Here is a 70,225-nt window from a genome sequence, read left to right as displayed (position 1 = left end):
TTAAAACCTTATTCCTTTTTCATTTTTTATTAAGGCCTCTTGACTTTTCTTTATGTCATTATTTGAATATTAAATTATTTACAAGTCATTATATGTCATATTAATCAATTTCAAATATAATCTTTTTAGTATTTTTTTTTCATATATTTCTATTTATAATTTGTATCCTTTTTTTTAATTTATACCAATATTGTTTTTAGTTTTAATTTGTACCCATAATTTTGAATTTTAATATGTACCCACATTTTAAATTTAATTTGTACCCATGGTTTGGAATTTTAATATGTACTCATATTTTAAATTTAATTTGTACCAATATCTTTTTATGAACGTACTGATGCTAATTATATGTGTTTATTTTATGTTTTAAAATATATCAATAGTTATTTCTTGCACTATATTAATAATTACGTGGGTACATTTTTTTTTTTTGCTAGAACTATGTGAAGAACAAATTACTCTATTATTGATTTTTAAGTAATTGTTATATTTGTCACAATATTATTTGGATTTGTTTAAATTTCATAATTTGTGGGATATTGAATGCATAAATGCATGAGTTAAATCCCTTAAATGATGCTAGGGACCTTGATCAAACTATTTAAACAAATAAGGTTTCATTCTAACAACTAGGTTGATTAGGGACTAAAACCAAAATGATCCAAATTTAAATTTGGAGTAATGGAAGAGATAAGAGAGGGGTGTGTATAAAAAGAGTGTTTGAGGTGAATAGAATTTGAAGAACTGGATTAAAATAAGGTAAGATAGTATGAAAGAGTAAAAATGACGTGAAAAAATTGTGTAGAAATGTCTTAAATATTTATAGGAAAAAAAATTAGAATTAAATTTTTTTTTTAACCCAGCATTTTTTGAGCTCAACATGCCCAGCTCAAACAATGCTCTAATTTGGCTTGGTGGGATCCGCTTGGTTTTGGCCCAATCCTTTATTGGAGTTGGGTTTTGTCAAAAAAAAAAAAAAAAAAACTAATGAAAAGGGCTTGAAAACTTTGAGTTTTAATGATAAGGACAAAATAAAGGGTAAAGTGAATAGTACCAGGATTGACTTTTTAGTGTAAAAATGTAGTTTTTCGTTAAAGTGAACAGTACCGGGTACTTTTCGTTAAAGTTCCAAAAAAAAAAAAGGAGCTAAAAGGTATGGCCATCTCCATTGAGATGGCCTAAAAAGTTCACAAGAATCCAAATAATAAATGGGCCCAATTAAAACTGAAGAATCTGACCCAAGTAGAATGGGCTTTCTAAGAGGTCCACAAGAATTCAAAGAATAAATAGCCCTTATTAAAATAATGAACAATATTGCCACACCATAATAGGAATTCGGTGCACAAGAATACAAAGAATAAATGGGCTAGTTGTAAGGCCCATAATGTAACCCAGAAGAGTTTCAGACCGCAAGCTGTGTTCTGACCTACCGAACTCTGCAACCAAAAGGGATCGATCCACAACGTATCAATCATGAGACCTCTACCTTTACACACTTGGGCTTGAACACTAAAGGGGCCCAAAAACACAAAGCAAAACTTTGGGTTGAAAAACATTGCGACTTAATATTATAGTCTAGTTAAAGTGGATCATTTATGCTTCTTTTTAAATTGGTTATAGCCCTGTCACCTAGTACTACGGTTTAATGGTATTTCTTATCACTTGTAAGTGAGAGGTTTTATGTTCGATTCTCACAAAAGGCGAATTAAAACCAAATTATTGCTAGCTCATTATGAGGTTTAACTCACTCATTCACTCTCTTAATATAGATAATATCGATTCATCAGAAAAAAAAAAAAATGGTTACAGGCTTACAGCCCTTGAGCTCTCTGGGTGAAACAATTTTGACCCGTACCAAAATCCACATTCTCATATAATATTATTATGCTGCTGTATACTAGAAGTAAAATACATCTGTTAGTTGATCTTATCTAAAGCCCTATCTGGTGGCCGCATGTAAGTGATTAAAGCCATATTGGGTTGGAAATATTATGATGGACACAACCACGGGTGGTCAGATTACAATTTCTATAGCTAAAGTGGCACTGAATATTCATTTTTCATTTAGTGGCGAAGTCAAGATTGTTGGAAGATGGGCGAAATCGACAAGAATATAGAGCATATAGTACATGACACTGGACAGAAGGCAATGCCATATATAGTATATACATGCATGTGGATTTATCGGGTTTAAAGTTTAAATTGGTCTTAAGTAAGAGAACATCTTCTTCTAAAGTCAAAGGCTAGCTATACTATTTCATCAACATAAACTCAACTTCATTCAATAAAAAATTGAGGGAGAGGAGGTTAACTCACATATATAGAGTGAACCATACATGAAAACGATTAATTAATTAATACTACATATATACCAAAATAAGCCAAAAACTTTGTAATAAACTAGAATTAAATAAACGGAACTCATTCTAAATCAACCATATATAGAAACAACTTTAATTGGCTAGTCCAGATTCGGTGTATAGAAAAAGAAGAAAAAAAAAATACCCTAATGCTTGTCCCAAAAAAAACCCCTAATGAAGTTCTTTCCTACTATATAAACCCCCTCCCACACGACCACCAGCACCACAACTCCGGTACATGTACAACCACACTTCGATCCCCGGCAATCATGAACACCACCCAACGAATGACGACCCAGATTCTGTTCTCCCTCTCTTCCTCTTTTTCCTCTCCCGCCTACTCCCCGCCCTCGAATCCCCATTCACTGAAAAGGTACAGCGGACCAAGGGTACCATCAACATCTGTCTAACCCATACCCAGGGCGATCTTGACTTCATCTTCAGCTTCCCCCCTCAATTCGACGTGCGCACTGCTAGGGCCCTTGATTCATGCGTCATGTTGTACAAGGATGCCGTTGACTCTTTCCGCAATGCACTCGCATTTTTGGACCAACTCGGGACCCTCGGCACCCTGTCCTTTCATTAAAAGATTAAGGATGCGAATCTCCAGTTGAGCGCCGCGGATACTGATGCACTAACTTGTAAGAAAGGTTTGATACAGTTAAAGACGGGCCTCTCAAGACCGAAGTGTCCAATCGGGTGGAGGATATGAGTAAGCTTGAGGGCAATGCGCTTTCACTCCTTATTAAAATTGGTTAGGGGGCGCCACCGTGATCATAAAGCGCTTGCGCTCGTTGCAAAAGTTGAAATTGTCAATTAGTGAGATAATTAATGAAAATAAATTGAAGTCTAAATTATATTTATCAAATGCAACCTCACCAAGAAAGGCTTCCCTCCCGCAAGCCCCTCACACCCAATTCGAAGCCGACACTGATACAATCAAACGCAACCTCCGAGAGCAGTGCGGTGTACAGCGGAGAGAAGCTGAAGAAGGAGGAGTCTTTCTTACATCTGGCTTCTGTGTTTGGCTTTCTGCTTTTCTTCTCTCTGTTCTCTCTCTGGTTTTCCAAAATTCAAGCTTCGGTCTTTCTGGCTTCTTCGTTTGCCTTCAGTTTCAGCGTTTCCCATAAAAAATTAATAAAAAAATATTTGAAGCTGCTGTGAAATTTGACAGCAACCTCTTTGCTGTTTACATAGGAATTAGTATTTCGGTTGGAGAATATTAGTGTAGTCTTTTATTACTGTTATAACATATATGAACATTTTGACATTTTATTTAGAGATACTCTAAACATATAATTTATACTATTAATGATTTAAAAGTATATAATTAATGCAAGTAGCTCTTTACTAAGTGATAGAGAGTAGTGTTGTTTTTGCATCATGGTGTGGGATCGAATCTCATTGGCTGCTTAATCTAACATTTTTTTTTTTTTTGAAATGAATACGATAGCTTTATTTCAGAACTCAACGCGAGTACAAATCATGACTGAGGTCCTCCCTAATAACATCTGGGGGTTCCTTAAACCATACAACTGAATTACTATACTTAACTTGGCTAGGCGATGTGCCGCATCATTACAAGTACGAGGCACGTACAAAAAAGTGTACCTATCAAACTCAGAGGCGAACTCTTTAATATAAGAAACAATGTATCTGAGACTAGAATAATCCACAGACGTACCATTACAGGCTAAGACGACTTCCATCGAATCACTTTCCACCCGCAGAAACCTACACCCCACTCTCTGCGCAAGATGCAGACTTTCTCTGAGTGCAAGGAGTTCCACCTGCTTGACTGAGAAACTGCCTTGAACCAGCAGTACTGAAACAACCGTTACCTTCACAAATCACCTCCCAACCCCACCGATACCCTCCCCCACCTTGACAGCTCCGTCAACGTTCAGTTTAAACCAACCATCAGTTGGAATCATCCACGCAGTTGCTTAGACCGCTAGGACTGACTTGGTTGAAGATTGGCAGAGTGATAGTCTTGTAGCCAAATGAACGCATGTTGAACAACCCCAAGGGGGAAACCGACTTACCTTCCCAAATTAGCTTGTTCCTCTCCGTCCATAATGCCCACAAAAGCATAAACACCGCATCCATGTCCGCTTTCTTATCTTCCACCGAAGTAAGCAGCCACTCCTTAAGAGAATCATGAGATTGCATCGCCGCTCCGAGCCCCAAATGAGCAGCGAACCAGACTGTGTTAAAGGAAATAAAATAGTCAACTATCAGATATGATTTGGAATGATTGCAGGATACAATAATCCATCTTGGAGTGATTGTAGGAGATGATTGTAATAGCATAGAATTGGTTTCAGTTTACCTAGAATAGCATCACAATTCTTGTATAAATTCATACCTCTGTACAGCTTCAGTTATGCAATACAAAATATATTCACATAACAATTTTATATGGCATCAAAACACCGATCTTGGTGACTCTAGAAGCCTATTCCGCTTCCGCCACAAACGCAACCCAAATTCTTTCCATTAAACACAGCCAACATGAGCGACGAAAAAGCAACAGAGGAGATGCCACACGCATCTGATCCTCTCATCTTACACCATTCAGACTCACCAAGTCTTGTTTTAGTCTCACAGCTTCTTGACGGACACAACTATGGACAGTGGAGCTGCTCTATGCGCATCGCTCTCAGCTCCAAGAACAAACTTGGGTTTATTGATGGATCAATTAAGAGCCCTACAATCACTGATGCCAAGTATTCAATTTGGCATAGATGCAATGGCATGGTCTTGTCATGGATTTGGTAGTCCGTGCAAGGCAACATCGCTCGCAGTATACTCTACTACAAATCAGCATTAGTAACATGGAAGGATCTTGAGGATCGATTCTCGCAAGGAAACAATTCAAAAATCTATCAAATTCGACAGGAAATTGTCGAACACCGACAAGGACAACTATCTGTTTCATATTATTACACAAAGTTGAAGGCTCTTTGGGATGAATTAGCATCATACCATAAGCCAATTGCTTGTGAATATGAGGGATCCAAGATACATGGCAGAAATGGAGGAAAAAGAAAAGGTCATGCAATTTTTAATGGGGTTGAATGAGAGTTACTCAACCATACGAGGCTCCATCTTGATGATAAGTCCAATTCTAGATACACGACGAGTCCATGGGTTGGTTCTATAACACGAATGCTAAATAGATGTGGCAAATCGTCGTGAACATGCTGCCCATGCAATGCAAACAAGTCGTTCGACAACACCAAAATGAGGCTCTGGTGCTAGCAGCTCCAATTCACGCAAGACATTCAAATGCAGCTACTGTGACGGAGGACATTCAGTAGAACGTTGCTTTTTCCTTATTGGATTTCCAGAAGGTCACAAATGGCATGGGAAGAATGTGCAGCCTAGGAATAAACGTACAAATCCAACATCAAACAATGTTGAAGGGCTTCATTTACTAGCCACCAACTTTGACACAACCAAGGCATCAACCTCCAATAACCCAATGTTCACAACCGAGGAGTACAATCAACTCATGGCTCTACTTTGCAATAAGAATGGTAAAGATCAGCCACTCACACATGCAATAGGTATATACACACACACCTACAATATTGCACAACATGATCCACATTCACCAATATATTGGATTGTGGATAGTGGGGCAACGAATCACATTTCTCATCTATCACCCAGCCATAATAAAACTAAAACACAACATGATTTTGTTGGTTTACCAAATGGAGGACAAGCTGCAATTGAAAGCATTGGGTCTATTAAATTGTCACTAGAGATATCTCTTAATGGAGTTTTACATGTGCCAAAATTTTGTGTGAACTTGTTGTTTGTGAGTAAATTAACTCGGGCGTTGAGATGTATTATGATATTTTATCCAGATTTTTGTGTTGTGCAGGACATGGATATGAAGAAGACGATTGGCATGGGCAAGCATTTTAATGGACTTTACTACCTCACACCAAGCCAAAACCCTTACCTAGCTAATCATGTTAACCACACTTCGGGACTTTGGCACCAATGTCTTGGACACCCATCATCAGCCCCTCTTCACTCTTTATCCCAGACCATCCCAGAAATCATACTTGATTCTAAGCATGTTTATGATGTTTATCCTTTAGCAAAGCAAACTCGCTTATCTTTTGTTTCAAGTTCAATAAAATCGGTTGCACCTTTTGATTTGATCCATTGTAATATTTGGGAACCACACAAAATCCATACACACATCGGAGCACGTTATTTCCTTACTATTGTAGATGATTTTACTCACTTCACATGGGTTCATCTCATGCATTTTAAATATGATACACAAGCCTTGTTGAAATCATTTTTTTCTTGGGTCAAAACACAATTTAATTGTGAAATTAAAGCTCTACGTGCTGACAATGGGGGTGAATTTGTATTGATGTGGACGTTTTTAGACATGCATGGCACCATTTTCCAACATGCTTGTGCTCACACTCCTAAAAAAAATGGGGGTGGTTGAGCGCAAACAACCGCATCTTTTGAATGTTGTTCGTGCATTACGTTTTCAAGCCAATTTACCTTTAAAGTTTTGGGGGAAAAGTATCCAAACTGCTTGTTATCTCATAATGGATGGAACAATTTTGGTTTGTGGAGGCAAAGTTTCAAACTTTTGTTGCCATCCAAATGGGTAAATGGCTGCAACATTGAGTGTTGCCTCAACTACTATGTTTTCTTCATTTTCAAACTCCATGCCATGTTGTGTGATGCATACTTCCAGAGGGTCATCAATTCTTGTCTCAATGAAAATCTTTACGATGAGATGATCCACAACGTCAACACTAAAGCAATCATAAGCTCCCAAAGAATTTTTTTTAAAGCTTCGGACACCTGAAACTCAATAGTAATATCCTGCACAGTCATGGTTAGTAAACCGGATTTGACATCAATCTTTGTACCTGCAGTTTCCATGAAGGGTCGGCCTAGGATGAGAGGAAGTTCATCATCTTTGATCTCATGTTCTTCTATGTCCAAAATAATAAAATCAGCTGGAAGGATAAATTGATCAACTTTAACAAGTACATCTTCAATAATGCCTTTTGGGTATTTCACATAACGGTCCACAAATTGCAAAGATATTGAAATAGGTTTCAACTCCCCCAAGCTTAAACCCTCATATGCAGAATAGGGCATAAGATTGATATTTGCCTCTAAATCGAGCAAAGCCCTTTCAAATGTTTTGTTGCCAATAATGCATGGGATTGTAAAGCTTCCTGGATCTTGAAGCTTTTGTGGCAATTTTGGTTGAAGAACTGAACTAGCAGCCTCCAGAAGCATCACTTTTTCATTTTCTGCATATTTTTTTCATTTGTGTAGAGATCTTTGAGAAATTTTGCATAGGAAGGAATTTCTTTGATGGCTTCAAGCAATGGGATGTTGATTTGAACTTTCTTGAATTGTTCCAATATATGCCCCATATACTAATCCTTTTTAGTTTTCTTTGCATGCTAAGGGAATGGTAAAGGAGGATCATACACCACATCCTTAAGTGTTGGATCAAATAAAGTTCTTTTCGGCTCGATGATGGTTGTTTCAAGATACCATGATCTAGCTGCTGGTCCTTCATATTTGTGGCCTTTTTTTTTTCCAACTTTTCCACGTATCTCAACCTTGTTGTCAATCTCCCTCCCACTTCTCAAAGTTGTAACGGCCTGCACCTGCTCATTATTTCTTGGATTCATTTCTGTTTGGCTTGGAAAATGACCCTGCTCTCTTTCAAGTTTGGTCACAAACGTAGCAATCTACCTCATTTGTTTTTCAAGCTCAACTTGACCTTTAAAGTGTTGATATACTTTGATCGTAGTGTTTTGTTTGTTTCAACAATTGATTTAGCATCTTCTTCACACTAGGATCTTTTTGTTGATCGGTTGGAGCATGATAGGGATGTTGGTATGACCTTGATGAATTGGATGGTCCCACGGTATTTTGCGAGTCCCTCCATGATAAATTAAGATGTTCTCTCCACCCAAGGTTATATGTATTGGAGTACGAATTATTTCGAGGCCTTCCACTAAATACATTGACCTCTTGCATCCCTTCTTAAATAAGATTTGCTGGACAACTTGCAGTATCATGGGCGATGCTAGCGCATAAAGTACAAGGTTGTGTACTTATCTTGCTCACTAGTGGAATGAGAAGCTTCTTAAGGGTTACCATTTGTGCTTCTAAACCAGTCATTGTATCAACTTCATAAAGACCTCATTTTTTTTTCTAATGATGTAATTATGGATCTCGAGTCTTTTGTAGGAAAATCCCAATGCTCAGAATTTTCACATATGGCCTCAAAAGCACGTATGAAGCCTTTTGGCGCTTTGTCCATAAGAGTTTCACCAACAGTTGAATCAACCAAGCTCCAGCATTAAGGGTTTAGACCTTTGTAGAAATAATGAACCTTCGGCCAAGTATTAAAACCATGATGAGGGCATTGAAGAAACACGTCCTTATATCGCTCCCAATTCTCATGACATTGTTCACCATCTTGCTGCCGGAAACTCATAATTTCATTAATTAAAGCATTGGTTCTCTAAGCAGGGAAGAATTTGGACAGAAAATTCTTGGATAAATCTATCCATGTGTCAATGGAGGCTTCAAGGAGAGAATCCAACCAGCTACTTGCTTTATCCCTCAAAGACAACGGGAATAGACGAAGTCGAATTTGTTCCTCACTAACATTGGTAAAGGTGAATGTGGAACATAGCTTGAAGAACGCCTTGATATGATGATAAGGATTTTCCTCCTTCCCATAAAACATAGGCAACAGTTGAATTATTTGTGGGCGAATCTTGAATTGCTGCGCAATGGGGGCCAATACTATGCACGACAGTGCATTGTACTCCATTGGCTTTGTGTAGTCACGCATGAGCCTTGGTTGTAGGGGTGGATCATTTCCACCATTGTTCTTGTCACCTATAATTGGTCGTTCAACATCTTACTATCTCCGCAAGTGTCTTAAAGTGTACTCAAGTTCTTGATCTATAGGAATCAACTCAAGTTGCAATGAACGTCTACCTTGTATAATCGATCAAACTTTGCTCCTTGTTTAACGACTGCTTGGTATTTTGCAAATTTCTTGCAACTCAAATGTGCCTGGTAAAAACTCGAATAGGTCAGTCTAAAACTGTGTCAAAACAGTGATATAGAAACTGAAATAAAACAGTGACGAAAATTACATTTTACTTATCTTATAGTTATGACTCTTACTAAAAAATAGAGAACAAAACAAAATAAATTGAATAAACTACAATAAACGACTTATTAGATATGGAATAAGATATCAAGTTGGGGGACTCAATTAGAGTCCCCGGCAACGGCGCCAAAAACTTAGTGTAAACTTGCAAGTGCACAAGATAATCGTAATATAGCGTTTTACATGTCCAAGTATTGTTCCCACATGATTCTAATTCAATCTCCAATTTGATAAACTAAACCGAATCTAAATATTCATCAAATAGTCATTGAAAACCATAAACATTCATGCTAGGGCATCATCCTAGCCCTAGAAAAGGGTTTAGTTATTCATAGAGTATAAAAACATAATGAAAAGTCTAGAAAAGAATATGAAAAACTTATGAACGATATTGAAATATAGAATAATAGATGATTAAAGTCTTCCCCTCCTCAAAATGTCGCAGAGAATCCCCCAAAGGAACGTCCTCCAGACTTCCTACAATCTCTCTTTCATATATTTGAAACACCCCAGCCCCATTGATCGGATCATATTTATATATATTTTTACTTCAAATTCACTCGTCTTTTCTTAGTTAGTTCCTTATATTTTTGAGCTATTTACGTTATTTTTGTGTTTATAGGATTTGTTATGCAAAGAAAATAAAAATGGCACAAATGAGTTTTTAGTTATTATCTAGTTCTTAATTACTTGAATCTTGGCTAAATTCGTCTTTTTAAATTATTAATTGTCTTCTTCCCATCAATGAAAATCACATATTTGTTTCTTTAAAGAATTAATTAATTTGTGTAATGTCACAGACTAAACAAAAAGTGAGGAGCTACCTTTGCAGCTAGGAGGAAAACGTGAGCCTTGGCAGTGACAAAAAGATGGAAAGCTTGCATGGACAACACATGTGGAAATATGTTGGGGCAAAGCGTGAAGTGGAAGGCAGCAAGGCTGCCAAAAAGAATAAAAGAATAAGAAGGAGATGGAAGGCAGGTCAGAGGGGGATATAATATAGGAGAGCAGCAAAACTGCCAGCGAAAAGAAAGAAAAAGAATAAGCAGCAAGCTGCTTTGCAGCGTGCCTTGCGGGGAAAAGAAAACTAAGCAATAAAAGATGCCTTTGCAGCTGGGCGGAAGAAGAAGATAAGAAGCAGACAGCAAGCAGAAAAGAAAAAAAAAATAAAAGAATGACAGTGCGCATGGAATAAAGGGAGTACGGGACAGCCAAAAAGAGAGAAAAGGCTGGGAGCGGGAGAAGGGAGCTGCCTGTGGGCAGCTCGCAGAGACGCAAGAGACGTGGGCTTCGCAGGGGCAGAAATAAAGAGAGAGGGAAAGGTCAGAGAAAAAGAAGAGAATAGCTGCTTTGCAGCTGGAGGAAAGGGGGGGCAGCGCCAGAAAAATAAGAGGGAGAGAGTGGAAATCAGCGGGGAGAGGGGAAGCTGCCCTTGGGCAGCGTGGAAGGCGGACGCAGGGTGAGGGGAGGTCACAAGCTGCCTTTGGCAGCGTGACTGGCAGAACGCGGAGACTTGCGGGGAGACTTGCGAGGAGCTGCCTTGCGCGAGAGGACAGAGAGAGAAGGCGGGAGCAGCGTGAGCCTCAGCAGGGGTTCAAAGAGCACGGACAGAAACAGAAGCAGCAAGCTTCTCCTCTTTCGGTTAAAACTTTCCAACTTATATTTTACTTTTGGTTAAATGTTTTAATAATGTGTAATTAAATTTTATTTTGGCTAGAGGTTAATTCAAAGCCATGAATATATTTGTAATATGAATTGATTACCTTCAGTTGTGATTTATAAGTTGTGAATTCAATTTACTTATCCGTTCGTATAAAAACTGATTTGTGTATGTTGGTTGAGAGTGCACGCTTAATTTACATGCATGAATTTGATGCTAGAATATAAGTGAATTTCACCTAATCGTTATGAACTTATTTTCACAAGTAGTAAAGGTTGCTAGTCACAATCACGTTAAGTAAATTCTTGGCAAGAGTATCATGCTTTTCATAGTTACGAATGCCTCGTCAATGCTTATAGTTTTCACAAAGTTTAATGATCTTTGATTGTATCTCTATTGTGCTTTTCACGTAGGGGACTTTTGAAGAATGTTTTGAATTGTTGTATGCGTTTTCCCGTCCAATTCAATAACTTAAGGAAAACTTGAAGATTAAAAAAGTGCTGTTCACGGTTAATCTGGAGTATTGAAATTTACAACTTATTGAAAGAACAACTGAAAATCAATTTAGGTTGCATATGTGTCATGTGTGGAGAAAAACCCTCTAGCTAGTCCGTCATTTATCCTTTCATTTTAATTTCATGTTTTTGTCAATTCTGTAATTTATTTAAGTTTAATTTACTTCTAGTCAAAACCAAACACCCATCCATTATTAAATTATATTATTTATTTAGTTTTCTTTATTGTTAGTCTTTTAATTTAATTTCCGTCCATTTCAGTTCCTAGTGTTTAATTTAATTGTTTTCATTATTTTGAGTCATTTTAATTGTGTTTCGAGTTATTAGAGTTTTTAGCCTAGTTTTGTATCCTTGAGTCTTGTTTAATATTTTTAAATTAATTTAGGATAGATTAGCAATCCCTCCTAATCCCCGGCCTAGAACGATACCCTACTTACATCTATACTACAATTGTCAAAAAGAGGGTTTAATTTGTGTGCTTATATATTTCGCATCACCCACTTTTATTTAAAAATTGTTTTAAGGTCTTAATCAAGGAACAAAATGCCAATAATATCAGCGAAATATCGCCGATATTATCGGTTTTTCACGGTAACGATATTTTAATAGGTATCCAACGGGTTTTCGTCAAAATATCGCGATATTATCGATAATAGCGATAATATCGTGATATTTCCGAAACTATCGCGATATTTTGGCTTGGTTTCGATGGAAAGAGGACGCCGGAGCTTACAAGCTCTGGTTAACCCCAAGACGTGACCAACACATGTCAAATAAACTACCAAACTGAAGCCCAAGGGAAGAAGAAGAGATCTATACCATTTTCAAGGCATGCCGTGGTCGGAGCTCGACGGAGTTTCGCCTTGGAACCCACGGTCCACACCAGAAACTGGGTTTTAGTTTTCTCTAAACTTTTGCACCGGTTTCCATGGTGCTACCATCCTTGTCTGCACTAGCAGAGGGAGAAGAAGAACGAGGGAGATGAGGGAGTGCTGGTGTGTGTGTATGTGAGTTCGGTGAAGAACCGAAGAACTAGAAGGAATGAGAGTTGCAGAGAGAGGGAGAGCATGGGAAAGTGGAGAGAAAGAGAGGATTGAGAGAGATGAGAGATGAGAGCCTCGGGGACAAAAATAAGGGGGTGGGCCCCTTGGCTCACTAATTAAGATCCAAAAACAATAATTTAAAAAAAAAATAAAAAAAAAAACCTACAAAGTAAAATTATAAACCAAAGGGAGGGGTTTTACATTAAGGCCTTATTCGAAGATGTGACCCTTCTAAACTAGAAATATACCAACTGATGGATTGCTTTATGAAAAATTGGTAGAAGGAGACATAAAGATAAAGCCATCTAACTTGTAAGGCAACTTTCTTGACATAGTATTTTACGTCAATATATAATTTTGAACCTCATAGGAACTCTATGTGGTACTGAGTCACTAATGTATCTTACCATGCAATGTATAAAGTGTAAAATATTGTACTAATTCATTATATATAAATGATTATGGTGTGTTTAAACTTCTTTCATTAATTACTACATATTTTCTACACTCACAATGTTTGCCAGCTCACTATATAATCAACTTAAATAAGTTAAATTCATCATGCAATGCATTTCCTTCTAATTTTTTGTGATAAACTAATAGATAATTGACTAAATAAACATCCTGCAATGTTTCAATAAAAATTTCCAAAGTTTTTCTTACAATTTCCGTGGTTTCCATGTAATTTTTATCGATATCGATATTATCCCGATATTTCCATCGATATTTCCGTGTTTTCGGACTACCGATATTTCCGATATTTAATACCTTAGTCTTAATTGGTGAGCCCGTAGGGCCCACCTTATAATTTTTTTTGTTTTTCCCCCGGTCGCTCTCTCTTCTCTTCTCTGCTCTCCCCGTAACCTCCTCCTTCTTCGTTTTATCCCTGCACTCACTCATCTCTCTCCCTCTCTATCACCGTGAGCACCCACCACCATAACCACCTAGCTACGATACCACCATCACCTCTGGAACCTTCTTCTCTCTCTCCCTCGTCTTGACGAAGCTTCGGGACACCCTGAGAACACCCAAGTCTCCCCCGACGACTCCGGAGACTTTCGAGGCCATTTTCGGCCAAACCACGGCGAGTTGGCCGGCGTGTAAGGTATCAATCTCTTCGTCTCGTCGAGTACTATAAATTTCCTTTTCGTTTCACTCAATTTCGTTGAGTATTGAAGAAGTTATACTCATTTGAATCTTACCCAGTTTCCGGCGACCTCCGAGACTTTCGAGGAATTTTCCGGCCAAACCACGTCGATTTAGACGTTTTGTGAGCTACCATTCTCTTCGTCTCTTCAAGGGCTACAACTTTCGTGTTTGTCTCGCTTGATTTCGTTGAGTAGTGATAAAGTTATGGCCGTTTAAAGATTGTGCATTTTCCGGCCGAATCTCCGGCCTTCTTCTTCCTCGGCAATCAGGCCTTTCGGGCCATTAGAACCCCTCGGGCCTTAGTCAATTGGGCTAGCCCAGTAACCCAGCCCGCACCCTTTTATCTTTTAGTTATAGTTTTAAAATGGCCTTGGGCCGATTTCTGTCAAAGGGCTTAAAGCCCTGCCCTTTGTGAGGCCTTAGGGCCTTTGTGTGTGTGTGTGTATTGTGAGGGCCTGCCTTTGTGCAGCCCGTGTGTGTGTGTGTGTGAGTGTGGGTTTGGGTTAAGCCCAAACCCCTCTTCTTCACCCTAAAGCCTTTTCACCCTAATACACTTTTAAACCCAAAAACCTTAGGACTCTAAACCCAAAACCCAATAGATCCTAATCCTATTTAACCTAACCCTAATCCGGATTCAAGCCTAAAACTCGTTTGACCTAGTTTGACCGTTGACCCCAGATCAACGTTGACTTTAGGGTTGACTTTTCGGGTTTTCGTCCGGGACTCTTCTTAGGGTAATTCGACGTTCTGAATCCGTTTCCAATGTCTGTTTTCCCAAATTCAATTGCTATTATATAGTTTTATTTATTGGACTCTTTATGTGCTTAGGGACAATTATTGTGACGTTTCCATCTTCGCTAGTGGCGCAGCTTTTGGCAACTAAGTACTGTGAGTGGACCCCTTCTAAAATTACATGATTTTATAGTAATTGCATAAATGATTAGCATGCCTACGAATTTTGTGAATTGATTTATATCAATCCTGTTTACTGAATTTATTGATTTCGTCTCGTGTTTTGGTGAGGAAATAATTGTTAGCTTATATTGAGCTATATTTTAATATATATCATATTTTCTATAAACACCATGAACTGGTAGACTATCTGATAGATGACGATAGGATGCTAGAACATGTTTTTGAACCCCTCTTTATAGTGTAGACGATGATCGGTAACCTATGCTATGAAGTGGTTATTTAAGAGAGACGTAATTATTTGTGCATACCTACTGGACACTATGCCGCCTGGGGTGAGGATCTGGTGTTGGCATGTAGGCCGGGAGAAATATTCCCTAGTGAAAGGCTGAGGGACACGGAGACAGGCATTGGGCCGGGAGGGAGTTATCTCTGGCTACGGGCACAGAGACTGAGGTGCAGGCATTGAGCCGAGAGTTATATTTATTCAGTGATATTTCTAGCAGCACACCGCATTTACGAGATGATTTATGATGCGTTTACCGTTTTGATTTCCGCGATGCGTTTCCGCAATGTGACTTTTGAGATATTTTGGCATGCTAGGATTTTTATTAAATCCATCACTTATTATGCTAGTAGTTTTCATTATATATAAACTTTGGGGGTTAGTATGTTGATACTTGTTTTATTATTATTGTATATATAAACTTGGTCCACTCACCTTTGTTTTGCACCCCCATTCAGGACTTAGAATCAAGGCACATAATCCCGGCGTCAAGACACTTCCGCAGCAGCATCTTCGGATCTTCTCGAATGCAGGACTCACTTCTTTATTCATTCAATTCTATCTCAATTCTTTTTAGTGATTAGGTTTAGTTGTATGCTCTGAACACGTTCCTAAATTAGTAATTCATGGTATTTTAAATTCATAACCAGTCTTTATTTCTTATTCTTAGCTTTTGTATCAATTAATGGCTTTCGTCATCCTCGGGTGTCGGCCAGCACGTGTATATCCTGGTATTCGGGGAATATCAGGGTCGGGGCGTGTCATATTAGTCAAAATCCTAGCATGATTAGGTCTTTTCCAATCTTTTCCTCATTTGTATTGGACAACTAATGATGTGGCGAGCAAGCTTCCCAAGTAAATTACTCCAGACCCATTTGAAATAAGATTAAAGTAATCTCCGATGTGTTCTATTTTGGGCTTTGGGCTTTAGTTGAATTGTGACTTGAAAAACCCAACAAACTTTGCAATTTCCCCGTTGACTTGGCCAACTGACGTCATGTACGAAAATCTTCATAACATCGTCTAGAAAACTCGAAATTGGTTAGCCACTTTCGAGCCTTTTTTTGGCTAAACCACAGCGAGTTAACTGCTGAGAAAGGTACCATTATCTTTGTCTCATCAAGAAATATGATTTTCGTTTTTGAATCACTCATGGCATTGAGTATTGAAGAAGTTATAAATGTTTAAAGTTTACCTAGTTTCCGGCGAGTTTTCCAGTTTTTCCGTGGACCAGTCACCTTTCAGGCTATTTTCGGCCATCTCCGGCAACCATTGGGCTTCCAAATAAGTATAATATTGTTCTACACTTTCCTATCTTCATTTTGATATATTATGTGTCAAATTTGGTTTAGAAATGATTGAGTTATGAAGTTTTGAAAATTGCCCAAAGAGTTTTTAAATCATGGATGATGGACAATCTTAGGGACCATTTCTATTGATTTTCAACCTCAGAGACCATTTCGATTGATTATGCAAATCTCAGGGACCATTTTGGCTATTTAGCCTTATATTAATAAGAGAGGGAAGAATCCTTCTCCTCAAAGGAATACAAGTCCTAATAGGGTAGAATAACTAGAATCAAATCTAATTTAGGATTTACACAATCACACTGAAATACAAAGTTTATAACAATGGCTTATTTTTTTCTAAATTTGTAACGGCCAATATGTTGACTCAGTCCAAAACTGCAAGTGTAACGCTGAGATGGATTTGCTTTGGTGTAAGCTATGTGGTCTTGAAGGTTTTTGTTAGCTAACTAATTTAAATGAGGTGTAAGGTGGCATTGTGACCAAAACCCTAAGGGTGCGTTTGTTGCGCTGGACTGTCTCGGACTGGACTAGCTGCAGGGACTAAGCTGGACTGGCTTAGACTAGACTAAGCTGGACTAACTTAGTGAAGCGTTTGGTGCAGTGTCGGACTAAGAAGCAGGATAATAAAAACAGTACTGTTCACCAGATTTGTGTTTGCTTAGACTAGGACTACAAATTTTTGTCATTGTGTAATAGAGTAATGCTACAAATATCATGATATGGGTTAATTGGAGCATATTTTTGCCATGTATATTATGAATCTTAAAAAAAGAGGAAAATTGTTTTGTTTCTATTACCTGCTAATAGAATTGGGACATACTATAGTTGGGACATACTATTTATAAATAGTTGAGTTTAATTTGCAAATGTAGCTTGGTTTAAACTCTATCACCCAAAAGAAGAAAAAGAATAGTGCCCAATACATGCAACTTCAACAAATACAAGTACATAAGAAGATACTTGTGACAAGTCAATCTTTGTCATTGATTGACTCTTAAAACATCATTCACTAAACTTTCATCAATCCTAGCCTCTGTGGATATATTTACTATAGACAAGTTACATAATATACCAATGCTAAGGCAGAATAAAGAAATTAAAACAAGTCAACCATCTTGGTGCATAGCCTACAGCTGCTGTCTTATGTATTTGGTTGCATCTTCCAAGCACAATTTATTTGCATGGGGATCTCTATTATTCATTTGACCAACCTGCAGGCACTAAAATATTTGGAAGACTAAATTAGCTTCAAGAATTAATTCAACACTCGGGTCAACTACGTATTTCCAGCAGATTATGTTAAATAAATCACAACTACAATAAACATTCATGCCATGAGTTGAATGAACAATTGAAGAAGAAGCAAACATTTAGAAACTAATGAAGATGAAATCATGATCTGTCACGCACAGATTACACACACACACACACACACACACACCCAGATTACACACATTATATACACACACACACAGAGACACACACACACACAAAGTACACACGCATGCACGCACAGCGTACACACACACACGCACAGATTACACACACACAGACGCACATATCACACACACACACACACAGATTACATTTCTCCTTCACAAGGGCCTTAGATTGCTCCCAAAATCTAGAAAATGGCACATTCCCACCATTTTGTTTATTAATAATTATCGTGCAATATGATTATACATATGCACAGATGCACAGATTACACACACACAGACTGTACACACACACACAGATGCACAGATTACACACACACAGACAGTACACACACACAGACGCACATATTACACACACACACAGACGCACAGATTACACACACACAGACGCACAGATTACACACACACACACACAGACGCACAGATTACACACACACACACACAAAGACACACACACACACACGCACAGACATACACCCAGATTACACACATTATATACATACACACACACACAGAGTACACACACATGCACAGACACACACACACACAGAGTACACACACACAGTACACACATGGAAGACTCCCATTGTACACACACACAGTACACACATTACATACATGAAGATAAACAAGAGATGGGAGCCTGTATTACTAGATAAACAAGAGATGGGAGCCTCACTATCACTTGTGAGGAACCATATTACAGCAACTTCGTTACTCTGGACTGCGTAGGTGAAGAAGTGAATTAGATAAGCGTTTCGCTTCCACGCTGTCTTGTTTAAACCCCGAACACGTCGTGAAAGTGATGGTTTTATTCCTTCCCCATAAAGAATATGGATCATGTTCACACGAACTAGAGCAATGAAAAGATTCCAACCAATTATAGTAAATCCCGTGTACACAGAAAACCAAATTGCAGAATCTAGTGCTGCTCTCATATTTGCTAAGGTAACTCTCCATATACCATGGTGATGAAAAGGATCAACTAGAACAAAATGACTGCGCAAAATTTCATTCCATATGTGTAGCGATAAGAACACTATAGCTTCCCCAAACCATGTGCCAACATGCAAAACATTCCCATTCAACCAATTATGCATGCAATTAATATCGGTAGCAGGAACCTGATTGCCCTTCCCCAAATAGATATGATCTGATTCAAGCATATGAAAATGTGAAACCAAACAAAGAACAAGTATAAATACTGGAGGTAGAACCTGAGCAGGAGGCAATGAGGTAGTAGGATCTGGAAAATACATCTCCATTAAACGAATATGAGTCGTATAAACCATAAACAAGGCTGCCATCAGGTCGATGTTTTATTTAGCATTGAAGTGGAACCAGGATACATACTCATCACCATCAAAATGCTTGCCAAAATCAGTTAGTATACCAATGCTGTCAATATAGAAGGCAAGAACCACATGGATTTGATTTGCATAAGCAAGATAGGAAGCTACCAATAGACTCATGTACTTAGAAATATTCTCTATAACTTGCAAAAGCCTCTGTGACTCCGATAGAAATGCCATGTTCAGCACACCATGGTAATGCATGCCATCCAGTAAAAATCGAGCAGTAGGTTGTGTTACCCAAGTTACCAACATGTTCTCAAATGTCTCCATTTGGAATGGGTTCGAATTTATAGTGAAAAGACCATCCAATGGCTCTGTACCCACTGCTAGAGAAAAAAGCATGGAAAGAAACTTCTGAAAATAACAAGAATATTTTTCCTTGACAAGTTTTGAAGCGACGAAAATAGGTAACCCAAAACTTGTCAATGACACTGGCAGCACATATGCATTAGCATTATCGAAGAACTCAACAAGGAATATTTCATAACTGAAGGTAAACCCTTGTTTGTCGGACAGTACAAATACCTCAAATTCATCATGGTCTAACCTCATCCACTTGGAACGGAACAAGAAAACTAACGCAAAAGCTGCATAGCTTAATTTGCAAAATGCATGCCCCGGATCCCATACAAGCTGAAGTTCAAGTAGAATAGTTAAAAGGGGAGAGAAAGCTAGATGTAGACTAATAGTCAAGGTATCCAAATTGCGTAGCTTTGGTTGAGATGCAAAATTGCAACAAAGTAGTGGCTCAAATATAGTCAAGTACTTGGCACAAGCACTGCTAGCACGGCAAGGAATAAGCCATTGCAGGCGATAAAAACTACGACAACAAAGAAGCACAGTTTATAGCCATGCAGCGAATTCTTGATGAAAGGAAAGCCGAAATGTCGTCTACAAAGGCGAATGATATTAATAAAAAACGTGCTACGCAAAAGCCCCAAAAATCAGTTGGAAAAGTATCTCAACCTGCAAATCCTAGAAAGCAAAAGCAAAGCCTTCTGTTACAAAGAAGGCTTCACCTAGAACATCACCCATGCCTACTACACACAAGTCGTGGCCATCAACACCAACACTGAGAGCCACAGGGGCATCGCCAGCTAGAACTCCTGTTGGGGTTACCAGCACTACCCCGATCCGTCAAAAACCCAAGCCAAACAACTAGAAGGTATATATAAGCATAACAACTAGAAGGATTATAGGAGGAATCAATCAAAACCCATTAATAATTTCGAACCCAAAACAACAAAATCAATCAGAACCCAATAATGATTTCACAATCTACAAAACAAAATCATAGAAATAGGTCGTCGGATTTGGAATTTACTGGATGAAGATGAGGAGGACAAGCGAGAAGGACCAGCGAGGAGGACCAGAGAGGAGGACGACCAAGAATGAGGAGCGAGCGAGCAACACTCTCGAAGACGGGCTTAGCAATCCCGTGAGAATTGGGGGTTCTCGCCAAGAACGTTTAGCGAAGGGGTTAGTCGGAGCGAGTACCGGCTAATCCCATTAAACTTAATCCCCGCGCCAAACAAACACTGGACTATAGTCTAGTCCAGTCCAATGAAACTTAGTGAGCCCAAACAAACACACCCTAAGTATACAAGTGAGGTTTAAGCTGCAATGTTCTGCCCTAATCTTTTCTTTGAATCCTCTTGGGACAAAATACAACTAGATTGAATCATATGTTTTAACATGCCGAACACAAAATTTGACAAAAAGTTCAGTGTTCGGAAGCTAAGCGCCGAACATAAGAGTTGAGGATTAGCTGATAGACGTGAACATGGAATTGGGGGTTCGGTTAACTAGTGCCGAACCCGCTTGCTACCAATACCATGTCTTCTCCTCCAAGTCGACTCCTGACATTTGAGCTGCTGTTACAAAGTCTTGATACAATTTGGCTTCATAGTGATGGAGTTTTATGTATTGTCGATATTTAGCTCCAATAAATATATGAACACCTGAGTCTAGTTTAGTTTGATCTCTTCTAAAAATTGATGGGGGAGAACAATTCGAAGGCTAACCACCAACTTAAATGAACGCAAATCAAGACATAATTCACAAGTAGTTGCAAAGAGCTGCTGGCTTCATATTCCTTATAATTAAGTTGAATTCTCAAAAGAGTGCGCATAGGTTGATGAAGAACTGAATATTGATGGAGGAAAGTGGGTTAGGCAGCCCCATGTTGAAGGGAAGGTTGTGGGATGAGAAGATATATTGTGTAAGATAGAGAAGAATTGTGGGGAGGTTGTTCGAGAGCAATGAAATTTGTTTCTTTTCTTTCCCTTCATTCTCCTAGTCGATTTGAAGGTGTGTGGAGGTTGCTCAAGGACGATGAAATTTGTTTCTTTTTCTGTTTCAGGGGCTTGGCCGGTTCTTATCTCCGGCGATTTGCAGGGGACTGGATCGTGGTCAGCAGCAAGCACTTTGGTAGCGGCAGAGGATCCAGGAGTTTAGGGTTTTCTTGTGTGTTTTTCCATATTGGGCTCAGCTATCTGGTTGGGCTTCTCTTTTGCTGTTGTTTTGGAAGCTCATATGTTGCTTTGTATTTTCTGTGTTTGGGCCTTCAATTAACACCCCACAATCTTATGAAGACATCTCACACTTAAAATTTGTCAAGTGAACTTTCTCTTTTATCCGTATTTGAATTAAGGTGAGAAAAAGAAAATCCAACCATCCTATTATTTGCCGGCAGGCAACAACCTCACACACATCCACTCACCATGGCACCACCTTTTCTAAAGTTCATATTCTCGTTCATATGAATTCTCTGTCATGATATATGGTATCAATTGCCAAGACAATTAGTGCTTGTTGATTTAATATGTAGTTCTGCACTTCTAATTTTCATTTTATAAGTGCGTGTTTCTACAATTCTCTGCGAGTATACACCCCTAGAATTTGGGGATTTTCTTGCTTAATTGAAATGAAGGACTATTACGTTCTTTTGTATTTTCTTTGGAAACGAGCTTGGTGAGTTTGGGTGGTGGGACTCACAGGGTGTTAAGGAGAGGAGGAGAGAGGTCGGAGATACTATGTTGATGGGGTTTTGGGATGGGTGCTCGTCAAACGGAGATGTTTGGTGTTTCTTTTTGTTTTTGGGGTGGGGTGGCTTCAGAACTATGAGGGACAAAGCTGGAATTTTTGAGGAAATTTTTGGATGTGAGGTGGATTCATAACATTGCGGGATGTCTATAAAACAACCTAAAAAAAATGATAAAGAAGGATTAGGAAGGGTTGTTGTTGGATGAGCAGATATATCGTGTACGATAGAGAAGGACTAGAAAGGGGTAATCAGAAGCTTGATTTCCATTTTAACAGATATATCGTGTGGAGAGTAGATGTTAAGTTTTTAAAATCTTATAGAATAAAAAGAGTTTGTTGGGTTAGAAGAGATAAAAGTTGGGTGTAATCAGAAGCTCCATTTCCATTTTAACAAACATAATATTGTCTTGAGTACTCGAGTCCTATTTTTAAGAAACATAATATTGTCTTGAGTGAGTCCTACTTTGTCAAGTGAATTATTTGGTCCATTTTGTGGTTGTACATATTTGCTTTAGTGAAATGTTGAGGGTATATCGCGTAAAGGAATGACCTTGCATGTATTTATAAATAATTGAGTTACTTCTCATATTGCCAATTAGTTTTATAGTGGAACTTCAACTTTTGTCATAGTATCAAAGCAGATTATTCGATGTGTGAAGTCCAACACTTGCACGTGCTCCATGCCACTTGGGCTAAGCTTGAAATTCGTCATACGTATTGAAGATGCGTATTGAAAGTATGAATTATACATCAGATAAAAAAGGGTTTTGTAATTCAGATAAAAAAAGATTTTGTATGTACTTATAAGTGATTAAGTGCTCCCTATGTTATCGGTTAATTTTATAATGGAGCCTGGGCTTTCTTCATCATAACGACCATTTATCATTAGAGAAATGAGTAATCAGCATATCACATCAGTCTCTATAGTATAATAAAGAAGAACGTAATCATTTGAAGACGTGTCAAAATGAATAATAATGTTTCACATTATTCTCCTGTGATACCATGATATAATAACGTTTTTATGAACAATACTTGGCTACTCAAAGATTAGTATAAACTCTTACTCAAAATTCTTGGTATTTTAATCACAGAGCTTTGTGCTTATAATCAGAATTGTTCATACTATGAATCACACTGTAAAGATCATATGTGCAAAAAATAAATTAAAAGTAAGGCCGTTTAGTCAATCTATTGTAGAAAATACATAGACAGTTCGTAATACTTTTATGATACCGTTCATTTGTTTTTAAGCAATTTAAAGACTAAACGACCTTAGTTGTAATTGAGTTTTTGCAGATGTGATCTTTATAGGGTGATTTATAATATGAACGGTTTTAATTATAAACATGAAGTTCTATAAATTGACAATGAATAATTTAGAGAAATTTTGAGTACGAATTCTTACTCATCTTTGAGTAATCAAGTATTGTTTCGTTTTTATAGCAAACGTCTGATGTCTTAGAACAGTGATAGCTGTAATGTGAGGCAGATACAATGTTGGCCTTTTTTCCTTTGATTTCTATCGAAGGTTTTTACCGAATACCTGTCCTCATATCTCTGTTTGTATACAGTTTTCTGATGTTGAAATGAAATTCAGTATTAATGTATATACATGAATCTGAGGTGTGATTTACACGTTTCTTTCTAACCACATTTTTTTAATGGAAAAGAAAAGAATCACAACTGGAGTGGAAACTTGGACGAAAGATTGGGGGAACCCTAGAGCATCTGCATAACGCAATATAAGATTGAGGTTTTAGGTTCTAGTCATAATGTGTTACAAGAATAACCCTTCACTGAAAGAAAATCATGATCCCGTTAAGGTGATTAGGGAAGCCTTAAGTAGGGCACTAGTGTATTACTACCCTTTAGCTGGGAGGCTTAGGGAAGGGCCTAACATAAAGCTTAGGGTCGATTGCAATGGTTAAGGTATCTTGTTCATCAAGGTTTTTGCTGATGTCACATTTGAGCAACTAGGAGACAAAATTCTACCTCCTTGTCCACTATTAGAGGAGTTCTTATTTAATTTTCCAAACTCTGATGGAATTATTGATTGTCCTTTGCTAGTGGATCAAGTGAATCAATTAATTATTAATTACATGTTAATTAGTATTTTGTATTCATATTTGGTCATTGCCATATTAATTCTTTACAAAAAAAATTGAAGTAGGTTAAGGGTAAGAGTAGTGTTTTTTGCGTTAAGATCGCATACACATGTTGGAGATTTTTTTGTAAGAAATTAGTTCAATGGGCAACATATGAAATTTTTAATAACAAATAAAGGCATAAACAAGAAAGCGCTAACAATATTGTAAATAAGTCGAAGTTCGGTGGTTTTTAACGTTTTTCATAAAATTGGCAATCCTTTTCATAACCAAAAATTTATCATGCTACCACCACATCCAAACTTGAACTTATCTATGATACTACCATGCTTCTTTGTTCTTATGATTAAAGAAAATTCATTAGGTGGTTTTGGAAAGAAAATATAATGAGACGATTTTCATTATTTTTTGAAACTAATTTTTTTCAACAGTCCTTATGTTTAACCCTATATATTGCAAAATTTGTATACACAACGAATCGAGGAAATTATATTTCTACATGGTATCTGCCTGATTAGGTCCTAGGTTCTTTTTACCAGTCTCATGTCACCTTTAGCGTCTGGGCTTTCCTTTGCCGTTCTTCTTCTAGGGTTTTTGTCTGTCGTCATGTCGTTCTCTTCGTCTTCTGTCTAAATTTTTTTTTCTTCTTTAAGTGTTTTGTCTAAATTCCTCTATATTTAAAGACTATTTCAAGTAATAATTACCACAGGCACGAGACTCTTCCAAAGAGACTCCATCTTTCTTGAATTTTATTCCTAATTTTTATGAAATTTTTGTTTCCTAATTAGATCGCCTAATTTAGATTTTTTTTTTCTTTTTTCCTTCTAAAGAATTGTGAACTACCACGAATATGATACAACAACAACAACAAAGCATTTTCCCACTAAGTGGGGTCGGCTATATGAATCCTAGAACGCCATTGCGCTCGGTTTTGTGTCATGTCCTCCGTTAGATCCAAGTACTCTAAGTCTTTTCTTAGAGTCTCTTCCAAAGTTTTCCTAGGTCTTCCTCTACCCCTTCGGCCCTGAACCTCTGTCCCGTAGTCACATTTTCGAACCTGAGCGTCAGTCGGCCTTCTTTGCACATGTCCAAATCACCGGAGCCGATTTTCTCTCATCTTTCCTACAATTTCGGCTACTCCTACTTTACCTCGGATATCCTCATTCCCAATCTTATCCTTTCTCGTGTGCCCACACATCCCACGAAGCATCCTCATCTCCGCTACACCCATTTTGTGTACGTGTTGATGCTTCACCACCCAACATTCTGTGCCATACAACATCGCTGGCCTTATTGCCGTCCTATAAAATTTTCCCTTGAGCTTCAGTGGCCTACGACGGTCACACAACACGCCGGATGCACTCTTTCCATCCAGCTCGTATTCTATGGTTGAGATCTCCATCTAATTCTCCGTTCTTTTGCAAAATAGATCCTAGGTAGCGAAAACGGTCGCTTTTTGTGATCTTCGCTAGATTGCTCCGATCATTAGTGTGGATAAGTATATAAATGGATAGAGATAGGAAAGCAAACACAAGATGTACGTGGTTCACCCAGATTGGTTACGTCCACGGAATAGAAGAGTTCTCATTAATTGTGAAGGGTTTACACAAGTACATAGGTTCAAGCTCTCCTTTAGTGAGTACAAGTGAATGATTTAGTACAAATGACATTAGGAAATATTGTGGGAGAATGATCTCGTAATCACGAAACTTCTAAGTATCGGAGTGTGGTGTCGTCTTGACTTGCCTTATCCGTCTCATAGGTAGATGTGGCATCTTCTCTGGAAGTACTCTTCCTCCATCCAGGGGTGGTATCTTTAACTGGTGGAGATGCACAAGGTAATGTATCAATTTCACTTGAAGCTTACTTGTAGTTTCAGGCTTGGTCAAGCGCGATACAAACCATGTAGTAGGAGTCCCCCAAGTCGCCGAGCTAGGGGGTCTGCTGAAAGAGGTGATAGACAAGGTAAGCAATCAGAGCTCCGACTGATTGTTCACCTTCTCCCCATCTTGCAGCAGCATGAAGGATAAAGAGAAGAAAAATGAGAAGAGATGATATGAGATACTTTTGCTTTTGAAGAAGTAACTTTCCACAGGCTTATTCTTGAACTGAGCTGGAGGGTTTTCTGGTTTCCTCCAGAGTATAAGGCCGACTGAAGAATTTGAGGGTCAAAACAAGTCCATCAAATCTAGAGTACGTTCCACCCTGCTGATATGGGATACTTTTGCTTTTGACAGAGTAATGGATGTATCGGCACGTGTGCTGTTACGCTTGTCTCCACATGCTTCCTTGTATCCTTCGCACTTGCCCTATCTGTTCCTCAAGCAGATGCGGAATCTTCCCTGGAAACATAAGATGTTGAAGATGAGTACTCGAGAGCAATGCCAGGTAAGTAATCAGGTAAGGGGTTCCAGGCAGTCAGTTCCTGGCTGGAAGCTTGATTCCAAGTGCTGACTGATTGCTCTCTTTCTCCTTGTCTTGCAGGTAAAAACAAGGCCAAAAGAAAAGACAGGGAAAAAGCATGATATGGGATACTCTTGCTTTTAACCCTGATGATATGAGATATTCTTGCTCTAGTATAGCTTGTTTGCAGAGGTATTATCGGGGGGAAAGAAAGCTGAATATTTCGAAAGGCTTCGTTGGGAGTGCCCTCTCAGATATGATGAAGGGTTGAGCATTTTTGCAGGTCTGCCTATCCGTTGGGGATGGAGGTCGACATATATAGGAGTCTCCCTAACAACAAGTAGTAATGCTATTCCTTTACCCTGCTTGGTCATAGCACGGTAGTGGGAGCTGCCAGTTTCACATGTTTTAACTCTGTCAGAGCACTTTGAAAAAGTGGTCTGTGGTATCTGGCTCTCGAGATTCGGAGAACGATGCCTCTTCGATTTTTGAGAAAGCAATCATGCTGGGGGTCTGACTCTCGAGATTCGGAGAGCAGTGTCTCTTCGATTTTTGAGGAAGTAATCATGTTGGGAGTCTGGCTCTCGAGATTCGGAGGGCGGTGCCTCTTCGATTTTGGAGCAAGCAATCTTGTTGGGAGTGTTGTCTCGAATGTGAGTAAAGGTTGGGCATGTTTGCTAGTCTACCTTGCCACGAAGCACAAAGGTTGACACACAGGGACTTTCCAATTATCCAGCAATGGTACCGTTCCTTTACCCTCTCTTCGATTTTGAGAAAGTAGTCATGTTGGGAGTCTGGCTCTCGAGATTCGGAGGACGGTGCCTCTTCGATTTTGGAGCAAGCAATCTTGTTGGGAGTGTTTTCTCGAATGTGAGTAAAGGTTGGGCATGTTTGCTAGTCTACCTTGCCACGAAGCACAGAGGTTGACACACAGGGACTTTTCAATTATCCAGCAGTGGTACTGTTCCTTTACCCTTGTGGGTAATAATATGGTAGCTAGACCTTCAAAATTTATGTGTCTAAACTTTGTTAGTGCTGTTTCTTTGCTATTCTTTTACCTTTCTTGGTCAGAGCAATGTAGTGGGAGCTGCAAGCTTCACGTGCTCAACTTTGGCAGAGAACTTTGGCAAAGTTATCTGTGGTACCCATGAGCTATTGTTGCGTGTGGGAAGTGGGTGATTGAACAGTAAGATTCATGTGCTTTCTACTTCACCAGAAGTCTTCGACAGAATGCCCATAATTTCTGCAAAGCTGAGTGTGCGTGTGACAGGTGCTGACAAGGCTAGAAAAGTAGGTGCCTCTTCGATTTCTGAGATCGGCCCTCGTGGTCTCTGAGCAGCCCAGCTTTTGAGAAAGCGAGCGCCTCTTCGATTGATTCGGAGAACGATGCCTCATCGATTTTTGAGAAAGTAATCATGCTGGGGGTCTGGCTCTCGAGATTCGAGGAGCAATGTCTCTTCGATTTTTGAGAAAGTAATCATGTTGGGAGTCTGGCTCTCGAGATTCGGAGGGCGGTGCCTCTTCGATTTTGGAGCAAGCAATCTTGTTGGGAGTGTTAAAATTGCTATTCTTTTACCCTTCTTGGTCAGAGCGATGTAGTGGGAGCTGCAAGCTTCACGTGCTCAACTTTGGCAGAGAACTTTGGCAAAGTTATCTGTGGTACCCATGAGCTATTGTTGCGTGTGGGAAGTGGGTGATTGAATAGTAAGATTCATGTGTTTTCTACTTCCCCAGAAGTCTTTGACAGAATGCCCATAATTTCCGCAAAGCTGAGTGTGCGTGTGACAGGTGTTGACAAGGCTGAAAAAGTAGGTGCCTCTTCGATTTCTGAGATCGGCCCTCGTGGTCTCTGGGGAGCCCAGCTTTTGAGAAAGCGAGCGCCTCTTCGATTTCTGAGATCGGCCTTCGTGGTCTTTGAGCAGCCCAACTTTTGAGAAAGCAAACGCCTCTTCGATTTCTGAGATCAACCCTCGTGATCTCTAAGCAGCCCAGCTTTTGAGAAAGCAAACGCCTCTTCGATTTCTGAGCAGGCGCCTCTTCGATTTCTGAAGCTCCGTCGAGTGCAGATTTTTATAGGGGCTGACATTAAGTTCCAAAGCACACTTGAATCTCCACCAGTAGAAGCTTCATTCTTGCACTTCTAAGATCTTGATTTGTTCGACCTCTTCTCTCTTCAACACCTTTGAAAATGTCTGGCCCCTCCGACCGTCGTTTTGACTTGAACCTTGTTGAAGAGGCAGCCCCGCCTTCTCCAGACAACATATGGCGCCCATCCTTCGTCTCCCCTACTGGTCCTCTTACCGTTGGGGATTCCGTGATGAAGAATGATATGACCGCTGCGGTGGTGGCCAGGAACCTTCTCACTCCCAAAGATAACAGACTACTTTCCAAACGGTCTGATGAGTTAGCTGTTAAGGATTCGCTGGCTCTCAGTGTTCAGTGTGCAGGTTCTGTGTCTAATATGGCCCAACGCCTATTTGCTCGAACCCGCCAAGTTGAATCATTGGCGGCTGAAGTGATGAGTCTCAAACAGGAGATTAGGGGGCTCAAGCATGAGAATAAACAGTTGCACCGGCTCGCACATGACTATGCTACAAACATGAAGAGGAAGCTTGACCAGATGAAGGAAACTGATGGTCAGGTTTTACTTGATCATCAGAGATTTGTGGGTTTGTTCCAAAGGCATTTATTGCCTTCGTCTTCTGGGGCTGTACCGCGTAATGAAGCTCCAAATGATCAACCTCTGATGCCTCCTCCTTCTAGGGTTCTGTCCAGTACTGAGGCTCCAAATGATCCCCCTTCGGTGCCTTCTCTTTCTGGGGCTCTACCGACTGCTGAGACTTCTCCTAAGCAACCTTTGTGAAGGCTCCCTCTTGTGTGTTTATTTTGACTCATGTATATGTAGATATTTGTAGCTTATCGGGGATATCAATAAATAAGCTTTCCTTCATTTCAACGTATTGTGTTAAATACACCAAAGCCTTCTTCGCTAAGTTCTTTGAATTTTCTTTTGTTGAAGCTTGTAAGTTGAAGCTTTCTGAGTGGAGCATGTAGGTTGGGGTAGTGTTCCCTTAATTTCCTGAGTGAGGAAAACTTCTCGGTTTGAGACTTGGAAAATCCAAGTCACTGAGTGGGATCGGCTATATGAATCTTAGAACGCCATTGTGCTCGATCCTGTGTCATGTCCTTCGTTAGATCCAAGTACTCTAAGTCTTTTCTTAGAGTCTCTTCCAAAGTTTTCCTAGGTCTTCCTCTACCCCTTCGGCCCTGAACCTCTGTCCCATAGTCGCATCTTCTAATCGGAGCGTCAGTAGGCCTTCTTTGCACATGTCCAAACCACCGTAACCGATTTTCTCTCATCTTTCCTTCAATTTCGGCTACTCCTACTTTACCCCGGATATCCTCATTCCTAATCTTATCCTTTCTCGTGTGCCCACACATCCAACGAAGCATCCTCATCTCCGCTACACCCATTTTGTGTACGTGTTGATGTTTCACCGCCCAACATTCTGTGCCATACAGCATTGCCGACCTTATTGCCGTCCTATAAAATTTTCCCTTGAGCTTCAGTGGCATACGGCGGTCACACAACACGCCGGATGCACTCTTCCACTTCATCCATCCAGCTTGTATTCTATGGTTGAGATCTCCATCTAATTCTCCGTTCTTTTGCAAGATAGATCCTAGGTAACGAAAACGGTCGCTCTTTGGTATTTCTTGATCTCCGATCCTCACCCCTAACTCGTTTTGGCCTCCATTTGCACTGAACTTGCACTCCATATATTCTGTCTTTGATCGGCTTAGGCGAAGACTTTTAGATTCCAACACTTCTCTCCAAAGGTTAAGCTTTGCATTTACCCCTTCCTGAGTTTCATCTATCAACACTATATCGTCTGCGAAAAGCATACACCAAGGAATATCATCTTGAATATGTCCTGTTAACTCATCCATTACCAACGCAAAAAGGTAAGGACTTAAGGATGAGCCTTGATGTAATCCTACAGTTATGGGAAAGCTTTCGGTTTGTCCTTCATGAGTTCTTACGGCAGTCTTTGCTCCTTCATACATATCCTTTATAGCTTGGATATATGCTACTCGTACTCCTTTCTTCTCTAAAATCCTCCAAAGAATGTCTCTTGGGACCCTATCATACGCTTTTTCCAAATCTATAAAGACCATGTGTAAATCCTTTTTCCCATCTCTATATCTTTCCATCAATCTTCGTAAGAGATAGATTGCCTCCATGGTTGAGCGCCCTGGCATGAACCCGAATTGGTTGTCCGAAACCCGTGTCTCTTGCCTCAATCTATGCTCAATGACTCTCTCCCAGAGCTTCATTGTATGACTCATTAGCTTAATACCCCTATAGTTCATGCAATTTTGTACGTCGCCCTTATTCTTGTAGATAGGCACCAAAGTGCTCGTTCGCCACTCATTTGGCATCTTCTTCGTTTTCAAAATCCTATTGAAAAGGTCAGTGAGCCATGTTATACCTGTCTCTCCCAAAAGTTTCCACACTTCGATTGGTATATCGTCTGGGCCTATTGCTTTTTTATGCTTCATCTTCTTCAAAGCTACAACCACTTCTTCCTTTCGGATTCGACGATAAAAAGAGTAGTTTCTACACTCTTCTGAGTTACTCAACTCCCCTAAAGAAGCACTCATTTCATGTCCTTCATTGAAAAGATTATGAAAATAACCTCTCCATCTGTCTTTAACCGCGTTCTCTGTAGCAAGAACCTTTCCATCCTCATCCTTGATGCACCTCACTTGGTTTAGGTCCCTTGTCTTCTTTTCCCTTGCTCTAGATAGTTTATAGATATCCAAATCTCCTTCTTTGGTATCTAGTCGTTTATACATATCGTCGTAAGCCGCTAACTTAGCTTCTCTGACAGCTTTCTTCGCCTCTTGCTTCGCTTTTCTATACCTTTCACCATTTTCATCGGTCCTCTCCTTGTATAAGGCTTTACAACATTCCTTCTTAGCCTTCACCTTTGTTTGTACCTCCTCATTCCACCACCAAGATTCCTTTTGGTGTGGGGCAAAGCCCTTGGACTTTCCTAATACCTCTTTTGCTACTTTTCGGATACAACTAGCCATGGAATCCCACATTTGGCTAGTTTCCCCCTCTCTATCCCACACACATTGGGTGATTACCTTCTCTTTGAAAATGGCTTGTTTTTCTTCTTTTAGATTCCACCATCTAGTCCTTGGGCACTTCCAAGTCTTGTTCTTTTGTCTTACTCTTTTGATATGTACATCCATTACCAACAAGCGATGTTGATTAGCCACGCTCTCTCCTGGTATAACTTTGCAATCCTTACAAGTTATACGATCCCCTTTCCTCATTAGAAGAAAATCTATTTGTGTTTTTGACGACCCACTCTTGTAGGTGATCACATGTTCTTCTCTCTTCTTAAAGAAGGTGTTGGCTAAGAAGAGATCATATGCCATTGCAAAATCCAAGATAGCTTCCCCATCCTCGTTTCTCTCCCCAAAACCATGACCACCATGAAAACCTCCATAGTTGCCTGTCTCCCTGCCCACGTGTCCATTTAAATCTCCTCCTATAAATAACTTCTCCGTCTGAGCAATTCCTTGCACCAAGTCTCCAAGATCTTCCCAAAATTTCTCCTTCGAACTCGTATCCAACCCTACTTGAGGTGCGTACGCACTAATCACATTGATAAGTTCTTGTCCTATTACAATCTTGATTGCCATGATTCTATCTCCTACCCTCTTGACATCTACAACATCTTGTACCAAGGTCTTGTCCACGATGATGCCAACACCGTTTCTCGTTCTATTTGTGCCCGAATACCAAAGTTTAAACCCTGAGTTTTCTAGATCCTTTGCCTTACTACCAACCCACTTAGTTTCTTGTAGGCACATAATATTTATCCGTCTCCTCACCATAACTTCCACTACTTCCATAGATTTTCCCGTTAAGGTTCCTATATTCCACGTTCCTAAACGCATTTTGCTCTCTTGAACTCTACCCTTTTGTCCTAGCTTTTTCACCCTCCCCCGTCTAATAAGATCAAAGTACTTCTTTTGTGTGTCCCGGGTAAAGTTGATAGGAGCATATGCTCCCAAACAACTTTGAGTGGAGTCGTTCGAAAAGAAGTTTCTATGGCCCCCTTGCTCATTTAACACTGCATCCGGGTGCCGATGGAGATACAGCGACCCTTGCTCACTTATCACTGTGCTCGGGCCACACAGCGCGCCACTTACGGGTGACGCCCTAGCTTTAGCGCGATTTTGTTCTGGATTCATTTTCATAAGGATTCGACGTGATCATGGAGTGCCGGCTGTCGACTACCTGACGCCCTCCCCCTCCTCCTTTATCCGGGCTTGGGACCGGCCATGTAAGACATAGGCGGAGTTAAACTACCACGAATATGATGATTAAGAAAAAAGCCTAGTAACTAATTTTTGCAGTATGCAGGTGACCCATCTTACATGTGGAGGTTTCATACTTGCATTGCGCCTAAACCACACAATGTGTGATGCACCTGGACTGCATCTGTTCCTGAACGCCATTGCGGAGATGGCAAGAGGCGAACATGCACCATCTATTCTACCAGTGTGGGAGAGAGAGCTCTTGTTCACTTGAGATCCACCAAGAATTACATGTGCTCATCATGGATATGAAGATGTGATTGATCATTCTGATGGCTCATACGCATCCAGTAACCAGTCAAACATGGTTCAACGATCTTTCTACTTTGGTGCCAAGGAGATGAGAGTCCTTCGAAAACAGATTCCACCCCACCTAATTTCCACTTGCTCCACATTTGACTTGATCACAGCTTGTTTGTAGAAATGTCGCACTCTTGCACCTAAAATTAATCCAAAACAGGCTGTTTGCATTTCATGCATTGTTAATGCACGGGGAAAGCACTGTTGGAGCAATATTAGAAAATATGAAAAATAACAATATAATTCCAATGATAATAATCATAAAGAAAATCACAACATCAATTATATATGAGATTAATATAAACAACTAGGGAGAAAGTTAGAAATACTAACAAACTTGGAGATTGAGGCTTGCATAAATGCAATGTCCTAAAGACAGATTTTCGCCCCTACTCTTGCACTTGTAGTTTGGTAGGCGTCTGTCTCCCAGGATTCAACAATCTATAATCTAAAGTCAAAGCACTTCAATCTTCGGACTCTGGCGAACTTCATATATTCCGTACTCTCAAGACACGACTTGGAATTTGACACACGAAGCATGAGAGAAATAAAGTGGGGAAACCCTATTTCTCAAGAGTAAAAATTAACTCTAATTTCTATATTAATGATGATAGTTTCATGAGTTTATAAAGAACCCAAGTACTCCTTGTTAAAGTGATGTTACTTTTCATCTATAAGTATACATCATTTAACAAGGGAATGCACCTAAATAACATAACCTTTCTAAGAAATATGGTTAACACTATTTTTCATTCAATTATTAAAATTATATATTACAATATTTTATACTATAATATATAATTTCCAACAATCCCCCACATGAATGAAAAATCAGGAATAATTTGAGAGTACAGGCGGACAAGAGATGCATCGGGAGAGGTGTCTTTTGGACTTGAACCTACTCTAGTGAATACTTATCGGATTTACATGGTGACACGGTGAATATAAAATCTTGAATGTTCATCGTAGTAGTAAACCGAGACAATAAGCAACACACATCACTAATCCTAATATATTCCGGTTCATACGGTTGTGTTCATTTTGGTCCTGAACAAATCTCGGATTCATGAGAGCTTTAGAGAAGTTAGCCATCTCATACTCATAGAAGCGACCCACTTCTACTCTCACATAGGTGATCACTGATTAAGAATAGTCTGCTCTATTACTCTTATTTATAAGATATCACTGTCATTAAGTATAAATATACACCCTAAAACTTCTGTAGACAACACACTTCTTCCATCATAGGAATGAGGTATGTAGTGTGTTAACTTCTTTGAATCATGCCCAACCAGTTTGCCTATTGAACTTAGACCATGGGATCTCCAATCAACTAAGTTAAGTTTCCGCTCGGCTGATTCATTAGTTATGTTGGCTTTAGCCTCATTCCCCTCAATGATCACCTTACTCTCTAGTCTAACCTTTAACAATTGGTACCATTTAGGTTGACTATTGCTAATGTTGGCCAAAATATTCCATCATGCATGAAACAAATTTCATCAAGAGTAGTTGTTTTTCAGTTTTAAGTCATCAAAACATATGTTGGACTTACTAATAAGTAATTTGCTAGGAAATAGACTTCCCCCACATTTAAGGTAATTGAAAGAAGGTCTCTAACCTCTTCACACCTTAAAACTCAAAAGAATATGAGAATATTATCTCTCTTACATGCAAATTACTCCTTCTAATTTGTTCTTTGCCTTATTCGCAAACCATCTCAATACATGCATAAGATTATCCCCTACAACATTTTGAAGCCAACGTGCTTCCTATCCGGATTGTAAAGTACTTTCATAGGAGGATTTCTTTATTGAAATGCATGTATTTCCACCTATGTACTTTGCCTTCACATTGTCAATGATTCAATTAGTTAGCATTATTGAATTCACCTAGTCCATATGAATGCTCTTAACTATGAATAACACAACCCAATGGCTATGTACATTCGATTTATATGCTAACTTAATAAGCATCATCTTGTCTAATTCAATTATGTATGCTTACTGAATAAGCATTATTTATGTGTTTAGTCATTCCTTTTACGAAAGACCCCACACTTTAACTCATTGGTGTAAGAGAAAAGACATTTTCTTGGTGATAATAAAAGGAGATCCTTTATGCCCTCATGCCCAATTAATTGATAAACTCAAATATCGAAGAAACCCAGAAGTCAAAACTTGTTCATTTACTCATCTCACTTCTTTCTCAGGGCTCTGTCCAAAATGAGTTCATCTCTGCGCAAAACCAAATATAGGATTTTGTGACAGCAATATCTTCAGTGTATGAAAATACCCAATTCACAGATAAGCACCCACCAACCCATGTACATATGTTTTTCTCAAGAGCTTCAACTTCAAGGCTGGTGGTGACTGATAGGAGAGGTTATATTCACTGCCAAATGCAGACACATATCACATGACATGCCTTTCCTTTGAAGTTTGAATCTTGCATGGTAGATTCATCTTTCCATTTTATTTTATTTTATATTTTCCTTTCACCACATTACATGGGCAAAAAACATATTCCTAATGATATGCAGAAACCGATCGACCAAAATTAAGCCATGGATTTAAGCACTTAAGCCTAATCCTGGCTTTAATAATTTTCAATGATGCCGCAGTTTGAACCTTCAATATTTGCAGCGTTAATATACTCACCAAGCAAATATACATATCAAGGCATCTTTCACCAATAGATGCTAAACAAACCGAGTGTTTCCATCCTCCAACCAAACCTACCATGACTCTGCCATTTGCTTTCACAAAATGCAAGCATCTGTATTTGCATGCAGAAGACCAATCATTGTGTAGGGCTTGGTTTTTCCAGGCAAGGAATATTACTTTCCCAATAAAAAAGATTTGCTTTATCTTAGTTTTGTTCTCAGGCGATAATCGTTACTTTTCAAAATTGAAACCGTTTCTTCTTGTTTGCGCCATATCACATTTTCATGAAGGGTCGCAACTCTTCATGGAGGTTTGCAGAAAATTTAGCTAACTTTCTCAGACAAACCGCTAATTCTTTATAACAAAAGAAAATCACATCTTATATGCATTCATGAGAATTAATAAACTTTTCAACCAATGTAAGTAGAGAAGATAACTTTCATATAGTGACTTTTCAAGTACAACAAAGCCAATTGATGCCATTCAAATGGCACCATCACTGCAACCGAAGGTTACAGTTTGAGACGAACCGAATTAATGACTCCACGATTGAAGCGATCATGCCTTTTTGTCAAATTCTATCAAGAATATGACCATACTCATGATATCACTGCAAGTTTTAGTTATGCCTGTTAAACACGAATTTTTATGCAACATGCCTTGTGTCAAAACACAGTATCTAATGTAATTGCAATATGTCTGACACATCAAAAGAGTCAATACCATACATGCACTGGCGAAAGGTTATGACCTTTCAGATTTTTGCAATGAGAAACAGTTATACACCTGCCCATGCCTTGCACGCATAATGTTCAAACTTCTCATGTACCAATGATATGCTATCTCGTGCAAATTAATAATGAAATATAATTATGAAGGAGAAACAACTCCTTCTATATTGCCGTCTATATCACTTCATGTCCTTTTCTTTCCCAGAAAATAAGTGTATGCACAAAGTAAAACTATTTTATTAAAGCAACATGCATACTATTTTATTGAAGCAACATGCAAACACTGCTCTTACGTATACATATGAATATATTTAGATTTGTATCATGTTTAACAATACTATTATGTATACCGACTATACATGAATAAGCAAATAAACTGCAGCCCCACCGAGACATACCTTTTTCCGTAGAAAACCATAGTTTCTCCGACTTAGGGTTAGGGTTACGTTCAATGTTGTTGATCTTAAAATCTTCTAACACTCACATTCATACATACTTCTAATATTGCATAATACATTCTTTCTTTAGATTGTTGGAGCAATATTAGAAAATATGAAAAATAACAATATAATTCCAATGATAATAATCATAAAGAAAATCACAACATCAATTATATTTGAGATTAATATAAACAACTAGGGAGAAAGTTAGAAATACTAACAAACTTGGAGATTGAGGCTTGCATAAATGCAATGTCCTAAAGACAGAATTTCGCCCCTACTCTTGTGCTTGTAGTTCGGTAGGTGTCTGTCTCCCAAGATATCTATAATCCGAAGTCAAAGCACTTCAATCTTCGGACTTTGGCGAACTTCATATATTCCGTACCCTCAAGACACGACTCGGAATTTGACACACGAAGCATGAGAGAAATAAAGTGGGGAAACCCTATTTCTCAATAGTAAAAATTAACTCTAATTTCTATATTAATGATGATGGTTTCATGAGTTTATAAAGAACCCAAGTACTTCTTGTTAAAGTGATGTTACTTTTCATCTATAAGTATACATCATTTAACAAGGGAATGCACCTAAATAATATAACCTTTATAAGAAATATGGTTAACACTATTTTTCATTCAATTATTAAAATTATATATTACAATATTTTATACTATAATATATAATTTCCAACAAGCACCACGATGTACGTCTTCCCTTGGGATACTATGGCAATGCATTTGCATTTCCAGCTGCTGTTTCAAAGGCAGAACCTCTATGCAAAAATCCACTAGGATATGCTTTGGAGTTGGTGAAGAAGGCAAAAGCTACCATGAATGAAGCATACTTGAGATCAGTGGCAGATCTTTTGGTACTAAGAGGGTGACCTCAATATTCATCGACAGGAAGTTATTTAATAGTTTCTGATAAAACGCGTGCAGGTTTTGGAGATGTCAATTTTGGATGGGGACAACCGGTATTTGCTGGACCCTCGAAGGCCTTGGATTTGATTAGCTTTTAACGTTCAACACAAAAACAACACCGAGGATGGAATATTGGTACCAATGTGCTTGCCATTCTCGGCCATGAAGAGATTTCGGCAGGAACTAGAGACGATTAACCTAAGGAGGATAAGTTGAATATTAGAGTGCGCAACGAACAAGACTAACAAAAATAATAAGAATATTATTAAACAAACGAGAATGCCGAAACAGTTACAAAACCCTAACAGACTACATTGTGACTAACTTGTTTCTCAAACTAAATTACAAGCTCTATTTATAAAGAACCAAATCTAAGAAAACCTAACTCAGATGGGCTAGGTCCAAATCTTAAACTAACAAGCAAAATCCAAATACTAAAATAAACCTAAATACTAATATTTTCCAACACCCCCGTCAAACTCGTGGCGGTACACGACATGAGTTTGCCAACAAGCAGATGTGGATGCAAGCCTCCAAATTCCAATGCCAATGCCAATGTCAATGCCGATGCTGATGCCAATACCGATGCCGATGTAAATACCAATGCCGACGCTGATGCCAATGCAAGATTTCCATACAAACCTGAGCAAACAAACAAAAAAAAAAGAAAAACATATTTTTTCTTTGCCCGTGTGGGGGCCTCCAAAACTCCAAACAATTTTTTTTTTCTTTTTCCTTCTTTTTTCTCTCTTCTTCTGGGCGAAGAGGTGCAACATCGCACCTTCTTCCTTCTTTTTCCTTTCCGTGGTTCTTTTTTTTTCTCTTCTTTTCTCCTTCGTCCCCTTTTTTATTTGTTAGGGGATCTTCTCCTCTGCTCTGCAAGCAAAACCTTTTTTTTTCTCTTTCATTTTTCTTTTCCTTGCAAAAAATCAATATCAACTAACAAATCTAAAAATGAACGAACGAGAACGAAAACAAGCAAACAGATACCAACCCGAAGCAGATTAAATCCTGAAGGATCAAATCGACAGAACATTTAGTATAAGAAAAAATAAAAACAATGTGTCAGATAAAACCGACAGAACATATATTAATAATAAAAAATAATATTTCAGCATTTTCCATATCCCCTGCATTCACCATCCGAAACCTTGCCGGAGCTCGATCTCAAAAAATATTTCCGCATTTTCCATATGCATGTCGCCCATTCGCTCTCCAAGTGGTTATACCTTCCAAATTGACAAATCAAGGCCTTTGAGATGTGTCCTGCCTTCTGTCCAGGGGATCTCCAGTTTAAGCATTCTTTCTCTCGGATCTGTCATGGTTCCGAGTGCTCTGCACACATACCATACCATTATAATTACATTTAGCAAGAAATCAGTTATGGAGACTAGTAATTTTACCCTTTCTGTCTTGGTTCTGAGCCGTTTGAATGTTGTTCTTTATTTTCTTTGGGTTTCGTCGGCGAACCCACATCCTTGCAAAGGAAGCAGATCATCATGAGTTAATGTTCCTCTTTTCTGAAGAAAAAAAATCAACAATTGTGCACCTATTAAACAAGGACAGGGACGAAGATTACCTTTGTGGGAAGATTTGAGCTTCAAATGTGCTACCATTTCCATGGCAGAGGCGTTGGTTTTGGGGTTCTTGCAAAGGAGAGTGCGTGTGGTTGTGTTGCTGGGAGAGAGAAGGTCTCGCACTTGTGTGTGGCTGAGCGGCATAGGGGTAAGGGTTTGAGAGAATAGAGAGAAGGCGAGCTATTTTTCATTTTGGAAAGAAATGGGTCTAAGAGATCAAAGAGAGAGAGAGAGCTGTGCCATATGTGAGAGGGGCCTTATGGTTTCTAAACGAACACTCTGAAATGGAGCATATTTTAGTTTTTATTTTAGAATCCTAAGGAGCTCCATACTCGGATGCATGACAAGTGTGCAAATCTGGAGCTTCCTGGAGGGTTTTGAAATGAAGCGATATGGAACTGTTTGACTCTGGGCTCAAGGCAGGAGATAGAATCCTATGTCTCTAGGGTTGCGAACTGAGATCCTCCCCATTGCTTTTGTATGTTAGGTTGTCTATTTATTTATTTATTTAAAATATTTGTTTATTTATTTTTAATCAATATAACATTTTAAAATAATAAAATTTTCATTTCTGTCGGTTATAACCGTCACCATTAATTTAAAAACTGCCAAAATATGTCAAAAATATTTAAAAAAAGAATTAAAAAATTATGTCGGTTATAACCAACAGTATTTTTTTGATATCCACCACTAAATATCCTCCAGGAATTTATGTCGGATATAACCGACATGATTTTTCTAATATCCGTCACAAATTAAAAGATGTGTCGGATATAATTTATCCGACATGATTTTTCTAATATCCGCCACTATCATCCGCCAGCTAAAACTAATATTGTAGTACTAGCATATGGAGAAACAATTACAAGCACTCAAATATTCTTCCCACCCACTCGCAATTTAGGGTTTTGAGATCTCCTTGGCTCGTTCATTCTAGATAAAATTAATCATTTTCAGCCTTTTTTGTGTTAAAAGTTTGTTGAATTGGAATTAAGTTGGGACTCAAATTAAAGTAAAAATCAATACTCGTGGGAATGACTACATATTTGCTCTTACTATACTACTATTGGTCTTGTGCACTAGCAAGTTTAAATTGGGTTGCTTATCTATTTTATAGGTACTTCGAGCTCACATCACCGAGCAGGTTTTACTGGTTCAAGAAGAGCTTAAGCGACCTACCAAACCAAAAACATAGTAAAATATATTACAATGTTTCAAGCAAACCTTTTGAGGAAGCTAAAGCCAAAAAATTGAACAAAAAGAAAGTCACTTGCTAGGAAAAACAAATCCATGTAGCCAAGCGGTCAAATCCAGAATGTAAGAAACAAAAATTGTAATAAATTATTTGATGGAAAAAAAAAAGAGGTAAGCAAAAGCAATATTTGCCAAAACGGTCCCTAAAATTTTCATAACACATAACTTTGGTCTATGAGATTTAAAATCAATAGAAGTGGTCCCTGAGATTGTCCACCATCCATTATTTTAGTTTCTGAGATTTCAAATAAGACGTTCACAATGTCGTCTTGCAATTGGTTAACATCCGACTTCCGCAAACACCTTGCAGTCAACTGCGAAAAAAATCTCGAGGCAATAAGTGTCGAATACCAACCGGAAGAAGGCGTCGGAAGAAGGCGTTGGAGTATCACATGACAGTCATGACTCTTCATGTTTGAAATTTTACACCCCCTCACGTTCACACAACACGAGATATTGGAAGCATATCCATCTTGAAACTTTACAGAAGAAATAAAGTTGAAAAACTCTTTCTTCCCCTTCGGCTCAACTATAAAAAAAGGATGGCCTTTCTTAAATGTACCACTGACTCTCTTCATCCACAAAGATGACCTAATGCCCATTCCTTCCAAATCGAGGTGAGCTTCAATCGTGTCCTTCGGTTTTCCTTTAATGTCAAGAATTGTCCCGACCACAGTATCAAACACATTTTTCTCAATATGCATAACATCGAGGTTGTGTCTCAATTTTAACTTTGACAAGTATGGGAGCTCAAATAACATACTCTTATGCATTCAGTTCAGATGTGTAGTTGGTCTGGGCTTACTGACCCATTTGCCGAAATGACCAAATTCCAAACGGTTTAACTGATCCAAAATCTCATCTCCAGACCATTCTCTTGGTCTTAGCTGAGTCTCTTTTCTTGTATGCCAAGATGATGTTACGTTCTCCTTACATATTGGACATGCCTAATAACCCTTAGTCATCTACCCAGAAACCATTGCATATGCGAGAAAATCATTTACGGTCCATATCATTGCTGCTCGTATGGTGAACATCTACCCAGTATACTTATCGTAGCACGAACATCGTTTTCCCATAAATCTTTTAGCTCATCAACCAACGGCCGCAAATAAACATCAATGGACTTTCTTGGATCTTCGGTAATTAATAGAGTCAACATCATGTATTCTTTTTTCATGCACTTCCAAGGTGCTAGATTATAAGGACACGACGACTGGCCAAGTGCTGTGGATTTGGTTTAGAACCTTGAATGGATTAAATTCATCGATGGCAAGTCCTAATCTAATGTTGTGCGGGTCAGTTGCAAAATCAGGGTACATCCGATCAAATTCTTTACATGCCTTTCTGTCTGTAGGATGCCTCATAATATCGTCATTGACTCGTTCTTCTTTCTGCCATCTCATGTCGGTTGCAATTTGCATCAACATGTACAATCGCTACAACCTAGGCTTCAATGGAAGATAACGCATTACTTTTTGTGGAATCTTGGTCTTTCTATTATGTGATGTCATTTTAAACCTTGGCTCATTGCATACAAGGCATTTATCCAACAATCTATTCTCCTTATAGAACAATATACAATTATTTAGAAATGCGTGAATTTTTTTCATACCCTTTAACACTTTTTGGGCACTTTTATGATCTTTAGGTAAACAATTGTCCTTTGGAAGCATCATCTTGATAACTCCCATAAAATAATCAAAACACTTATTTGACAAACGAAACTTGATCTTACCATGCATCAACTGCACAATTGCCGTGAGCACCGAAACGTTCTCACAACCCGGATATAATTTTTGCTTGGCATTTTTCAATAGTTTTTCATAGTTTTTCAATACCTCACTGTCCATGGTTGGACTGACGTCATCTTCCCCTTCATGATTGGTGTTGGTCAACGCGTATGGATAAACATCATTTAGAATATCCATAACTTGTTTATTAGGATCCACATTGGATTCAACAGTCTCCACTTGTGTCACGTATGAAGAGGAAGCTTGGTTTAATCGTTCTCCATGATAATGCCAAGTAGTATAGGTCTCCATCATCTCATTTCTTACTAAATGAAATCGAACATTTTCGAATGTCTCCCTCATTGAGTTGTTACACCTGCTACACAGACACCAGATATGAGTTGAACCTAGGTTGTGTCTAGTTGCAAATTCAATGAACTCGTCTATTCCATCCAAGTACTCAACAACACATTTATCCTGATTGTGTATCCACTGTCTATCCATTTTGTCTGTAATCCCAATAAAAATACAAGAATTACAATAACTTCAACTATTGTCTTGTCACCTTATTCCTCCGGTAAGGGCCATATCTCATTCAGGAATGCATAGTTATGTGCCGTAATTTACGATTCCAATGGATTAAATTTCAATGTGGGCAAATTTTGGCAGCATCTCCTTATAGTTCTTCAAGTGCACGCCGTAGATACATAATATCCACCATGTACTCGAAGAACATCATGAAATGTTACCAAAATTTCCACCATCGAAACATAATTCATGAACCACAAACTACAACACATAACTATGCATTCCCAAGCTGTCCAAAAATTGGACAATTAAAGAATTAATTGGACCGCAATCATGCTTTCGCATCCATGCATAAAATCCAACTAATTCTCAAACGAGAAACTAAGCTTTTTTTTTGAAAAAATGTATGAAGTTAAGTAGTATTAACTTCGTACAACACAAAACAATTTTGTACTTGATGTACAAAAATAAGTGCATACAAATAAATTAAATCACAATAATTACTGAAACTAAATAAAATAGATACAAAATATTAATACTTCTAAACTATAATGTTGATGGCCTTAGTTTTTACTTGTTTATACTAATTATATCATAGAATATACATATTCTATTACACTTGAGTAGTTTTGGTGGTGAGATAAATGTAGTGTTAGAATAAGAACACAAATGTACACGTATTTTGGCTAGATATTGGTTTTAAAAAATCTTATTGAAAGATGTTTTGGTTGTCTTCAAGTTTACAAAGGATTGAGACTGAAAATGAATCCTGAATTACTTACTTGTATTAAAATTGGAAGACGATATTGATTTTCTACAAGGATTTAATAGGAGAATCGTAGCCATTGTTTATCTACATAAATATGGCATATGCTCACAAAAATCAATCCGCTCATTATTGAACTAAAACCTATTGTCAATAGCTTATCATTGAGAATTTAATAGTGAGGATAAGATTAGCTTTGAAGATCATGGCTTCTGTAGGTTTTCTATATAATTCTTAATTACCTGCGGTGCATTGGATTTACCCTTAGTTCAACCGTATAGCACAAATCAAGGAAATTTCAAGGGGAAACCAATATTGCTTACAATTTCTTCCGTGTAAATATATAAGTTAACCTAGATAAAGTATTCAAATGCTAATTCCAAATGAAACCCAAACAAGTCTTCAACAATATATATGTAGTCTCACTCCTTTTAATAGGTAAAATTAAAAATTCAATCCCACAAAACTCCACCATTAACAAAAAAAGGGCATAACAAGTAGGCAAAGGTACATATACAAAAATCCCATATGCAATTTGAAGAAAATACCTTCAAATTCGTTCTTCAATGATATTCGTACACAAAAATTCTGTACAAAACAAATTTAGTAGTTTTAGTTTGAATTCTCAATTCAAAGTTACATATACAAAATCAAATCGCTTACCGGATAGGAAAAGATTGAGGAAGGGAGAGGAAATGGAAGAGAAGAGAGATGAAATATTTGTATGATGAATTTAAGAGTAAGGGAGGGATTGGAGAAGGTTTTGAAGAGAGATGGGGAAGGGAGGTAGCTGCTGCAACTGGGTTTGCAGTTTATGCCTCCCAAACTGATTAACTGATGTGGAAAAAGTTGTTGACTTTGCGCAACGAAGACTAACTTAGCGCAAAACTGTTTGGTGCGACGTCAATGTGCATACATCGTGCGAAAAAGTTTTGCGCGACAAAGACTATCATCGCGCAAAACTATTTTGCGCAATGTATGCACATTGATGTCGCGCAAAGCTATTTTGGGCAACGAATGCACACCTTCATCGGGCAATGTTGGGAAAAAAAACGGTTGAAGTCTTTGTTTGGCGCAAAAAACTAGCGCAACGCATATATAGCGTCACACAAATAGTCTTTGCACGACGGTGAAACAAGACGTTGAGCAAAGTCTATTTGCGCGACGCCATAAATGCATCGCGCTAGTTTTTGGTGCCAAACCAAGACTTTTATCGCTTTTCTCCCAACATTGTGCGATGAAGGTGTGCTTTCGTCACGCAAAATAGCTTTGCACGACATTAGCCTTCGTTGCGCAAAGTTCCGTTGCCCAAAATGGCTTTGCGTGACACTTTATTGTCACCGTTGCGCAAACATACTTAGCGCGACTCAATTTGCTCCATCATCCAAGTATGTTTTTGTACTAATGCCTATACAAGACTGTATTTTGGAATACCGCAAGGAAGACGGTAAGATCAATTCTCCAACTCCCTCTCTGCTTCCTCTATTGTTGACAGCCACCGTCTCCTCACGCTTTGCATTGGGGCTCTCAATTCAAATTATGAATCTGAATTAGGCCTCTTCTTGGATGAATAGTGAATGTCTTTCCTTACAACTCAATTGCAAAAATGTAAACATTCCAACAAAATTAATCTGTTAATCATTATAACCAAGCATTTTGGCTTCAAATTGAAATCTATACTTCTTTCCCCAAGATATATAGCAAGAAGATTGGGGTGAAGGTGAATATGTAAGACATATTTTGAAAACCACAACAATAAGACATTTGGGTTGCAAATTGAATAAACCAAATGAATACCAAAAAAAAAAAAAAAAAGGACTTATCTCCTGAATTCGAATCATGATTGGGATTGATCTCAGAATTGTCTTCTGCTCCCTACAATTTAAATGCTCTTGCTAGTGAATATGGTTTAATTTAAAATGCTTTATGGATGCTAAGTTTATACAAAATAATTTAACAATTTAGAACATATTCACTAATCATAGAAATTAAGCAAGTCACTGAATGCCAACTAGATAATAGTATTCCCCGCACACATTTGAGCCATTTGGTTGAGAAAATTCTAAAATTTCTAACAAATGGCTGGTTTGAGATTGTAATGCTTTTAAAAAATCTGGAACATTACGTGTAACACAAAAAAAAAAAGTAATATTTTTTTTTAAATTGTTGTCAATGACAGTAGAAAAGCATAAAAAAACAAAAGCAGGGTCTACCATGCTTCCAAAGAAAGTGTTCTTTTTTTCAAAGTATAGTAATTAGTGCTCATTTAATAAAAATTTCAAGGGGCAAGTACAACCCCACATATTTTACAAAATTACAATTTTTGCCCCTACGTTATTGTCTTTGACAATTATTATATCACACTACATACCATATCCTTTTTAGTTATTTAACACATTCACAACAATTTATATAAAAGTTTACCAACTACTTAGACAATTTTTTTTTGTTAATAGCACTTTTACAAAATAAAATTACCAAACATTCAACAACTTTATTTTACAGCTGTTTATTTTCATAGGATAGCATAATCACATATTTTTAAGAAAGCACAGGAATACCAAACTAACCCAAAGTATTCCCACTTAGTACTACGGTCTAATGGTTTTCCTCTTCATTTGTAAGTGAGAGATTTTGTGTTTGATTTTCGACAAAAACGAATTTAAACCACATTTTGCTAGCCCATTGTGAGATTTAGTCCACCATCATCCTTTAGTGTAGAGAATATCCTTTGTTAAAAAAAAAAGTATTTTTTATCTTAACCCAAGTTCACCGTTAAAATTAAAGGAATTACAACCCTTGATTAAGCCCAAAGTCAAAGACGAGTTTTTTTTTTTCAAAATGATGTTCTTCCTTGGTGCTAGAGGCTACTTTTCAAACAATATGGCTTAGGTTTGTTCTTAAGGACTTTATTGAATGCAAGTGTGAAAGCGCAAGCTTTTGTATTTGGCTAATTTCCTAGACAAGTTTAATGGGTCTGTAATATATTAGTTCTAGATTTTAGGCGTGTCGTAGTTTCTAGGTTTAATTATTGAAAACGTGCACATCAAGGCATATATTGGAGTATCATGTGCATTCATATAGGAATCGAGAATCACATCATTGCATATCTTGAAGATTATAAGATCAGTTTAATTGCCTAGTTTTAAGAAATAAACCAATTTGATTTTATTCTAGCACATAATTCCAGTTTCCTTTATTCTAGGCTGTTGGTTTCATAGGAAATCAAGCCTGTCATTCTTTGTTTGGTTATAAGATTTGAGCATAAAAAGTTTAAAGCAAATTGTTTTTGAGTGCTAGGTTAGAAGAGTGATCTTAGTGAAACACTTCATACCTTTCATATTATTCATCATATTCATTTGTGTGAAGAAATTGTGTCCATCTATGTGACGAAGTTGAGTGCAATCTCTTTAGTCGTGAGGAGAACCTGCTAAGTGCATCTTGTTCATACAAAAGAGAGCAAAAGAAGGATTGTGTGCTACAAGATTACAAGTACAAGAGAAAATTTCAAGTGTAGTAGATGTTTGTCTTGTTGAGTCTTATAAAAGTTCTTATTTCTCAATGGTTCTTTAATCAGTTGTGTGCCCGTGAATTTTCCCCATTGTGTGTGGGGTTTTACCACGGAAAAGAATACCTTGAGTCTTTTGTTATTTTTCTCTATTTCATTTTGTTCTAAACTGTTATGTAGTATGATTTAGATCGTACTTGAATCCTCGTCTAGAATTTTAGTTGAGATTATTTATCTACTGGGTTTGGGTTCCTCGACCTAGCTACGTTTTCAAAGTAGATGCTATATCACTAAAATTTAACAACACCTTGTAATTGCGATGACAAGATATCCTTTGATTCACTAAAAAGAAAAACATGTCAAGAGGAACCATCACTTTATTAGAGATCCTTTGTACGTCAGATAATGTGATTGAATTACTCTATTGCAAATATGAGGATCAAATTGTTGATATATTTACTAGGGCTACGCTAAAGGAGAGTTTTATATACCTTAGGGATTTGCTTGGTGTAAAAACTAGAAACAATTTGAAGTAGAGTGTTGATGCCTAAACTGATTTCTAGCTTCCAATTTTTTGTATTAAACGAAAGTAATGGCTTAGTTTTTTCTAAATTTGTAACGGCCAATATGTTGACTCAGTCCAAAATTACAAATGTAGGGCTGAGATAGATTTGCTTTGGTGTGAGGTTTAGATTAGCTTAGAATAACTGGGGTCTTGAAGGCTTTTGTTAGCTAGCTAATTTAAATGAGATGTAAGGTGGAATTGTGACCAAAACCCTAAATCATTGAAGTATATAAGTGAGGTTTGGGCTGCAATGTTCTGCCCTAAGCCGTCACTTTTCTCTGAAATCCTCTTGGGTTTGTTTCTCTTTTCTTAAATAAAATATAACTAGATGGAATCATGTAATTGAACATGCTGAACATAAAATTTGACAAAAAGTTCAATGTTCGGAAGTTAAGCACCGAACATAAGAGTTGAGGATTAGCCAATAGCCATGAACATGGAATCAGGGGTTCGGTTTTAGCCAGTGCTAGCCGAACCCGCTCGCAATCTTCTCCTCCAAGTCGACTCCTGGCCTTCGTGCTGTTGTTACAAAGTCTTGATACAATTTGGCTTCTTAATGATGGAATTTTACATATTTTTATATTCAAATCCAATGAATATTATATGAACACTCGAGTCTAGTTGGTTTGATTTCTTCTAAAAATTGATGGGGAAGAACAATTTGATGGCTAACCACCAACTTAAATGAACACAATTAAAGACATAATTCACAAGTAGTTGCAAGGAGCTGCTGGTTTCATATTCCTTATAATTAAGTTGAATTTTCGAAAGAGTGTGCATAGCTTGATGAAGAACCGAATATTGATGGAGGAAAGTGGGTTAGGCAGCCCCACGTTGAAGGGGAGGCTGTTGGATGAGAAGATATATCGTGTAAGATAGAGAGGGATGGTAGGGAGGTTGCTCGACGACGATGAAATTTGTTTCTTTTCTTTCCCTTCATTCTCTTGGCGGTTGCGATTTGTTGTGTGGAGAGGTTGTTCGAGGACGATGAAATTTGTTTCTTTTTTCTGTTTCAGAGCTTGGCTGGGTCTTATCTCCGACGATTTGTAGGGGGGACTGGATCGTCATCAACAGCAAGCACTTTAGTGGAGGAAAAGGATCTTGGAGTTTAGGGTTTTCTTGCGTGTTTTTCTGTAATGGGCTCAACTTTCGGATTCGGCTTTTCTTTTGTTGTTGTTCTGGAGGCTCATCAGTTGCTTTATATTTTTTGTGTGTTTAGGCTTCCAGTCCTGTATGTAAGTTATGTTGGTAATAAATATTTACCTTATGACAATAAAAAAAGAAAGAGAAGGATTAGGTAGGGGTGTTGTTGGATGAGAAGATATATTGTGTAAGATAGAGGATTTGGAAGGGGTAATTTTGGAAGATTTGGTGAGTGCGGAGAGTAGATGTTTATGTTTTTTAAATCTTGTAAAGCAAAAAGAGTTTGTTGGGTGAGAAAAGATAAAAGTTGGGTGTAATCAGAAGCTCCATTTCCATTTTAACAAACATAATATTGTCTTCAGTGAATCCTATCTTTTTTCTTTTTAAAAGGGGGACAACTGGTGACAAGTCACGATTATCCACCGCTTTCAGAGGCCGAGAAGACTTACAGAGGCATTTTAGCCTCTCCTGGCCACAAATCTGGCTTCCACACCAGCAACAGGTTTCAAACCCAAGACCTCCACTTTTTAATTTGAAGGAAGTCCTGCAATCTGCCATTTACCACTGGGCCTCCAGCTCATGGTTTAGTGAGTCCTATCTGTAACAAACATAATATTGCCTTCAGTGGGTTCTATTTTGTCAAGTTATCGAATTATTTGTTCCATTTTGTTTTTGTACATATTTGCTTAACAGTGATATGTTGAGAGTATGGATCTCATATTGTCTTAGTTCTATTTTGTTTACATTGTCAATTAGTTTTATGATTGAACCTCACTACTTTTTTTATTAATTTTTTATTTATGAACAAACGACATTATCTACACTAAAGGGAAGATGGTGGGCTTAGACTCACAATAAGTTAACAATAATGTGGTTTAAATTTGTCTTTAGCGAGAATTGAATAAAAAATCTCTCACTTACAAGTGAAGAGGAATATCATTAAACTGTAGTACGAAGTGGCGATGGAACCTCAACTTTCGTCATGGTATCAGGGCATATTGTCTCATGTGTGAAGCCCAACACTTGACGTGCTCCATGCCACGTGGTTTGTGTTGTTCACGTGCTAAGCTTAAAAATTTGCCACACATGAAGGTGCGTATTGAGAGTATGAATTCTACATCGGATAAAAAATGACCTTACATCTGCTTATAAGTGATTAAACTGCTTCATATATTGTGGATTAATTTTACAAAGCCTCAGCTTTCTTCAGTATAACAAACTTTTAATTGAGTAGTCGATATACCAGATCAATCAAAATTAATAATAATGTGAAACAATATTCTCCCGTGCTAATATGCTAGTCATTAAAGAACAACGTTTTCCTATATAGCAGACGTCAATTGGGGCAGGTACGTGCGACGTATTTTCCTTCCATTCGTATCAAAGGTTTTTTACCGAACACATGTCCTCATATCTCTGTTAGTGTACAGTTTTCTGTTGTTGAAATGAAATTCCGCATTAATGTATACGTACGAATCTAGGGTTTTTTTTTGTTTGTTTTTTTTCTTCTGCAGCCCATGTTGATTGCGTGATTTAAACTTTCTTTCTAACAACATTTTTAATGGAAAAGAAAAGAATCACATTCACAATGTGTTGAAACTTGGATGGAACCCTAGAGCATCTGCATAACGCTATATAAGTACTGGCTATCAACTTTTAGTTAGCATGCATACCACAAAATAAAAGTTCCAAATCCTTTGATCTTTTGCTGGTTCTTAAGCTCGTTACTGAAATGATGCCATCCTCAGTACTTCAGGTGAAACGATTGCAGCCGGAACTTATAATTCCGGCAAAGCCAACGCCTCGAGAAACAAAGTTTCTCTCAGATATTGACGATCAGGAAGGCATGAGGTTTCAGCTTCCTATCATAATGTGCTACAAAGACAACCCTTCACTTAATGAAAATCGTAATCCCGTTAAGACGATTAGGGAAGCCTTAAGTAGAGCATTAGTGTATTACTACCCTTTAGCTGGTAGGCTTAGGGAAGGGCCTAACAGAAAGCTCATGGTCGATTGCAATGGTGAAGGTATCTTGTTCGTCGAGGCTTCTGCTAATGTCACACTTGAGCAACTAGGAGACAAAATTCTACCCCCTTGTCCACTCTTAGAGGAGTTCTTATTTAATTTCCTAGGGTCTGATGGAATTATTGGTTGTCCCTTGCTGCTGGTTCAGGTGAGTCAATTAATATTAATTACATGTTAATTAGTTTTTCGTATTCATATTTGGTCATAACCATTAATTCTTTACAAAAAAATGAAGTAGGTTAAGGGTATGAGTAGTGTTTTTTGCATTAAGATAGCGTACATACGCCGGAGATTTTTTGTAAGAAATTAGTGCAATCAACAACATATGAATTTTTAATGAAAATAAGGACATAAACAAGAAAGTGCTAACAATATTGTAGATAAGTTGAAGTTTGGTGGCATCGCAATTGTTTTTAACTTTTTCATAAAATTGGCAACCTTTTTCATAAACGAAAATTTATCATCTTGCCATTACACTAAAACTTGAACTTATCTACGATACTACCACGCCTCTTTGTTCTTATAATTAAAGAAAGTTCATTAGGTGGTTTTGAAAAGAAAAGATTATGAGACACATTTTGTCATTTTTCGAAATTGATTTTTCTTCGACAATCCTTATGTTTAACCCTATGTATTGTAAAATTTGTATGTACACCGGATTGAGGAAATTACATTTCTACATGGTAATAGGTCCTAGGTTTTCTATTAGTCTCACATCACCTTTATTGCGTAGGTTCTCCTTTGTCGTTCTTCTTCTAGGTTTTTTGCCTGTCGTCATGTCATCCTCCTTGTCTTCTGTCTAAATTTTTCTATCTTCTATAAGCGTTTTGTCTAAATTCCTCTGTATTATAAAGACTCTTTCAAGTAACTACAACATGCACGAGACTCTTTCTAAATTCCTAATTAGATCATCTAATTTAGATAGTTTTTTTTTTTTGTCTTTTCTTCTAAGGAATTGTTAACTAGCACGAATAGGATGATCAAGAAAAAAGTCTAGTAACTAACTTTTGCAATATGCAGGTGACCCGTCTTACATGTGGAGGTTTCATACTTGCATTGCGCCTAAACCACACAATGTGTGATGCACCTGGATTTCTCCAGTTCCTGACCGCCGTTGCGGAGATGGCAAGAGGCGTAATACACGCACCATCTATTCTACCAATGTGGGAGAGAGAGCTCTTGTTCGCCCGAGATCCACCAAGAATAACATGTGCTCATCATGAATATGAAGATGTGATTGATCATTCTGATGGCTCATGCGCGTACAGTAACCAGTCAAACATGGTTCAACGATCTTTCTACTTTGGTGCCAAGGAGATGAGAGTCCTTCGAAAACAGATTCCACCCCACCTAATTTCCACTTTCTCCACTTTTGACTTGATCACAGCTTGTTTGTGGAAATGTCGCACTCTTGCACTTAAAATTAATCCAAAACAGGTTGTTCGCGTTTCATGCATTGTCAATGCGCGGGGAAAGCAGAACAATGTACGTCTTCCCTTGGGATACTATGGCAATGCATTTGCATTTCCAGCTGCAGTTTCAAAGGCTGAACCTCTATGCAAAAATCCTCTGGGATATGCTTTGGAGTTGGTGAAGAAGGCTAAAGCTACCATGAATGAAGAATACTTAAGATCAGTGGCTGATCTTTTGGTACTAAGAGGACGACCTCAATATTCATCGACAGGAAGTAATTTTTTAGTTTCTGATATAACGCGTGTAGGTGTTGGAGATGTCAATTTTGGATGGGGACAACCGATATTTGCTGGACCCGCCAAGGCCATGGATTTGATTAGCTTCTACATTCAACACAAAAACAACACTGAGGATGGAATATTGGTACCAATGTGCTTGCCATTCTCGGCCATGGAGAGATTTCAGCAGGAGTTAGAGAGGATTACTCTGGAACCTAAGGAGGATATATGTAACAACCTTAGATCAACTAGGATCATGTCAATGATGTAAGTGTTAAACGTAATGCACTTTCTGTAATGTAGAGTTGTGTCTCTCGAAACTAATCCAAGAGTTATGGTTGTTATCAAAAGGTCTGAATGTTATTATAAATAGCCAATAATAAGATGGCCTAGTGTTGTAATAAAAAATTGAGAGCAATAAAGTTAAGTTAATTTCAGCTCCCGTTCAAAACTCATCCTCCATATATATTTGCTTGTATTCTTTCTTTCTGCATTATAACTGAAAACTGATGATCTTTCCTCCAACAGTAAGAATCAAATTGCCCATTTGTTAGACAATTTAGTAAGATTTCAATGGATTTCTTTAAGTATCATGAAAATGTCAGGAAGTTTGAGCCTTTATTTCCTCAAACCAATAAGAGCAAAATGATATATAAGCGATCGAGAACATAAAAGTAAACTAATCACACACAATGATAGGAGCCTTGCTTACTGTAGAATCAGATGGAGCAACAATTACAAGCACTCAAATATTCTTCCCTCCCACTCGTAATTTAGGGTTTTGAGATCTCCTTGGTTAGTTCATTCTAGTTAAAACTAGAAAATATGCCCGCGCTTTGCTGCGGGACCTTGAATGCATCAGTCTTAACTACATAAATAAGACACATTTAACTTGAATAAATTAAACATAATCTTGAGGGAACAAAGGAATAGAGGAGTGACACATTTTCTTGATTTTTCCTGTAAAACTCAAAGTTTACTATCCAAAACCAAATAATTTGTACCATTTACATGCTTATGCAACATATGCCTTACACTGGAAAAACATAAAAAATCGAATACAAAACTGTTAACTTTTTGCAGATGCATATGTACAATTTACCTGCACCCTCATACCATGTGTCTTGAGTTGTTATCTATCCTCCACTTGTAGCATTTTCGCCTTTCTACACGGGAAACTCGACAGCAAATTATTTCATCTGTTACCGGTTAATGAAGATGTCTTTTGCACGACTGGACTACAAAGGGGGAGAAAAACAGTATTAGGAAAACACATTATACTCAAAATCATCACTAAAGATATTTTCAAACAAATCACAATCCATTACACAAAGTGGATCCAACTCCAAGGCAAGACTAAGCAAACACACAAACTCTATAAAAACCCAATAAAAGTAGAAGTGTAACAATATTGTTATGCATGTAGTTTATTCTCACAGATAATGAATATAAGAATTTGATGATCTCGTTACTCAAGCTCCAAGGAAAAATGAAATAAAATTCAATGGTTAAAGTTAATCCTTACGTAAATGTATTCCCCACATCTATATCATTCAAGTGCAACGAAATTCAATGGTTTCAACCAAAAAAAAAATTCCTGATTGACTTGAGTTCAGGACATTCAAGTACAACGTAATTGAAATCTGTGCAAGAGATTCCATGAAAACATAACATACAAAAAAAACTTAACTGAAAGTAGAAAGAAAAAATTGGACATGAGAACCGATAAACACATTGTACCATAAAATGACTCTACATGAGAGAAAATAAATTATACAAATTGACATATTGGTAGAAACCCAACAAATATTTTAGAGAGGAGAGAGAGAGAGAGAGGAGAGAGAGAGAGAGAGAGTACCAGAGGGAGTGAGATATGGTTGTACCTGGAAAGCAAAAAATAAATTATATAAATTGACTTTAACATTTGTTGACTCTAACAAATTGATACATAATAACAGTTGTTTAGGATATAGATATGGGTGTACCTGGAAAGATTAAAATTCACCATGTAAGCCGTATTCGTGGAGGACTTGCTCTAGTTCTTCCATAGTGACATACCTGATAATTAAAGTGCATTTTGGCAACATTGTTATAAATAAGATGTTGAAATTTAAGAGCATTATGTAAAAGATATTAAAAAAAAATAAAAACCCCATCTATTATGATCTCTGCATACCCTTGTTGTCTCGTAGGAGAAGCCAATGAACAGTGGCAGTAGAATCAAGCAACCAAGTTATGAAATATGAATTTAAAATGTACCTATTTACTGTGTCTGTAATGAATCTGTGAAATCAAATAGTTAAACCCTAAAAAGCACCACTGCAAATAGCATAAGAAAATTGAAATTAACCCTAAAGAAATTGGGAGAGAAGAATATGAAAAGGGAATACCTTTCGGCCCTTTGAGTTATTGGAAACAAACCCAACAGAGCAAAAGCCTCCAACTACAAAGAATGTTGTGCGATTTTGAAGAGATCAAGAAAGAGAGAAAATATCAGAAGAAATAAAGCAAGAGAGGGGGAACCAAAAGGGGGAAGAAGAAGAAGAAGAAGCAGCAGCAAAAGCGAAGCAGAGGAAGAAGAAATAAGGGGAAAAAAGGACGACTGAAATTAAGTACGCAACCATATACTTATAATAGCAACTAATCAAATAGAACAAAAAAAAAAAATAAGGAGGAATGATATCAGTCACACTTACCAAGTATTGAAATATATCGAGCAACAAAGTCAGTCTTACAGTTATGTTCAATAATAGCAGTCTTGTTCTCATTCTGAGCTAGAGCCAGAAAGCCCTCAGCAGCCATCTGAGATGACTTTTTCGATGCCAAAACCTTCCCTCTCCTCCTCAATTCCTTCTGAATAGCCTCTGCATTTCATTAAAGAAACCAACTTTGATAAGGATTCAAAAAATATATATATACACACATAACCGATTCAAATTAGCATAAACAAAAATGGGGAGAAAGGGGTTCTGACCAATGTCCCAATTGCATCAATGAGAGCAGCCTTAACGTCTTTGATCAGCGAACTGGTTCGCTCCCATAATTATATGGTTCTATAGGCATATTAAGACTTCAAAATAAAATCTGGCAGTTGTTTGCGCTTGTAAACAATTTCTCTTCACAAAACTACATAAATTGTAATGACCTAAGAAATCAAAATTTGATTAGGCATTAGAAACAATGTTACCTTTTGGAGAGAAGGATGCTCAACCAAATGAAAGCCCAAATTTAAAACAGCAACCGAATGAGAATATGACATTATAAAATCCGTAAGAAGCACGTAGTGCATCTAATTTAAAAAGTCTCTCACACATATGTAATTGCACATAGCGCGCAAGATTAAAAAAAAAAACACCTTGATACCAAAGGACTGCAAAGGATTGAGATTGGTTGAGGAAATTTCCTATCATCGCATACTGACAAAACAATATAATATCCATCATACCTAGCAAATGTTTTCCCCAATTTCTTTGAAGCATCACTAAGTTTGACGCCTGAATTGTAATCAAAGAAACCGTGTTAATTATGGTGGGAACAAAATAAGAATCTCCAAATAGAAAGACAAAGGATGTAAAGTAGCAGATTGCTCACCAAAAAGCTCCAGCCCTTTCACAGTAGTGATAGAACTGCCAAGGGGGCAACATCAGATGGAGAGGGGCAAAGCAGCTGGATGCCCAGCCTTTGACACGATCTGGACGATGGAAAAAAAGGTTTAGGATTTGTCTTGCATATGATTCTCTACATTAATATGATTCATCACATGAAAATGGAAAAAAAATTGGAACTTTACACTCAAAAATTAAAAGAGCATGTTCAAAAGAGTTTTCTAATTATCTCGAGGAGAGGAGGTCACCCAACATGACCAAAAGCAATATTTCTTTTACTACAGCTATTAAACATCAATTTCCATCTGACAACAAAGCTGAAATTACATGGATAATATTTATGGTTATAAACTGAAAACACAACCTGACGTGATCCATTCATTGATAATGCACCAATTTGAAGAGCAACCACACAGGTATGGTTATATTTTCTCTCTCTGTTCACAGACAACATAAACCCATTTGTTAGTGACTCAAATAAATAACATAGAGGATGAACTAAATCTATAAAGGAAGACCTCCTTCGACCTTATGAACATATCGAGGTAGAAATTCACATAATGAAAAAACCCTAATTTAGAAATTACCTAAGCTTTTGCAGGATGATGGTATGGTAGTGTTTTCGACGGCGGTGATGTGGCCTCGGTGGTCGCGACGGCAGTGATGGGGTGACAATGGTGAATCGTGATGGTCTGAGCTGCATAACTGCAAACACAAACAAAATCCGCAAAATCACAAAAAGGAAATTCGAACACAAAATCCATTTGTAAATCAAAAATCACAAAAAAGAAATTCAAACAAAACAAAAAGGAAATTAAGAGAGAAACAGAGGAGAGAGAGAGAGATCGGAGTACCGCTAGTTAAGGAGTGGACGACATTGGTTCTCGGAGCACTATAATACCTGAAGATCTCTTCCGCCGTTGGCGGACTCAAGCCCATCTCCCTGCTCCTCTCCTTCATCTCACCAAAGCTCTCGAGTTACAAAAATGGAGGCCAGTTTGTGTGGTTTTGGTTTTAAGAAGCAGGAGCTGATGCTAGGGATGGGGCAATGGTTATGGCGGGCAGGTAACCGCGGTTATTTACCCATAATCGTTTATGTTTATACCCGCATAACCGTTTACCCGTTGGGTAATTGCATAAACGGTTATACCCATACCCATAACCGTTTATAAACGATTAACCATACCTATAACCGTATACTCATTTAACTATAACCATTTACCCATTTAACCATAATCATTTACCCATTTACCCATTTATCCTTTTTTTACCCATTTAACCATTTTTCACCTATCTACATGTTTTTTTTTTTTTTAACAACTTGAAAATTACAAAAGAATCATAATTTTTGTTTTCTGACAATTAAACACCGTTATAGGTAAACTCCACCTATGTCTTACATGGCCGGTCCCAAGCCCGGATAAAGGAGGAGGGGGAGGGTGTCAGGTAGTCGACAGCCGGCACTCCATGATCACGTCGAATCCTTATGAAAATGAATCCAGAACAAAATCGCGCTAAAGCTAGGGCGTCACCCGTAAGTGGCGCGCTGTGTGGCCCGAGCACAGTGATAAGTGAGCAAGGGTCGCTGTATCTCCATCGGCACCCGGATGCAGTGTTAAATGAGCAAGGGGGCCATAGAAACTTCTTTTCGAACGACTCCACTCAAAGTTGTTTGGGAGCATATGCTCCTATCAACTTTACCCGGGACACACAAAAGAAGTACTTTGATCCTATTAGACGGGGGAGGGTGAAGAAGCTAGGACAGAAGGGTAGAGTTCAAGAGAGCAAAATGCGTTTAGGAACGTGGAATATAGGAACCTTAACGGGAAAATCTATGGAAGTAGTGGAAGTTATGGTGAGGAGAAGGATAAATATTATGTGCCTACAAGAAACTAAGTGGGTTGGTAGTAAGGCAAAGGATCTAGAAAACTCAGGGTTTAAACTTTGGTATTTGGGCACAAATAGAACGAGAAACGGTGTTGGCATCATCGTGGACAAGACCTTGGTACAAGATGTTGTAGATGTCAAGAGGGTAGGAGATAGAATCATGGCAATCAAGATTGTAATATGACAAGAACTTATCAATGTGATTAGTGCGTACGCACCTCAAGTAGGGTTGGATACGAGTTCGAAGGAGAAATTTTGGGAAGATCTTGGAGACTTGGTGCAAGGAATTGCTCAGACGGAGAAGTTATTTATAGGAGGAGATTTAAATGGACACGTGGGCAGGGAGACAGGCAACTATGGAGGTTTTCATGGTGGCCATGGTTTTGGGGAGAGAAACGAGGATGGGGAAGCTATCTTGGATTTTGCAATGGCATATGATCTCTTCTTAGCCAACACCTTCTTTAAGAAGAGAGAAGAACATGTGATCACCTACAAGAGTGGGTCGTCAAAAACACAAATAGATTTTCTTCTAATGAGGAAAGGGGATCGTATAACTTGTAAGGATTGCAAAGTTATACCAGGAGAGAGCGTGGCTAATCAACATCGCTTGTTGGTGATGGATGTACATATCAAAAGAGTAAGACAAAAGAACAAGACTTGGAAGTGCCCAAGGACTAGATGGTGGAATCTAAAAGAAGAAAAACAAGCCATTTTCAAAGAGAAGGTAATCACCCAATGTGTGTGGGATAGAGAGGGGGAAGCTAGCCAAATGTGGGATTCCATGGCTAGTTGTATCCGAAAAGTAGCAAAAGAGGTATTAGGAGAGTCCAAGGGCTTTGCCCCACACCAAAAGGAATCTTGGTGGTGGAATGAGGAGGTACAAACAAAGGTGAAGGCTAAGAATGAATGTTGTAAAGCCTTATACAAGGAGAGGACCGATGAAAATGGTGAAAGGTATAGAAAAGCGAAGAAAGAGGCGAAGAAAGCTGTCAGAGAAGCTAAGTTAGCGGCTTACGACGATATGTATAAACGACTAGATACCAAAGAAGGAGAGTTGGATATCTATAAACTATCTAGAGCAAGGGAAAAGAAGACAAGGGACCTAAACCAAGTGAGGTGCATCAAGGATGAGGATGGAAAGGTTCTTGCTACAGAGAACGCGGTTAAAGACAGATGGAGAGGTTATTTTCATAATCTTTTCAATGAAGGACATGAAATGAGTGCTTCTTTAGGGGAGTTGAGTAACTCAGAAGAGTGTAGAAACTACTCTTTTTATCGTCGAATCCGGAAGGAAGAAGTGGTTGTAGCTTTGAAGAAGATGAAGCATAAAAAAGCAATAGGCCCAGACGATATACCAATCGAAGTGTGGAAACTTTTGGGAGAGACAGGTATAACATGGCTCACTGACCTTTTCAATAGGATTTTGAAAACGAAGAAGATGCCAAATGAGTGGCGAACGAGCACTTTGGTGCCTATCTACAAGAATAAGGGCGACGTACAAAATTGCATGAACTATAGGGGTATTAAGCTAATGAGTCATACAATGAAGCTCTGGGAGAGAGTCATTGAGCATAGATTGAGGCAAGAGACACAGGTTTCGGACAACCAATTCGGGTTCATGCCAGGGCGCTCAACCATGGAGGCAATCTATCTCTTACGAAGATTGATGGAAAGATATAGAGATGGGAAAAAGGATTTACACATGGTCTTTATAGATTTGGAAAAAGCGTATGATAGGGTCCCAAGAGACATTCTTTGGAGGATTTTAGAGAAGAAAGGAGTACGAGTAGCATATATCCAAGCTATAAAGGATATGTATGAAGGAGCAAAGACTGCCGTAAGAACTCATGAAGGACAAACCGAAAGCTTTCCCATAACTGTAGGATTACATCAAGGCTCATCCTTAAGTCCTTACCTTTTTGCGTTGGTAATGGATGAGTTAACAGGACATATTCAAGATGATATTCCTTGGTGTATGCTTTTCGCAGACGATATAGTGTTGATAGATGAAACTCAGGAAGGGGTAAATGCAAAGCTTAACCTTTGGAGAGAAGTGTTGGAATCTAAAGGTCTTCGCCTAAGCCGATCAAAGACAGAATATATGGAGTGCAAGTTCAGTGCAAATGGAGGCCAAAACGAGTTAGGGGTGAGGATCGGAGATCAAGAAATACCAAAGAGCGACCGTTTTCGTTACCTAGGATCTATCTTGCAAAAGAACGGAGAATTAGATGGAGATCTCAACCATAGAATACAAGCTGGATGGATGAAGTGGAAGAGTGCATCCGGCGTGTTATGTGACCGCCGTATGCCACTGAAGCTCAAGGGAAAATTTTATAGGACGGCAATAAGGCCGGCGATGCTGTATGGCACAGAAGATTCATATAGCCGATCCCACCCAGTGACTTGGATTTTCCAAGTCTCCAACCGAGAAGTTTTCCTCACTCGGAAAATTAAAGGAACACTACCCCAACCTACAGGCTCCACTCAGAAAGCTTCAACATACAAGCTTCAACAAAAGAAAATTCAAAGAACTTAGCGAATAAGGCTTTGATGTATTTAACACAATACGTTGAAATGAAGGAAAGCTTATTTATTGATATCCCCGATAAGCTACAAATATGTACATATACATGAGTCAAAATAAACACACAAGAGGGAGCCTTCACAAAGGTTGCTTAGGAGAAGTCTCAGCAGTCGGTAGAGCCCCAGAAAGAGAAGGCACCGGAGGGGGATCATTTGGAGCCTCAGTACTGGACAGAACCCTAGAAGGAGGAGGCATCAGAGGTTGATCATTTGGAGCTTCATTACGCGGTACAGCCCCAGAAGACGAAGGCAATAAATGCCTTTGGAACAAACCCACAAATCTCTGATGATCAAGTAAAACCTGACCATCAGTTTCCTTCATCTGGTCAAGCTTCCTCTTCATGTTTGTAGCATAGTCATGTGCGAGCCGATGCAACTGTTTATTCTCATGCTTGAGCCCTCTAATCTCCTGTTTGAGACTCATCACTTCAGCCGCCAATGATTCAACTTGGCGGGTTCGAGCAAATAGGCGTTGGGCCATATTAGACACATAACCTGCACACTGAACACTGAGAGCCAGCGAATCCTTAACAGCTAACTCATCAGACCGTTTGGAAAGTAGTCTGTTATCTTTGGGAGTGAGAAGGTTCCTGGCCACCACCGCAGCGGTCATATCATTCTTCATCACGGAATCCCCAACGGTAAGAGGACCAGTAGGGGAGACGAAGGATGGGCGCCATATGTTGTCTGGAGAAGGCGGGGCTGCCTCTTCAACAAGGTTCAAGTCAAAACGACGGTCGGAGGGGCCAGACATTTTCAAAGGTGTTGAAGAGAGAAGAGGTCGGACAAATCAAGATCTTAGAAGTGCAAGAATGAAGCTTCTACTGGTGGAGATTCAAGTGTGCTTTGGAACTTAATGCCAGCCCCTATAAAAATCTGCACTCGACGGAGCTTCAGAAATCGAAGAGGCGCCTGCTCAGAAATCGAAGAGGCGTTTGCTTTCTCAAAAGCTGGGCTACTTAGAGATCACGAGGGTTGATCTCAGAAATCGAAGAGGCGTTTGCTTTCTCAAAAGTTGGGCTGCTCAAAGACCACAAAGGCCGATCTCAGAAATCGAAGAGGCGCTCGCTTTCTCAAAAGCTGGGCTCCCCAGAGACCACGAGGGCCGATCTCAGAAATCGAAGAGGCACCTACTTTTCCAGCCTTGTCAGCACCTGTCACACGCACACTCAGCTTTGCGGAAATTATGGGCATTCTATCGAAGACTTCTGGGGAAGTAGAAAACACATGAATCTTACTGTTCAATCACCCACTTGCCACACGCAACAATAGCTCATGGGTACCACAGAAAACTTTGCCAAAGTTCTCTGCCAAAGTTGAGCACGTGAAGCTTGCAGCTCCCACTACATCGCTCTGACCAAGAAGGGTAAAAGAATAGCAAATAAACAGCACTAACAAAGTTTAAACCCATAAATTTTGAAGGTCTAGCTACCATATTATTACCCACAAGGGTAAAGGAACAGTACCACTGCTGGATAATTGGAAAGTCCCTGTGTGTCAACCTCTGTGCTTCGTGGCAAGGTAGACTAGCAAACATGCCCAACCTTTACTCACATTCGAGAAAACACTCCCAATAAGATTGCTTGCTCCAAAATCGAAGAGGCACCGTCCTCCGAATCTCGAGAGCCAGACTCCCAACATGACTACTTTCTTAAAAATCGAAGAGAAGCTTCGTGGCAAGGTAGACTAGCAAACATGCCCAACCTTTACTCACATTCGAGAAAACACTCCCAACAAGATTGCTTGCTCCAAAATCGAAGAGGCACCGCCCTCCGAATCTCGAGAGCCAGACTCCCAACATGATTACTTTCTCAAAAATCGAAGAGACACTGCTCCCCGAATCTTCGAGAGCCAGACCCCCAGCATGATTGCTTTCTCAAAAATCGATGAGGCATCGTTCTCCGAATCAATCGAAGAGGCGCTCGCTTTCTCAAAAGCTGGGCTGCTCAGAGACCACGAGGGCCAATCTCAGAAATCGAAGAGGCACCTACTTTTCTAGCCTTGTCAGCACCTGTCACACGCACACTCAGCTTTGCAGAAATTATGGGCATTCTGTCGAAGACTTCTGGTGAAGTAGAAAGCACATGAATCTTACTGTTCAATCACCCACTTCCCACACGCAACAATAGCTCATGGGTACCACATATAACTTTGCCAAAGTTGAGCACGTGAAGCTTGCAGCTCCCACTACATCGCTCTGACCAAGAAAGGTAAAAGAATAGCAAAGAAACAGCACTAACAAAGTTTAGACACATAAATTTTGAAGGTCTAGCTACCATATTATTACCCACAAGGGTAAAGGAACAGTACCACTGCTGGATAATTGGAAAGTCCCTGTGTGTCAACCTCTGTGCTTCGTGGCAAGGTAGACTAGCAAACATGCCCAACCTTTACTCACATTCGAGAAAACACTCCCAACAAGATTGCTTGCTCCAAAATCGAAGAGGCACCGTCCTCCGAATCTCGAGAGCCAGACTCCCAACATGACTACTTTCTCAAAATCGAAGAGAGGGTAAAGGAACAGTACCATTGCTGGATAATTGGAAAGTCCCTGTGTGTCAACCTTTGTGCTTCGTGGCAAGGTAGACTAGCAAACATGCCCAACCTTTACTCACATTCGAGACAACACTCCCAACAAGATTGCTTGCTCCAAAATCGAAGAGGCACCGCCCTTCGAATCTCGAGAGCCAGACTCCCAACATGATTACTTCCTCAAAAATCGAAGAGACACTGCTCTCCGAATCTCGAGAGTCAGACCCCCAACATGATTGCTTTCTCAAAAATCGAAGAGGCATCGTTCTCCGAATCTCGAGAGCCAGATACCACAGACCACTTTTTCAAAGTGCTCTGACAGAGTTAAAACATGTGAAACTGGCAGCTCCCACTACCGTGCTATGACCAAGCAGGGTAAAGGAATAGCATTACTACTTGTTGTTAGGGAGACTCCTATATATGTCGACCTCCATCCCCAACGGACAGGCAGACCTGCAAAAATGCTCAACCCTTCATCATATCTGAGAGGGCATTCCCAACGAAGCCTTTCGAAATATTCAGCTTTCTTTCCCCCCGATAATACCTCTGCAAACAAGCTATACTAGAGCAAGAATATCTCATATCATCAGGGTTAAAAGCAAGAGTATCCCATATCATGCTTTTTCCCTGTCTTTTCCTTTGGCCTTGTTTTTACCTGCAAGACAAGGAGAAAGAGAGCAATCAGTCAGCACTTGGAATCAAGCTTCCAGCCAGGAACTGACTGCCTGGAACCCCTTACCTGATTACTTACCTGGCATTGCTCTCGAGTACTCATCTTCAACATCTTATGTTTCCAGGGAAGATTCCGCATCTGCTTGAGGAACAGATAGGGCAAGTGCGAAGGATACAAGGAAGCATGTGGAGACAAGCGTAACAGCACACGTGCCGATACATCCATTACTCTGTCAAAAGCAAAAGTATCCCATATCAGCAGGGTGGAACGTACTCTAGATTTGATGGACTTGTTTTGACCCTCAAATTCTTCAGTCGGCCTTATACTCTGGAGGAAACCAGAAAACCCTCCAGCTCAGTTCAAGAATAAGCCTGTGGAAAGTTACTTCTTCAAAAGCAAAAGTATCTCATATCATCTCTTCTCATTTTTCTTCTCTTTATCCTTCATGCTGCTGCAAGATGGGGAGAAGGTGAACAATCAGTCGGAGCTCTGATTGCTTACCTTGTCTGTCACCTCTTTCAGCAGACCCCCTAGCTCGGCGACTTGGGGGACTCCTACTACATGGTTTGTATCGCGCTTGACCAAGCCTGAAACTACAAGTAAGCTTCAAGTGAAATTGATACATTACCTTGTGCATCTCCACCAGTTAAAGATACCACCCCTGGATGGAGGAAGAGTACTTCCAGAGAAGATGCCACATCTACCTATGAGACAGATAAGGCAAGTCAAGACGACACCACACTCCGATACTTAGAAGTTTCGTGATTACGAGATCATTCTCCCACAATATTTCCTAATGTCATTTGTACTAAATCATTCACTTGTACTCACTAAAGGAGAGCTTGAACCTATATACTTGTGTAAACCCTTCACAATTAATGAGAACTCTTCTATTCCGTGGACGTAGCCAATCTGGGTGAACCACGTACATCTTGTGTTTGCTTTCCTATCTCTATCCATTTATATACTTATCCACACTAATGACCGGAGCAATCTAGCGAAGATCACAAAAAGCGACCGTTTTCGCTACCTAGGATCTATCTTGCAAGAGAACGGAGAATTAGATGGAGATCTCAACCATAGAATACGAGCTGGATGGATGAAGTGTAAGAATGCATCCGGCGTGTTGTGTGACCGTCGTAGGCCACTGAAGCTCAAGGGAAAATTTTATAGGACGGCAATAGGCCAGCGATGTTGTATGGCACAGAATGTTGGGCGGTGAAGCATCAACACGTACACAAAATGGGTGTAGCGGAGATGAGGATGCTTCGTGGGATGTGTGGGCACACGAGAAAGGATAAGATTGGGAATGAGGATATCCGAGGTAAAGTAGGAGTAGCCGAAATTGTAGGAAAGATGAGAGAAAATCGGCTCCGGTGATTTGGACATGTGCAAAGAAGGCCGACTGACGCTCCGGTTCGAAGATGTGACTACGGGACAGAGGTTCAGGGCCGAAGGGGTAGAGGAAGACCTAGGAAAACTTTGGAAGAGACTCTAAGAAAAGACTTAGAGTACTTGGATCTAACGGAGGACATGACACAAAACCGAGCGCAATGGCGTTCTAGGATTCATATAGCCGACCCCACTTAGTGGGAAAAGGCTTTGTTGTTGTTGTTGTTGTAAACACCGTTATAGGTACATTTTAGCATGCATTTCCTTATTGTAGTCATTTAAGTCCTTATACAATTTCAATAATTGAAATAATAATTTACGAACGATATTTTTCTGCTACACCTAAGCAAATCTTTAATTATAATCCATATGATTACAAAGTAAAGCTTCTAAAAACAAAAAGTAGTCATTGTCTTGAATACTAGATGATTCAAAGCTACAAAATAACGTCAATTAACCTTGTCAGTTGTAACTTTATGGTAAAGTTAAAGGAACTAAAAGCTTCTTTCTTAACTTGAACATAACAAAATTCCAAAAGTACATAATATCAATTGGTTCACAATCTTCCACATTTTTTCAAATATTCCACAAGCACTTTTTGTCCATCGACATTTTCTCCTCCAAATAATCAAAACCAACAAAAATTCATCTCAGGTTCTTTCAATTCCAACTTCATGGCAGCAAAAAATTGACGTTAATTCTAATTTGACTTTTCATTTACTGTTTTTATTTTTTTTTTAATTTTACATATATTAAATTAAATGGGTAAATGGATACCCGTTATAACCGTGGGTAATACCCATAACCGATGGATACCCGTTATAATCGTGGGTAATACCCATAACCGCCCATTTAAATTTCATGGATAAATGGTTATACCCATAACTGTTTATTCATCTAAACGGTTACCCATAACCATAACCATGAACTTTAAATGGGCGGGTAACCACGGTTACCCAAATCCATGGGTATTTTGCCCATCACTAGCTAATGCTATTCTAGAGATGGTGTTATGGCTGCTAGGGTTAGAGATGGACAGAAACAGGAAGAGTGAGAGATGAGAGAGTGCTCGCGTAGGAGAGGAAGAGGAAGAGTGAGAGATGAGAGGAGAGCGCACGCATGTAACCCAGCAATCCGTGCTAAACCAAACGGACAAAATTACCCTCTGAACTTTTAAGAATTACCCTCCCAACCCAGCCCCATATGGCTGGTAATGTTGTAAATAGCATGAAATCGAGTGGCTCCGTGTTACACCATGTGGACAAAATAACCCTCTGAACTTTTGAGAATTACCCTCCCAACCCAGCCCATATCAGATGGGTTTCTTGCAAATAAGATGAAATCGAGGGGTATTTGTTTTACTGTAGCCATGAACAGGCCAATTGCCCACCAACTTTAGAATAGATAATTTTCAGCCCTATTTTGTTAAAAGTTTGAATTTGAATTGAGTTGAGACTCAAATTAAAGTAAATATCAATACTCGTGGGGACGACTTCATATACTTGCTCTTACTATACTACTATTGGTCTTGTGCACCTGCAAGTTAAAGTTGGGTTTGCTTATCTGATTAATAGGTACTTCGAGGTCACATCACCGAGCAGGATTCCCTGGTTCAAGTAGAGCTTAAGCGACCTACCAAACCGAAAACATAGTAAAATAAATTACAATGTTTCACGCAAACCATTTGAGCAAGCTGAGGCCAAAAAATTGAACAACAAAAAGTCACATGCCCAAGGAAAAAAAGGGTCCAAGTAGCCAAGCCGTCAAATCCAGAATGCAAGAAACAAACATCTTAACAAATTATTTGAAGAAAAAAAAAAAAAAAAAAAGAGGGAAGCAAAGCAATTTTTTCACATGAAATTTCAAGCAAGTAAACAGACTGAGGAAAACCGGGATGTACATCCCCATCGAGGCTCTACATAAAAAATTCCATGTAGTTTGTTAGTCCCTTTTCTTTTCAGAAAAGTTCGTTGCGATCCCATAACCTTAAAGAAAGGCTATTCCAAATGTCCAAGGAGTAGGTGTTGGAAAATATTAATATTTATGTTTATTTTAGTATTTGGGTTTTTCTTGTTAGTTTAGGATTTGGACGTAGCTCATCCTAGTTAGAGTTTCTTAGGTTTAGTTCTCTATAAATATTGCTTGTAATTTAATTTGAGAAATAAATTAGTTACAATGTAGTCGGTTTTGTAGCCTTTTTGACATTCTTGTTTGTTTAATAATATTCTATTTTGTAATCTTGTTCGTGGCGCACTCTGATATACAACTTGGTATCAGAGCAGGTTTGATTCTTCGAGATTTAATTTGCTCTTGTATGTCGCGTGTCAATTTGTTGTCGTCTTCCTTTGTTTGATTGTTCTAGTTTAGATAAATTGGTGGAAGTAAAATAAATAAATAAATAAAATTGTCGTTGTTCATTGTTTGTCGTTCGTTATTGTCCTGTACTCCAACGTTTGATCTGCATCTCACCAGATGCATCACCACATCGTTTCCTGCATTGCATCCCCACACGGGCAAGGGAAAAAAATTGGTTAGAAGTCTTTGGGGTCCACTTTTGTTTGAAGTTGCAGGCCCACAATGAGTTTGTTGATGCTGTTTGGCTTGTATTGGGAGGTTTGGTGTTGCCTTCTGTGACGATTGCTCGAGTGTTTAGACTGGTGACTACTCGAGTAACGTTGTGAAAGTTGGGTTTTTTGCTTGTTTGTTCAGGCTTGTTCGAAAGCTCGCTATTGGACATGGTAGCTTGAACTTGGATTGGAAATTGGCATTAGCATTGGCATTGGCATTTCAATGGCACTGGCCCTGGCATAGCATTGGAATTTGGAATCTTGCACTTGTACCGATGGAATTTTATATTGAAATTGGCATCGTAAAATTAGCATAACAAGCTTGCATCCACATTGTCTATTGGCAAACTCATGTCGTGTACCGCCATGAATTTGACCGGGGGGGGGTGTTGGAAAATATTAATATTTATGTTTATTTTAATATTTGGGTTTTCCTTGTTAGTTTAGGATTTGGGCCTAGCCCATCCTAGTTAGGGTTTCTTAGGTTTAGTTTTTTTATAAATATTGCTTGTAATTTAGTTTGAGAAATAAGTTAGTCACAATGTAGCCTCTTAGGGGGTGTTTGTTTTCCTTCACTAAAGTTCACTGGACTAAGGCTTAGTCCAGTCCCGTGATTGTTCCCCATGGGGCTTAGAGTTAATAAGATTAGCTCTCACTCGCCCCGACTAAAACAGGGCCTAGCCAGTCTTAGCAAAGCCCCCTAAAAACCATGGGATTGCTAATCCCGTCTCCAAACTTGCGTAGAACGATCACATGCAGCAAGGCTTGTGAACTGCAAATCTGCAAAAATGCTTCTGGGCGACTCTGTTTGCCAACCCATATTCAGATCTGAAACCCAGCCCCACCCACTGCCTAAATCTCAACACCAAAATTCAAAAACATATATGCAAAATGATGATAAACAACAATCCCAATAGCAAAATTCTTCTTTATTCCCGAAAATTCCCATAAAATTTCCAAATTTTTTTCCTTTTCCCCAGAAAATTTCGGAAATAATGGATAGAGAAGGGGAGAGAGTAGCTTTGGGACAAAGAGATATGGAGAGATAGAGAGGGAGAGGAGAGTAGCATGGGGACGATTTGCAAGAAGAATGATTTGAAGGATGTTGTGTTGCAGGAAAAAAGATGGAGAAAGGAAGTGACGGGGTTGAATTAAAGAGGAAGAAAAGGGAAGAACTCTCTAGAGAGAGAGAGGTGGTGCGTGTACTTTAGAAATAAAAAGGAAAAAGCTTGATTTAGTAATAAAATATTATTGAATTAATAATAAAATATTATTAGATGTGTATTATATAATATAATATTATAGTTATTAGTTATTCTGTTTTTTAGTCCGACACTGCACCAAACGCATCACTAAATCAATCCAGTTTAGTCTAGCCTAAGCCAATCTAACCTAGTCCTTGAAGCTAGTCCAGTCCGAGATAATCCGATGCAACAAACGCACCCTTAGGGTTTTGTAGTCTTTTCGGCATTCTTGTTTGTTTAATAATATTCTATTTTGTAATCTTGTTTGTGGCGTACTCTGATATTCAACTGTAAGTTGTGTTAGGATATATTAAATAGTGTAAGATTGTGCGTTTAGTAGTTTGCTCTCCTTCATGATGCTCATATTGTCTTTGTTAGCTGTGTGCTATATAAGCTTCAATGTAATGACTTGATCATTAAGTAATCAATACAAAGAATATTCAGTCTCCTCTCTCTATATCTTTCTCTCTCTAGTTCTTGATTCTCTCTATTTCTTCAATCTCTATGTACATTAACATGGTATCCATCGCCATAACTGCTCGCACAATTCTTCTCGACCCTTCTTCTACTTCCGCTCTTCAAGTTTGATCAAGAATTTCTGTTTCTTGCTTGCGATCGTGTTCTTCTTCTCTGAGCAATCGTGTGATTCAAGATTTCTTCTTTTTTCCTAATTTATAGGTACTTCGAGCTCACATAACCGAGCA

General features: G+C 38.6%; 1 protein-coding gene, 2 long non-coding RNA genes and 2 pseudogenes across 17 annotated transcripts; 4 read left to right on the top strand and 1 right to left on the bottom strand.

Annotated features, from left to right (window-relative positions):
* Positions 1-8,788: 8,788 nt before the first annotated feature.
* Positions 8,789-8,897, top strand: LOC126627567 (small nucleolar RNA R71; annotated as a pseudogene).
* A 5,863-nt stretch (positions 8,898-14,760) lies between these two features.
* Positions 14,761-15,771, top strand: LOC126627387 (uncharacterized). Its single transcript, XR_007624989.1, has 2 exons — positions 14,761-14,822; positions 15,591-15,771. It is a non-coding gene; the product is annotated as an uncharacterized LOC126627387 (long non-coding RNA).
* An 8,267-nt stretch (positions 15,772-24,038) lies between these two features.
* LOC126625944 (alcohol acyl transferase 2-like) lies at positions 24,039-38,226 on the top strand (annotated as a pseudogene).
* A 12,724-nt stretch (positions 38,227-50,950) lies between these two features.
* LOC126625939 (alcohol acyl transferase 1 allele GSa-like) lies at positions 50,951-53,388 on the top strand. The gene is made up of 2 exons (XM_050295065.1): positions 50,951-51,495; positions 52,368-53,388. The coding sequence occupies exons 1-2, from the start codon at positions 51,055-51,057 to the stop codon at positions 53,307-53,309; spliced, it is 1,383 nt and encodes a 460-aa protein (XP_050151022.1). The 5' UTR covers positions 50,951-51,054; the 3' UTR covers positions 53,310-53,388.
* Positions 53,389-53,902: 514 nt separating this feature from the next.
* On the bottom strand, positions 53,903-57,662 carry LOC126625945 (uncharacterized). Of its 15 annotated transcripts, XR_007624541.1 has the most exons (11): positions 57,498-57,662; positions 57,231-57,348; positions 57,008-57,080; positions 56,630-56,729; positions 56,484-56,532; positions 56,013-56,183; positions 55,429-55,902; positions 55,215-55,321; positions 55,024-55,096; positions 54,897-54,921; positions 53,903-54,276 (listed from the first exon to the last, which is right to left on the bottom strand). It is a non-coding gene; the product is annotated as an uncharacterized LOC126625945 (long non-coding RNA). The 15 variants fall into 15 exon arrangements; XR_007624529.1 differs by having other exon boundaries at positions 55,215-55,902; XR_007624536.1 differs by having other exon boundaries at positions 53,903-54,271; positions 55,215-55,902.
* Positions 57,663-70,225: the final 12,563 nt, after the last annotated feature.

Source organism: Malus sylvestris, chromosome 6 (assembly GCF_916048215.2).
Source record: "Malus sylvestris chromosome 6, drMalSylv7.2, whole genome shotgun sequence".
In the NCBI taxonomy this organism is placed as follows: Eukaryota; Viridiplantae; Streptophyta; class Magnoliopsida; order Rosales; family Rosaceae; genus Malus; species Malus sylvestris.
This window is presented reverse-complemented; position numbering and strand designations above follow the sequence as displayed.

Bases quoted from the DNA above. Each gene is read 5' to 3' on its own strand.
- LOC126625939 (XM_050295065.1), top strand. From the start codon at position 51,055: ATGATGCCATCCTCAGTACTTCAGGTGAAACGATTGCAGCCGGAACTT. The intron at 51,496-52,367 runs GTGAGTCAATTA...TGCAATATGCAG, and splicing joins GTCCCTTGCTGCTGGTTCAG to GTGACCCGTCTTACATGTGG.